The sequence below is a fragment of the Chenopodium album genome, chromosome 6 (assembly GCF_948465745.1).
Source record: "Chenopodium album chromosome 6, dcCheAlbu1.1, whole genome shotgun sequence".
NCBI lineage: Eukaryota > Viridiplantae > Streptophyta > Magnoliopsida > Caryophyllales > Amaranthaceae > Chenopodium > Chenopodium album.
In genome coordinates, this window is record NC_137839.1 from 29,102,868 (window position 1) to 29,174,956 (window position 72,089).

The following is a 72,089-nucleotide window of genomic DNA, read 5'->3' on the forward strand; positions in this document are numbered from 1 at the left end:
GCACTTCAAGAAGTCCATACTTTACTCGTGGTTCTATCCTTAAGCCAGGGCGTGAAAGGTAGAACTGTTTGAGGGTTTGGTCCAAATCAACTCTATTTAATTTAATTATTGTTTTATTATTATTTCCTTGAAGTTACTAACTCATTTATTATTTTATAGTTGCAAGCAAACAAAATCAAAGTAAGAATTATGTTACTTTTATTTCTATTATTTTTCTAACGATTTTATACTGCTGAAATTATTGTTAAATTGCTTCCAATATTAATGTTTATTATATTATTATTTATTGATCACCATATTGCATGTTTAAAGGGAATATGTAATTGAAAATCACGCCTAATAAGATAATTTGGACAACTGGCTTAGGTTCCTTTTTAATCTTGTTGTTAATTGAAGTGATCACGATATTTTAGAATTATATGTTGCATTAATATTCAACCAATTTAGCTTAATAATAGTTTGGAGCAAATTGAATCTTTGTTTGCATGCCTTTGAGATCGCAGGAATCACTTTTCATTATAAGAATCGAGTAGAGGCCAATACGGGCGAATGTGACTCCATGACTCACTTCGTACAATCATCCCCGATCCTCCTTTTGTGGTTCCGAACCATATGGAGTTAGTAATCTCTTGGATTATGAATGGGGTGTAACCTTCACGGGTCAATCGTTGTTGCCTTCGTTGTCCCTTTATCGTGGTTGCCTTTTATGATCCGTGAACGATTTACAAGTTCCTTAAAAACTTGTTGGCGGCTCCCTACTTTGCTTTGTCCTTAATCGTTGTCCCTAATCGTAATGTTAATTCCCACTTCCTATGAGTGACAAACATATTCACAACATGTTTTAACGTAGGCGCACTTCGAGTGACGCCTACAATTTAGCGACTCCACTGGGGAGGATTCTTGGTTAATTATCGATTTGAGTGATCGATATTTATTTAAGATGAGTGGATGAGACTTGAAAGATTCTTGAAAAATATTCTTGTGATTAATTTGGCATTTTTGCATAAGCATAGACGTTTTATAGTCACATTTAGGTCTGTCCCGTAAGAAAAATTGAATAACTTGATTGTGTACGAAGGAAAACAGGGCAACAATAAGATCTTCTGACTGTCGTGCCACGACAGAATTTGCCGTGTCACGGTGCAGTTCACCGTCTGACTTTGGGCTGCACCGTGGCACGGTGGTATCTGCCGTGTCACGGCAGTCCTAAAATCAGTCTGGTGGCTTGTTTTCCCTTCTCACAATCACTTCCTTCGATTTTTCTGAAAAAACGTGTGTGTTCTACGTGCGTCTTAGCCCCGGGGGATTTAAGCTCTATCAACCCAAAAACACTCATGGCAATAAGGGTTCATCCGAGTTATTTAATCCACCCAAACCATGGAGTCGAGTTTAATTTCATCACGAACTCGCGAAGCCGCCCGTTAGCATACACCCTAAAGGGAGGCTGCCTTGCTAACGCGTCCAAACTCTTAACCATGGTACCCTTTTGACACCCAAAGCTTGACCAATAGTTGAACATAGATCTTGACCTTAGGTTGCGAACTTTTTTACATCATCGTGACTAAATGCTACATGGTTTGTTTGGTGCTAACCTTCATGTGTTTGCTCTTCTTGTTTAACCCATGACGGTGGGTTTTTATTTCCACATAGTAATTAGTATGGACTAAAAATGATTAAAATCTGGAAAATAAGTAAATTTAGGCCTGGAATTGCGCACCGCGTCACGGCAGGTCTGCCGCGCCACGGTGTACAATGCCGTGGCACGGTACATTTCCCCGTCTGACGGTTCTTTGTACTGTGTCACGACAGTCAGCACCGTAACACGGTTCTTAGGAGGTTTGTCCAGTCAGCCTTTTTTTGGTCTTCGTGCATGGTTATGTGGTTTGTATGTCTGGTTTGGTGTCCCGTCTAGCTGTACGGTCACAACACATGTCCATAACCTTCACTTAATCACTCACATGTCGTGTTCACACACTTTTTCCGTTAGTCGTGCACCATTTCATGACCGTATTTTAGGGTAGTCTTGTGTCGTTTTTTTTTTTTGCGTTTCATTTTTTTTTCGGAGTAAGTCGGATGGTATCCTCCCATTTTTTAAAATAAAAAAAATAAAGAGAATTTCAAATTTCAAAATAAATAAAAAAATATTTCTGGATGGGTTAAGGTTAAGTTTGGTCATTAAAGGTGTGCTTGTTTTGGTGTCACATCACTTGGTCAAGAAGTTGGGGTAGATTGTTACGGTTAGAGTCAATACCTCAACAACCTCTTATACCAAAGAGGCGTACAAGGAAACCACCACAATCATCTCCACAAGACCCATCTCCAGTCCACTTTCAACCAACGGCTACTAAGGAAGATATCTAGAACATCAACAATACAATTGAGATGCTGTCTAACATGATGCAAACACTCACCACTAGAGTCAACACAGTAGAGCAAGACAATAAGAACAATGTCACTACCGCTGCAATGGACAAGATTAAGGAACAGATGAGTAAGATTTCTGAAGAATTCACTTATGTGGAGCAACCTGTCACCTCTTCGTCCATAAGGGACAAGCTTTCTGAGAAGTTTTCCACTGCTGACATTCCCAAGTTCAAGCCTATTGATAATTCTCTTTTCCATTTGAAGGCCTTTTCCGAGACCATGGCTCTTAAGGGAGTAGATGTGACACTCTTCCCTACTGTGTTCCCTCTTTCCTTAGAGCATGCCTATCAACAATGGTTCTACTCTCTTGAGTCCAAACATGTTGCGACCTGGGAGGATGTTGCTGAAAGCTTCATGAATCGTAACAAGTGTAACATCCAGGCCAAGGCTTCTGAACGTGAACCCTCCATTCTCAAACAGAAAGAGAATGAAGGCTTCATCACTTACTTAAGCAGGTGGAGGGAGACAGCTGCGCTCTTGGTGGATCCCCCCAAGGAAAAAGAGATGGTTCGCTTGTTTATTGCCAATTTGACTCATAAGTACAAGCAACACTTGAATTTTCTACCTTTGAGTACCTTTGAAGCTGTATACGATATTGGAATCAATATCGAAGATGAACTGATGAAGACTGCTAGTAGCAACAATATTAACAACAGCACTTGGAAAAACAAGAAAAACGACACTCCTTCTTCTTTGTCTTCCAAGCCCAATAATGCTACCAATAATATCAATATCAATGATGTGCTGGCCCTAAATGCTCCTCCTCAAAGATTCCAAAGACAAAGAAGGGTTTACACGCCTTTAGGAATGACTTATGATGCCGCTTTTGATAACTTACATAGTTAAGGATTGATTATGCCAATTGGACCGTTTCCGGAGCCTCGACCAGAGAATAGAACCTCTAGCTATGACCCCAATGCTCATTGCAAGTTTCATCAAGGCAAGGGTCATAATACTGAGAAGTGTTGGAGGTTAAAGGATGCGATCCGAGACCTTATTGATTCTAATCAACTTCTTGTCCCTCTAGGGGGCAAGAAGGCTAAAACAGGTCCTCTTCTTATGCTTTTGCTATCATGGGAGACGAAGTCTCCTTTGATCCGTCAATACTCATTCAACCTGTGAATGAACCTTTGCCGGAAGTTGTATTTGTTTCGAGCTATGAAGAAGTGAATAAAATTTGGGATAGTGACGATGAAGACATCTATCTCAAGGATATAGCCTGTTCGTCTCTTAGCACAAGTGAAGATATTTTGGGAGACCTTGAGGTCAAGGTTCTCACCATAAGTGGACGGTTGCAACAGCGTAGTCCACCTCCACCGCAATCACAACCAATAGTTGATCCCATCGATCCTGTGAAAAACGATGTGGTCAAACAATTACAAAAGACCAAGGTGAAAATGAATGTATGGAAGCTTTTGGCCACCTCTCATGAGCATCAAAAGGCTGTGATGAATGCTCTGGTGAAAATAGGAGTTGACGATGATATGACTTCTCAAGGACTGGTCAAGTTTCTCACTACTGAATTGCCAAGCACTACTAATTTGATTTCCTTTTCTGACAAGGATTTACCCCCGGAAGGGGACCAACATAACAAGGCCTTACACCTCACTATGGTGTGTAGGCAGATGAATGTTCCTATGAGCCTGGTTGATAATGGCTCTGCAATCAATGTATGCCCACTCCGCACTACAAAGAAGTTAGGCATAAAAAATGAAGAATTGACTCCCTCTAATCAAGTGATTCGCGCTTATGATAATACTCGCCGTCAAGCCGTGGGTACTATCATGCTAAACATAACTACTGGAGCCATTGAACGTCACACCATGTTTCAGGTGGTGGACATTAAGGCTTCTTTCAATCTGTTGTAAGGACGTCATTGGCTTCATGAGCTAAAGGCGATCCCATCGTCGTTGCACCAGAAAGTGAAAGCCATAGTCGGAGGGGTTCCAATTACCATTGATGCCTCCCCCATGCGCATTCAAGTTATCGATACTCCCATCGTCCATGTTGAAGATGACGAAGAAGATGAAGATCTCTAGGGTTTTTCGCTCGATGATGTTCTCATGATCGAAGAAGAGGAGAAGTGTCATCTCGACTTCGATCCTTATTCAAATACCAATGTTAATGCCATTATGAAGAAGCAAGGGCATTTCCCTGGAATGACCCCCGGACTCAAAAAGAAAATGGCTGAACTTTGGCGTCGTCCTGGTGCACTCAAGAAAGATACCTTTGGCTTGGGATTCAAGCCAACAAAAGAGATATGAAACAAGCCCTCCTTAAAATGAAGGCTCGTAATAATTCTCGAATCATGAAGACGGAAATGGCCATGGATCCATATCCATTCACCCTCAATGGCCAATATATTAAAGAAAGGGGAAACTTCCTATGTTATAAATTCCCAAGACTTTCGTCCACGATGGGAAGCGCGATCCGGGGTTCGAGATGTTCCTTGATTGTGACTTCATCGATGAAAGCGAAGAACTCCTCACAATTGAAAAACCAGCAAGTCCAAGCTCTGACGACCTGAGCATTAACCTTCTTTTTGGACTAGAGAAGAATGAATTCAAGCCTGTCTGCAATGATGATTCCGAGCTCATTCAGGCTGTTATATAAAGCAAGGATTTTGACCCCTTCGAGTTAATCGTCCAGGATGATAATATTTCAAAGGGATGGCACAAGACAGTGAAGATGACTACGCCAAGTAGAGAGAAGTTGGAAATAACCGCTGGCAAAGGTCCATTGATGAGCCTAAGTCGTCTGGGTCCGAGTCCGATTCTGAGTCTAAGTCTGTAGACAGATCCTTAGGGTCTGAAGCCGACCCTCTTTCTGCTATAGAACCCAATCTTGAGTCTCTCATCGAGCCTTCTCATTCTGGCCCAAATAATTTCGGCGAGGTCGCAGCTAACCTTGCCCCCCTTGATGTAATAACCAATGAATTCAATCAAATGAATACCTTTACTTACGATGCGTGTCATTCCCCTAACCCTGATCAATATTGCTTTTCTAATGATAAAAATGACAAAGAAATAATAAAAGCAATGGAAGAACAGTACACAAAAATAAAACAACAATTATTGAAGATACAGAAACAGTTAATATTTCCAATGATACGACTATCAAAGAAGTAAAAATTGGATTAACACTAAGTCAAGATGAACCCAAAGAACTAATTAACTTGCTTAGTGAATTTGTGAATGTATTTGCTTGGTCATTTCAAGATATGCCAGGAATTGACAGGGATATAGCTCAGCATACGATACCACTTATTCAAGGTATGAAGCCTGCCAAACAAAAGCTGCATCGTATGAAACCGGACGTGGCTCTCAAAATCAAAGAAGAAATCCGAAAGCGATTGGCTGCAGGTTTCATCAAAGAATCCAAGTATCCAGAATGGATAGCAAATGTGGTTCCAGTTCCAAAGAAGGATGGAAGGGTTAGTATATGTGTTGATTACAGGGACCTCAATAAGGCAAGCCCGAATGATGGGTTCCCTCTACCTCACATTGACATTCTGGTCGATAACACAACAAACCATGCACTCCTATCGTTCATGGACGGCTACGACGGATATAATCAAGTATTAATGGCTGAAGAAGAATGGAGAAAACCACATTCATCACACAATGGGGTACATATTGCTCTAAGGTAATGCTATTCGGGTTGAAAAACGCGGGTGCCACCTACCAAAGAGCAGCCACAGCGTTGTTACATGATATGATGTTGTAGACACCCAAATGTGTCTCCCCAAAACCAAACCCAGTGATGAATTACTTTCATTTCTTTTGATTATCAAACAAAGCAAAAGTGTGAAAAGTCTAGAAATGAGGATGTTTTTATTAAAATATCTCTTCTTTTGGTTTTTGAAAATATTTCTTTTCTTACCTTATTTATGGAAAACGTGCATTCCATTTTAGTTTGGTCCATTATAAGGGTCCAATAATGGTGTAGTTGGATGGGGCTTGAAATATCCTTTCCAACGAAATATTATAAGCCCAATTCTGATGAATAATGAGGAAGTTATGGCCAAAATACTAAACTGGGCCCGGTTTGGTTTTTACCTATGGCCCAATGATCTAGAGGAGGGCCTATTATTGATTATCATTTCTAAAGCTATTAGGATTGATTATAGTCTTCTAGAATATTCTATAAAGTTCTTTTAAATCCTAATGGAGTTAGGATTGATAATTATGTTTCAAAGAGTTTGAAATTGAATAAAACTACTCATTTTTAGAATCCTTGTTTTCTACAGTGTGGAATATATTCATATTTTATTTTTGTGCCTTATAATCTTTATCCAAATTTTATTTGGTTGGATAGATATTGAAATAATCTTTCCAATGATATATTATAATATTAAATTCAAGCTATAACGAAAAAGATATGAATGAGATACAAAACTCTATCCAAAACTAACACCCTTCCACTATTTCGGCCATAATTTTTTATCTACAGATTATTTTAATCTGATTATTATAGGGTTAGAAAGTAGACTTCAAGAGCTTTCCAACGACATATTAAATGCCTTATTTGGACTTCCAGATCAAAAGACATGATAAAAACAAAAACACGTGAAACTGATTATTAGCGCCTGGCGCTAAGGCTTGGCACCTGGCACTAACCTTCCGCGTCTGGCGCTAGTGTCTGGCGTTTGGCGCCACGCGCGTGTTTGACTTTGCAATCGTTTTTTATTCTTTTCAAAACTCTGATTTGTTTTTTAATCCATCCGACTGATTTTCTCTATATATAGCCTCTTAAAATTCTGTTTTCAATCATCAAAAATCATCAATTTCTATCAATTCTTCTCATCAACACTCATCAATAATTTCTTGATTCTCTCTCCCTCTTTGTAACCAAAACTTTTACAAACACAATTTCTCATACATTAGCACTAGGCACACCTAGCATAGTTCGAAGTTCACTTCGCTCTAGACGTGAAAGGTTTTAATTTCTGAGGGTTTGGTCCCAATTCATTATTTCCATTATTTAATTTAATTTTTGTTTATTATTTTTCTTGAAGTTACTAACGCGTGTATTTTGTTATTAGAAAGAGATACGAGGCATCCAAGTAAGTTCTTTAATTGGTATTTTGATATAGAAATCATGTTTAGGTTGTTATTATGATTCCTAGTATCATGTTTAGGGAAAATGTTATAATATCAAATATGCTTATTATGATTCCTGCGATGCTTTCTATTTTCTTTCCTAATATTCATGTTAGTGTCATGTTAGGGCTAGATATTTGATTTTTATTGTTTAGTGACATGCTAGGGTTTGTTATTAATCTTGTTAGTATCATGCCTAGGATCTTGCTATTATTATTATGCTTTAACATGATTATGATATTTGTGATTGTTATTATTATGATTTTGATTATTATTATTATTATTATTATTATTATTATTATTATTATTATTATTATTATTATTATTATTATTATTATTATTATTATTATTATTATTATTATTATTATTATTATTATTATTATTATTATTATTATTATTATTATTATTATTATTATGTTGTTTGATATATATTTATTGTTATTGCTTGATCACACCTTTTATGCATGTTTAAAGGGAATTGTACTTGTAATCACACTTAATAAGATAATTAATAATCTTGTTTAGGGTTAATATGATTATAATTCAAGTGATCGCCAATAATAGTTTTGTTTGTGCATTAATATTCAACCAACATAGATAAACAGGTTTAGGGTAAACCTAATTATTGTATGTTAGTCAAAAAGCGCACATGAGTACGATCAAAATAAAGTAGAGACTTATTATTAGGGCAGGTTCAATCTGTTTTAGGTTTGATTTGTACATTCATCCCCAAACTACCAGTCATGGTTCCAGACCTATTGGAGTTAACGATCTCTTGGATCGTTAAGGGGTGTAACCCTCACCTCGTGAACGGTTTACAAGTTCGTAAAACTTGTTGGCGACTCTTTTGCTCTATCTTCTTTCCCTTTGGACGCCACCGTACTTTAGTGTATGATCACAGTGGGGTTCAAATTAGGGTTAATGCTTGAAATATTCCCTACAATTTTTTGGCGACTCCGCTGGGAAGGATTTTTATTTTAATTCCTGAAATTTATTTTGGCAATGATTTAGAATGAGTGGATGAGACTCGAAAAGTTCTAAGTATTTCATGTGTGTTTGATTAACATTATTGTCTTATGCATAAAAAAGATCTCATTGGAAAGACCATCCGTAATGAGTTAAAATATAGGATTTTTACACGTAGAAAATTTGAGGATTATCTTTCACAACTAGGACCGAAATAATGCTGCGCAAAACTGGAAAATTTTATCGGGCACAGAAAGCTGCTGAGGCATGTAGGAACTAGCGTCAGGAAACAAAGTCTAGCGCCACTTATTTGACTTTAGCGCCAGGCGACAGCTTCTGCCAAATTTTGGCGCCGGCCTCTGTTTGCTGGCGCCAAGTTCTTCCAATACTGAGCCAGAAATATGCGTTCTAATTTTGACCAATTTTTAGCACTGTTTGCTCGATCCTACTTCCTGATTGAGTTTTTCTCACTTTTCTGAAACCCTTATGTGTTCTACATATGGACATAACCCTCTGGGAATTCATGATCCATCTACCTGATTGAACGCTCTGTGCAACAAACGGTACATCCGAGAATGTTGAAGTCACCAAACCATGGAAGCGAGTTTTTAACTCGCGGCATCCCATCCACTCGCGCAAACCCTTCACGGTTAGGCTTCCACGCGGTGCATCCGGACAATTAACCATGGACCCTTTTTGACTAACCCATATCTTGAACTTTAGAGAACTAGAGCCATGGTTAGGTTGCAAACTCATTGCATCATGTTGTAACCACTTGACTACTTGTGCATCTCTTACTTGTGCATACTCTTTATGTGACTAAACTACCGTTTGGTTTGACTTGTGTTTGTAAATAAGCATAAATAAACTAATTAATGACTAAAGGACTTTGTTTAATTAATTAATTAATTAATTTGAGCCAAAATATACCTAAAATCGAGTCATAGTTCCTTTATGTCAACCTGGATTTTTATTCTCGTATACTGCACAAACGTCAACTTGTTTTAGTCATAGCCGGAGTTCTAAGAAGAACTACAAGTCGTACAACATATGGATCTGTAGCCCCGAGTTTTATCTTTAATTTGGCTTTAGTTTCATCCCAATCAGAGTCACAGAGAAAAAGTAATGACTAAAATACCACAGCCTTTTCAGTTTAATGCATATACGTGAGGTCTTAACTTAGTCTTTGTTCGAGTCTAGTCACATAGTCTAGCCACATGGTCATGACACGAGTCTTAACATATCACTTGCACTCACAATAAAGCACCCACTAATATGTGTATACACCATGGCCATGTCTTAGGTTCATGCATGAGCCGGTTTTTTCTGTCATTTGAGTTGGGGGTACATTCTATTCCTAATTTTTTTTATCTCTCCATCTACATCATCTTTCCATTCTGTACATGCTTTCTCCATATCACAACCTTCATTCTTCCTACCTTAGCTTCTTCCATCCATGCATGTTGTATTGAGTTTGAGTCATTTGATTGACCAAAAAAAAAAATGAGGGTAATGATGAGACAAATGCACAAGGCAAGCTTCTCACCGAGATTTTATGCTTTTTTCTTTTTTTTTTTTTCAAACCCTTTCCCCAATAAGTCTAGCATAGTCACCCTTCATCCTCCTTGAATTTATTTCTAAGAGTTTGAATTTTACCCTTCACTTTTTTAATAAAATGAGCATTTATATCCTTACATATGATCATTGCATTGGAAAAAAAAAATCCATTTCGAACTAAGCACAAGGTATACTAATGATTTGTGGCACCCCTTGTAGCCACATCATATCACCTTTCACCCTTCAAATATGCAATCCTTTTTCATAAACCACTTTGAGCCTCGTCTAACGATAGACCTTTCATTTTTTAACCTATATCTACCTAACCTAGGGATGGGATGGTGTGCAACTTATGCAATTTTCAATTTCATAAAAAGCATGAGTGACTTCAAAAGATTAAAATAGCACAAGGTAAAAAATAATAAAAATAAATAAAGTATACAAAAGGTCAAGTGTTCCAATGTCTTTGACATGAACATGTCTTTGATATGTACACGTCTCATATTGCGTTTCTTATCGAGTGCTCGGTACCGTGCCTGAGAAACATGAATGCCAAGTGAGTGATAGACCGCATGATCGGGATTTCCCACACTTATAAAAATAAAAAAATACAAAAGCAAAAAAAAAAAAAAAAGAAGAGAGCAAAAATAAATAAAGCAAAAAAAAGAGTAAGAAGCCTCAAGCATAAAAATACAAATATTCCAAAAACAAAGTTGCACACCTTGGGGGCTTATCTAGGGTCTTGAGCCTTTTATCCCTTTCTTCTTCAACCTTTAGCCAAACCACTTTACAACCCTTAAAAGGACCTTTTTGAGGTATACACACACTTGTGCGATGTTCGGCTAGAGGTACGTTCGGCCTAATTCCAAACGAATAAGTAGGCAACCTCAGATCAAGGCGCGATGATGAGTGTCATTTATGGCACTCATAGGGTAGTCTTTTAGGGTTATTTCTTTCCCTTTTTCATGCTTTCTTCTCTTACTTTTGGTCCTTTTTCCTTAGGTTTCTCTTTCTCCTCTTTTCTTTATGGTTCTCGTGTTTTCCTCGTGTTTTCCTTTTATTTGGCTCTTTTTCCTTTTATTTCCTTTCTTTGTTTGCTTGTGTAGGTATTTGGAGAATCACCTTTGCAAAGGAATCGAGTTGGGGCCTTAATGATCAAAGTAAGGAAGAAGCATTTGGCTAGAGAGGGCTTAGAGAGGCCTTGGAGAGGCCTCGGAGAGGTCTCCAAGGTATTTCCATCAGGCCGCAGGCGTGGGTCAGTGGAGCCGCGGGCGAGGGCTTAAGAAGAGCAAATTGCAAGATTTTGGAAGGAGCTTCCCGCGGTTGCCCCGCGGGCTCTCCGCGGGCGCGGGAAATCTGGAGAGGGCGCTCCTTCTCAAAGAGACCGCGACCCCCCTGATTGAGTTTTGGGAGCAGGGGATTGGCCGTGGGCGCGGCATCTTTGGCCGCGGGCGCGGGTCCATCTTGCCGCGGGCGCGGGTGCTGCCCAAAAAGCCCGCGGAGGGTTCCGTACCCATTTCTCTGCGGCCGCGGATTCATCGAGAGAGACCGCGGGATTTGCTGGTTTCTTCTTTACCTATAAATAGATTTGTAATTCCTTTTAAAAGCGAGGACTTTTGATAATTTTCATTAGCTTAGTTTTAGAGAGAGAATTTAGAGAGAGGTTAGAGAGAAGTTCTTGGTTTTGGATTTGTAACTCAACATTTGATCAATCAAGTTTGGATTTCTTCATTTTCAATCATCAATATTAGTGAGAATCTCTTCCTTCTTTCATTCCTTACTTACTTGCCATTTGATTTATGCTTGTTGCTTGTTTTTCTTTGGATTTGAATTTGATATTGTTGAATATTTTGATTTCTCTTAGATTTTGATATAGAATGAAGACTAATGCAATTTCTAGTTATTTGTTCTTGAATTTCACCATGATTAGTGAGTAGATTAGTTGCTAGGGAAAGGGGGAAGCATGTTTGATTAATGAAATTGCTAGTTGATGCTCTTTGATTGATTGATTTGTTGCAATTAAATTGGTTGACACAGTTTTGCATGTGATTGATTAGACTAGGAGTGATCAACCTATAAGATTAATCTAGATTGCATTGCAACTCTTAATGACATGAACAATTGAATTGAAAGTTGCTCTAATTGATTGGGTTTGCTTGTGATTCTCCTTGATTTGCCTTTCATAGTGACACCTAGATTGGCCTATAGGAGATAGCATTTGAACTCTCTTGATTTCTACTATTGTTTGTCCATTGCAATACTTGAATTAATTGATTGAGCTCTAAACTAGCATTATCATTGAACTTGCATGTGGAACCCATATCCCTAGTGTCTAGACCTTTGTTTTACTTGATTAGACTTGTTTTAGTTTACCATAGTTCCAACCATAATCTCAACTCCATCTTCGAGGTAGCTTGACTTAGACTCTAGTTTTCATCATTGCATTCCCTAGGGATCGACCCTTAACTTGCCCTATATTCATATAAGGTTGGTTAGGTGTTTCGAATTTTGTTTGGCTTGGGGGAAGGGTAGATAACGACATACATTTTCCTCATGTCAAAATGGCGCCGTTGCCGGGGAATGCTATTGGTGCTTAGCTTTTGTTGTTGAGTCTACTTCATTTTAATTGAAAAAAAAAATAATAATACAAAAAGATTTTGTTTTTTTTTAGGCTACACTTGTAGCCGTGCTACTAATATTTTCTTTGAAGTTTTGCATGCATAGAGCTCGTGATCGATCAATTGTGCCTTTTGACCCGGAAATTGAAAGGACTCTCTCAAAGAGAAGAATAGCTAATCGATTCTCCTTGGGGTATAGTTCTTCAAGTGAAGAAGAGATTGAAGAAGAGCAAGGCATGGGAGAAAATCCGAGAGTGGCCTTGAAGGAGCTAGAAATACCCGGTGCTTATAGGTTTGAGAGCGGCATAGCTCCGCCTACAACACCGGCAAATGATTTCGAGATTCGGCCGGCCATGATCACCTTAATTGAGAGGAGGCAATATAGTGGGGCTAAGAATGAGATCCCGTTGAACCATCTTAAAGAATTTGAAAAATATTGCAACACCATCAAAGTCAACGGAGTTTCTCAAGAGTTCATACGCCTCAAGTTGTTCCCCTTCTCTCTCATAGGAAGATCCTTAGAGTTGCTAGATAAAGAAGTGAAGCCCAACTCCTTGAGAACATGGGATGATGTTACAAAGGCCTTCTTGTCCCGTTTCTATCCCCAAAAGAAGACGGCAGAGGCAAGAGCCTTGATTCAAGGGTTCAAGCAAAGGCCAAATGAAAGCCTTTACGAAGCATGGGAGAGATACAAAGAGTATCAAAGGGAGTGCCCTCACCACGGAATCCCAACATACCAAGTGGTCCAAATCTTCTATGGCGGTTTAAGTCCCCAAGGCAAGTCATGCCTTGATGAGGGGGCCGGGGGTCCTATCATGAACAAGACCGAAGAAGAAGTGGTGGACATCATTGAGGACGTGGTGACGTACTATAGAGATTGGCAAGATAGGGAGAGAGACTCTTCAAGCAAGCAATCTTCATTGTACTCGGTAGACCATCTAAATGCGATTAACAACCTTTCCTCCCAAATGACAAACTTAGGAAAGGAGATGACCGCAATCAAAGCCAAGTTGGAGAGCACTTCTACTTCATCCCAAGCTTCGAATTTTCCCTCCCAATTTAAGGGGAGAGGTACTCCTTCTAACTCTCAACCCCCTCCCTCTTCACATAATATGCCTATGGGTTGTTTGTTTTGTGATGCATGTGGATCGTATGATCATGACTCTAGTAATTGTCCTAATGAATGTGTTGATGAGTTTGATAACAATGAGAGTGAGCATGTGAATTATGTGTCAAAAAATAATGCTCAAAGGTTTGATAATCAAAGAGGTCAATGGAATAGGAATTACCAAAATGAAGGCAATTTTGACAACTATAATCAAGGTGGTGGTTATAGAAACCAAGGGAACCAAGGTTCTCGTGGTAGCTATAATAACCAAGGTTATAGTAGCCAAAATCAAAGCCAAAATTATGGTAATCAAAACCAAGGTTATGGAAATCACAACCAAGGTAGTGGTAACCATAATCAAGGTGGTGGTAACCATAATCAAGGTTATGGAAAAAATCAAAATAGGGGTACTTGGAACAACCAAGGGAAGGGCAATTTTCAAAATAATGCTCAAAGAGGTCCCCCACCCGGATTTGTTCCAAGGACTCAAGGAGAAAATTCCTATTCACAACCTTCTTCACCTAGGACCGATTTGGAAGAAATAATTGAGAATCAAACCAAGTTGTTGAACACATACATGGCCGTTAGTGATAAGAAGTTCAATGAAATGATGACCCACAATAAAATGCTTGAAAATCAAATTTCTCAACCTGCTAATGCTTTGAAAGATCATGCAAGCCCTTCTTCTTTACCTTCCCAAGGTCTTGATCCCAAGAAACACGTGAATGCTATTGTTACTAGGAGTGGTAAGGTTCTTGAGGAGAGATTGCCTAGGAAGGGTGAGGATAAGGAGATTCCTAAGAAAGCCTTGGTTGAGAATGAGGGGGATAAGGCATCATTGGATGAGGTTGTGGTTGAGACACCAAGAGAGGTGAGAGTAGAGAAAGAAATTGTGAAACCCAAGCTCCCTTACCCACAAAAATTCATGAGACACCAATTGGATGAACAATTTGGGAGATTCATTGATATGCTAAAACAACTTCATCTTTCTCTACCTTTTACCGATGTGATCAACCAAATGCCAAATTCCTCAAGGACATTTTGAGTGGGAAAAGGACTTGTGAGGTTGTGGAAACTATCAATTTGACCGAAAATTGTAGTGCTATCATCATGAACAAAATTCCACCCAAATTGAAAGACCCCGAAAACTTCTCCATCCCTTGTGCCATTAACAAGATGCAAATTGATAATGCCTTATGTGACTTGGGAGCTAGTGTTAGCATAATGCCATATTCGGTTTATCAAAGGCTTGAACTAGGGGAACTCTTACCTTCTAACATTACCTTGCAATTAGCCGATAGGTCAATCAAGTTTCCAAAAGGTAAGGTAGAAGATGTTCCATTGAGGGTTGCGAAGTTTGTGTTCCCGGTGGATTTTATTGTGCTCGAAATGGATGAAGATGCTACCATTCCAATCATTTTAGGTAGACCCTTTCTTGCTACCTCGGGTGCTATGATTGATGTGAGGAGTGCAAAGATTTCCCTTAAGGTAGGAGATGAGGTCATTGAATTTGATTTGAATGAAAGCATGAAATATCCATCTTCTTCTCTAGAAAATTGCATGATGATTGATTCACTTGACCATGTTGTCTCTTCTATGCATGAGCACTTGCTCACCTCTAACGATGCTCTTGAGAATGTTTTCTTGAACAAGGACAAAGTAGGTACACCATGCAAGGAAGTGACATTCTATGAATAATTGCTTAATGGAAGCATGGAGGAAGTGGATGAGCAAATGTTCTTGAAAATCTCAAGCCAAGAAGCTTTGCAAGCGGCCACATCAAAGGAAGGTAATGGTGTGCCTATGGTAGAGCTCAAACCTCTACCATCACACCTTAGGTATGAGTTCTTGGGCCCTCATTCCACTTACCCCGTGATAGTTAGTGCATCCTTGAGCGTGAGCCAAGCTCAAGCGTTATGTGGTGTTTTGAGAAAGCACCAAGGTGCTTTGGGGTACACAATTGATGATCTTAAAGTTATAAGCCCCGCCTTGTGCCAACTCCACATAACACTTGAGGAAGACACCCTTCCTTCTATCGAACGACAAAGGAAACTACATCCCTAAATGGGAGAGGTAGTTAAGAAGGAGATCACCAGGCTATTAGATGCGGGAATCATATTCCCCATCTCTAGCTCAAGGTGGGTCTCCCCCGTGCATGTCGTTCCAAAGAAGGGGGGCATGACCGTGGTTGAGAATGAGAAGGGTGAGCTCATTCCAACTAGGACGGTCACGGGTTGGCGGATGTGTATAGACTATAGACGTCTAAACACATCCACCAAGAAGGATCACTTCCCTCTTCCATTTATTGATCAGATTCTTGAAAGACTAACAAGGCACAAGTTCTATTGTTTCCTCGATAGATATTCGGGATTCTTCCAAATCCCCATTCACCCCAATGATCAAGAGAAAACTACCTTCACATGTCCTTATGGGACCTTTGCCTATCGAAGAATGCCCTTTGGGTTATGCAATGCACCCGCTACATTCCAAAGGTGCATGATGAGTATTTTTGGGGATATGTTGGAGGAGGAAATGGAGGTCTTCATGGATGACTTTTCTGTGGGGGGTGTCTCATTTGAGGAGTGCCTTGTGAACCTTAAGAAGTGTTTGGGAAGATGTGTTAAGGTCAATCTTGTTTTGAATTGGGAGAAATGCCACTTCATGGTGGAGGAAGGTATAGTGCTTGGGCACAAGATTTCAAATAGAGGCATTGAGGTGGATAAGGCAAAAATAGAAGTGATTGAGAAACTTCCACCTCCGGTGAATGTCAAGGGTGTGAGATCGTTCCTTGGTCATGCGGGTTTCTATAGAAGATTCATCAAGGATTTTTCACTTATTGCTAAGCCCCTAAATGACCTTCTTCAAAAGGATGTTGAGTTCATTTTTGATGACAAATGCTTGAAGGCATTTGATAGATTGAAGAAGGCCCTTATCTCCACTCCTATTGTTCAAGCCCCACGGTGGGATCTTCCTTTTGAATTGATGTGTGATGCAAGCGATTGGGCTATTGGAGGTGTTTTGGGACAACGAGTAGACAAGAAGCTTCATGTGATTTACTATATGTCCAAGACACTCAATGGGGCTCAAAAGAACTACACAACAACGGAAAAGGAATTTTTAGCAATTGTGCACTCTTTTGAGAAATTCCGTTGTTACTTATTGGGTTCCAAGACCATAATCTTCATGGATCACGCGGCCCTCAAGTACCTCTTTGCCAAGAAAGAGTCCAAGCCTAGGTTGATTCGATGGGTGCTTGAATTGCAAACTTTTGAGATTGAGATTAGGGACAAGAAGGGTGCGGAGAATGTTGTGGCGGACCATCTTTCTCTCCTTGAGGGTAATCACATTCATGATGATGGTTCACCAATTAAGGATAGAATGATTGATGACTTCTTATATGCCATAGAGGTGAAGGAACTCCCATGGTATGCCGACTTGGTGAATTTTCTAGCATGTGGGGAGTTTTCACCCTCTTTCTCAAAGAACCAAAGGAAGAAAATAAAAAGGGAGGCAAGACATTACTTGTGGGATGATCCCATCCTATACAAACGAGGGGTTGATGGCTTACTTAGGCGGTGTGTTCCGAATGAAGAGGTGCCTAGTGTTTTAAGGATGTGCCACTCGGACCCTAGTGGTGGGCATATGGGTGTTTCCAAGACCGCTACCAAGGTTCTTCAATGTGGTTTGTGGTGGCCGCGTCTCTTCAAGGACTCATGGGGCTTTGTGAAGTCATGTGACCGATGTCAAAGGGTTGGGAATATCTCCAAGAGGAATGAGATGCCTCAACAGCCCATTCTTGAGTTAGAGGTGTTCGATGTTTGGGGGATTGACTTCATGGGACCATTCCCATCTTCATATGGTAATCAATTCATACTTGTGGCTGTGGACTATGTTTCTAAATGGGTTGAGGCCATTGCCTCCCCTACTAATGACCACAAAGTAGTGTTGAAGTTGTTCAACAAAATCATCTTCCCAAGGTTTGGCGTGCCTAAGGCTGTGATAAGTGATAACGGATCTCATTTTGTTCACAACGCTTTCGAAAAGATGTTGAGGAAACATGGAGTGCATCAACGGTTCGGCCTTCCATATAATCCTCAATCGAGTGGCCAAGTCGAGGTCTACAATCGTCAAATAAAGCTCATTCTTGAGAAGACGGTTGCAAGGAATAGAAAGGATTGGTCGAACAAGTTAGATGATGCTCTTTGGGCTTATAGGACGGCTTTTAAGACGCCTATTGGTACCACTCCATATCGCCTTGTCTATGGAAAATTGTGCCATCTCCCGGTAGAGCTTGAACATCGTGCCTTATGGGCCATCAAGAAGATAAATTTTGACTTAGCTACTGCGGGGGAGAAGAGGTGGTTGGATCTTCATGAGCTAGAGGAACTTCGACTTGATGCTTACGATTGTGCTAGCACCTACAAGGCTCGCTCCAAAGAGGTTCATGACAAATTGATTGAGAAAAAGGAGTTTTGTGTAGGTGACAAAGTCCTCCTCTACAATTCAAGGATGAAGTTGTTTCCCGGAAAGCTCATGTCAAGATGGAGTGGACCATTCTTGGTGAAAGATGTTTTTGATAATGGTGTCGTGGAGATTCCTCCTTTGAACTCCTCATCTTCATTCAAAGTTAATGGTCATCGGCTCAAGAAGTACTATGATGGAGTGTTTGTTGGACTTTTTCACAAAATAATTCTTTTTAGGCCACCATGAGATGGTGGTGCACGTCGAGATAACGACGTTAACCAAAAGCGCTTACGGGAGGCAACCCGGATTCTCATCTCATTTCTCTTTCCTTTCTTTTCTTTTATTTTTCCTTGATTGGTTATTGATTTTATTTTTGAGTTGGTTTTATGTTTGTCTTGTAGGTCGCCCATACTCATCACTTGTTGGGAAAAAAGGGGTTTGAAGAAAAGTTTAGAGTGCAGGGGAGAGTGCTCCCCGAGGTCAAGGAGAGACCTCGGGGGCAATTTCACCTCTATAGGCAAAAATTGAAATGTCATTTCCAGGGACTTCACGCGGTTGCCCCGCGGTCTCTCCGCGGGCGCGGGAGGTTCTGGAGAGGGCGCCTCATGTTTGGAGAGGGCGCGGGCCTCAATTCGACCAAATTTGGAACCCCATTCCAGGAAGTCCCCGCGGTAGCCCCGCGGTCTCTCCGCGGGCGCGGGAAATTTGCCGCGATCGCGGCATTTTCGGTAGAGGGCGCGGCCTAAATTCAAACAAATTTGGAACCCCATTCCAGGGACTTCCCGCGGTTGCCCCGCAATCTCTCCGCGGGCACGGGAGGTTTTGGAGAGGGCGCGGCAAATCAGGAGAGGGCGCGGCCCCCATCAGGTATTAAAATTCTATAAATTCCAGGAAGTCCCCGCGGTTGCCCCACGGCCTCTCCACGGGCGCGGCATTTTCGGGAGAGGGCGCGGCGATCTGGGTTTTTACCCGGGGCACGCCCCTCTTCTCTCTCTCTCCTCTCTTATTTCCTCCTCTTCTCCTTATTTTTCCCCTTTCTCTCTCTACCTCCTCTCCAACCTTAACCCCAAAACATCAATTTCTCACAAATTTCTTCACCTTTTGCCCAAATTTTTCACAATTTCTTCCATATTCCTCCATTTTCAACACTCCTCCTCTTCTTTCTCGTGCTTCTTTGGGAAAATTCGAGTCTTTGAAGTGCTTTGAGTTTAATTTGAGTCTCCAATCTTGGTATACTTCTAACCTTTGTAATATTTTTGTCAATTTCAATTCATTTCTTTACATTGGTTCGTTTACCTTGAATTTGAGCATGATTTTTGTGTTTTATGGTTGATTTATGAGAAAATTGGTATATTTGGGTGATTGTTACTTTTTCTTGTTGATTCATGATTATATTGTTGAATGATTGTTGATATTGTTGTTTGTTGTTGGATTTTGGTTGTTGTGTTGATTGGAACAGGTACCTTGTAGTTTGTGGTGGTTTGGTTGGATTTGTAAGGAGGTTTGTGGGTAATTTTTGGTGGAAGTTGTTTTGTTTGAGGGAGTTTGTTGTGTTCTTGTGAATTGTGTGAATTTTGTTAAAATGGATTTGATAAGAAGAGTCAAAAGTAGCAAGAAGCGCTCAAACCAATCCCCCGGCCAATCTTCTCAAGGCCAATCCTCAAACCCTCAACCCCAACCGCATTCCACAACTCAAGATGATGCTCCTCCTCCTCCTTTACCCCCTCTCAAATTTTGCAACCGGTATAAACAAACCCCCATCTATAACAAAATGAAAGACCGGAAGTTTAGACCCTCCCGGCATTACTTTCGTGAGGATATGGCCAAGTTAGGAATTGAAAATGACCTTGACATCCTTCTAGATAACCTAAGCTTGGGTGAGTTTCTAAAATCGGCCCCTAGAACCTATTTGGAGCCTTCCATTGAATTTTTCTCCACATTTGAGTTCAATAAGGTGGGGGAAACCGATTTTATTATTTCCTTCCAACTATTCAATGTCAAACACACCATGAACCTAGCCGAGTTCAATGTAGCCCTTGGTTTATACCCCAATGGTGATATCTTCGAGCCCCTTATCTCCCTAGTCCAATCTGAGTATAATGAGGTTTCTTGGTGGAGAACCATAGCCAACAAGAGGGAGTTTGATTCGAAAAAGTCTCTTGCTAGTGAGATTATCCATCCGGCCCTTAGGATCCTTCATAGAATTCTTGGGTATTCAGTTTTTAATAAGCAAGATTTGGGGAAGTTGTCTCGAGAGGAGATTATGGTGTTATGGATGGCTACCAAGCCGGAGTTAGGGTCAAGGATTAATTTTGGCTATATCTTCATGAATTGTTGTAAGGATATAATGCACGGGGTCAAAACGGGGGAAATTCATTGTGGGGGCATGGTGACACGTCTTGTGTCGTATTTTAAGCAAGAGGGGTTCTTGAAGTCTTGCACTCCGGTTGGAAGGAGTGAAGACGTGTGGATTAGTTTGAAGCAAGTTAACACTTTACGTTTCATAACTAGCACTAGGAGAACCGGCACCTACTCTTGGCTAGTGAGAAATACCCACCATTGCCTTCTCCCTAACCCGGCCACCACCTCCATCCTTCGTGAGGCTAGGAACATTTGGATGGTCCCTAGGGACAATGGGAGGATTGAAGATGAGATGGAGGAGGATGATGAGATTGATGGGGGTGATGAGAATGATGAGGAAGAGGAGGAAGGAGGAGGAGAAGAATATGATGAAGAGCAACAACAACCGCCACCACAACAACAACATGAGCATTTTCATGATGATGCTCAAAGAAGAAGAAGAGAAAGAAGACAACAACGACAACAACAACAACAAGGTTTCCAAGGAGATGCTTATCTCCGAGAAATGGAGGCCATGAGAGACCACATGGAGCACATGCAATTGAGCATGCAAGGTATGTACTCGGACCACCAAACTTTGTCTTATCAAACTAGCGCATTATATGACGCTAGTGTGCGTAGGGGGGAGGTCACACCTCCGGTCAACTACCCTTATGTGCCGCCCCAACAAGGGCCGGTACCTTCATGGGGTGGTGACAACCTCCCTACGTACCCATATTGGCCCGGGGTGGAGGACCCCGATGTGCCAAGGCGCGATTTCCCACCTTATGATTATAGGGTCTCGGGGGGGAGTGATTATCGGGGTGATCCCGCATATTACTATGTTCACCCCCATCACCCCGAGCCCCTTGTTTAGCCTGAGCCCTATGACCAATTAACCCGATCCCAACTTGACCTATTCCAGGGTCACTATGGTTTTCCTCCCGGTTACACCGGCGGTTGGGACACGGGTGATGATGGTGCTGGCCCTAGTGGCCAATAGTCCCCTTATACATGTTTGTTTCCCTTTTTGTTATCCCCTTTCCCTATTTTGCATGTTTATAGGCATCGCGGTCGATGCCTTCATTTTGTGAGGGGGGAGGGTCAAAAAGGATGTTTTATGTTGGTTTGGGGAGGCACCTGGGGCTCGGTGGGAAGTCTTTGATAAGGCTTTTGGTGGATTTTTGCTAATGGTCTCGTTGGTCTGTGCTTGTTGTTGTTTTATTTCATTTCTTGATGTTTTGGGAGTGTCTTGAGAAAAAAAAAAAAAAAAAAGAAAAAACAAAACATAAATAAAATTTTTTGATGATGATGGTTTCTCTAGGTTTTTGTATATAATTTGTATCTAAGTGTTTTATTGTTTGCTTTTGTTTGGAAGTTACTAACAATTTCATTTTGTATATATATAGCCTTTTTCTTTAACTCACCTTGCTCGTAGCCTATGCTTTGGATTGCGGAACCTTTTGGAGAAGCACGTTCCTACTCCTTGGGTACTTTAATTTAGCACGGATGCTTGGTGAGGCCTTTCTTATTTTACCTCTTCATTTTCTTGGTTGCTTAGATTAAGATTAGATTTAGGAGAAGTTGAACGGTTCGAGGATGTATGATTTTAACACCTAGTGTGTTTGGGGTCTTTGGCGATGTGGCCATTAGACCGCTTGTATGTCGACTGGGATAAACGTGTTATGATTGCATCTTTGCCCTTTTCCTCTTTCCCTTTCTTGTCCTTGTCTAAGTTTTCCATCTTCTTCTTTTCTTTTCTTCCCTTTTCTTTTAATCTTGTTTGTGTGCATAACTTTTTGAGGCTTTATTTCTTTCTTTTTTTTGAAAATTGGACTTGTATGCAATGGACTTTTGCTTTTGAATAATAGTCTTCTTAGGTAATAATGGTATGCACGGTTTGAGATTACGTTTGGTTGATTCTAGGATAAAGCATGCTAAGATAGTTGTCTAGAACTAGAGGGATCATGAAACCGGATTCTACTCGTTTGTGGCATGTTGGTAGTTGCTCCCTATCTTTGATTTGACACCCTTAGTGAGTCTTTGCTACAACCATGTGAGATTTATATTTGTTCAAGCTTTCATCATACTCTTGCATGAGCGGCATGGATCCTTGATTTTCGCAAACCTAATCTAGAATCTTAGCGTATGATTCCTACGACCGTGACCGAACTACCTAGGGAGGACAAAGGCAATTTTTCGGGGAGGTATTTTTCTCTTTCTAGGATAGTCCCTTTTTGATTTGGGATACATTTGACTACTTGTTACCCCTTTAAACCCTTTTCCCTCTTTTCAAGCCGCATAATTAGATATCTTGAGCCTTTTGTTTCGTTCTCCTTCTTTTTTTTTTTTTTTTTTTTTTTTTTTGGTTTTTGTGAAGCAAAGGTCAATGTTTGGTGATTGTGGTCTATGAAGTTGGGGTTTGGTTCGAATTGGTACACATAATTGAGTTGTTTATATTTGGTAAATAATGGCAAATGCTTATGTAAAAGTCGTCCTTAGTAAAAAAGGCAAGGACTAATGCTTTTAAGGAGTTCAAGGAAATTCAAACAAATTTATTAATGAGAAAATGCAAAAAAATAAAAATAAAAATAAAATAAAAATAAATAAATAAATAAATAAATAATTTCAAGTGTCTTTCTCCTCTCTATGCATTGAGGACAATGTTTCTTTTAGCTTGGGGGGAAAGCGCTTGCGCTTTTTGTTCTAATGTTTGTAGATTGTTGCTTTGAATAAGCTTGGGGGTGTTAATACGTTTTTGTTTGGTGATTACTTAAGTTTGGTGTTGAGATTTGGCCGGTCTTTGCTTCACAATTTAGGATAACCACCAAATTTTAAATTTTAGCCTACCTTAACCCTTCTTGCCTTGCGTTACAACCTTGGGGAAGACCTTTGGACCTAGGAGTTGAGTCTTTCATCGGTGGAGGGAATCATAGGTTGTAGACTAAGGAAAGGGGATGCGAAATCAAGATGTCGAGCAGCCCAAAAAATTTGATCTTTTTCCGGTTCCTTCGCGGAATCTATGAGATGCTCACTAAGGGGAGACATGAGATTAGTAGGGGGAACGCGGTAAGACCGTTTGGGATGAAAGTGGAATGTTATAACTAGTTCCTATGCTTAGCATGTTTATGTTTCAATCAACCTTAGGTATCTTATAACGTGCATACCATAATTCTCTTTAGAAAGGTTGTTATTCATTTGAATTATAGTCTCTTTGTAAAGTCCATTTCGTAAAGATTTTGTTTCCTTTTTCCTCTTTCTTTTCCTTCTCTGGTTTGCCTCTTGGGGGTTTGGTGGAGAGTTATGGGTAAACTCTTAGGATACCCTTACGAGAGCATCACTCGTCCTCTAGAGCGATCTAGGGGTTTAAATGGCTTGTTGTAGCTAAAAACAACCGTGATTCCTACGACAGTGAGTCTTAGTGTAAATTCTCGCCCCTCTTTTTCTTTTTGCTTCGAATAAGCCCTTCTTATTCCTTTTTAGCCTTTGTTTTGCTCGGGACGAGCAAAAGTCTAGCTTGGGGGAATTTGATGAGTGTCATTTATGGCACTCATAGGGTAGTCTTTTAGGGTTATTTCTTTCCCTTTTTCATGCTTTCTTCTCTTATTTTTGGTCCTTTTTCCTTAGGTTTCTCTTTCTCCTCTTTTCTTTATGGTTCTCGTGTTCTCCTCGTGTTTTCCTTTTATTTGGCTCTTTTTCCTTTTATTTCCTTTCTTTGTTTGCTTGTGTAGGTATTTGGAGAATCACCTTTGCAAAGGAATCGAGTTGGGGCCTTAATGATCAAAGTAAGGAAGAAGCATTTGGCTAGAGAGGGCTTAGAGAGGCCTTGGAGAGGTCTCCAAGGTATTTCCATCAGGCCGCGGGCGCAGGTCAGTGGAGCCGCGGGCGCGGGCTTAAGAAGAGCAAATTGCAAGATTTTGGCAGGAGCTTCCCGCGGTTGCCCCGCGGGCTCTCCGCGGGCGCGGGAAATCTGGAGAGGGCGCTCCTTCTCAGAGAGACCGCGGCCCCCCTGATTGAATTTTGGGAGCAGGGGATTGGCCACGGGTGCGGCATCTTTGGCCGCGGGCGCGGGTCCATCTTGCCGCGGGCGCGGGTCCATCTTGCCGCGGGCGCGGGTCCATCTTGCCGCGGGCGCGGGTGCTGCCCAGAAAGCCCGCGGAGGGTTCCGTACCCATTTCTCCGCGGCCGCGGATTCATCGAGAGAGACCGCGGGATTTGCCGGTTTCTTCTTTACCTATAAATAGATTTGTAATTCCTTTTAAAAGCGGGGACTTTTGATAATTTTCATTAGCTTAGTTTTAGAGAGAGAATTTAGAGAGAGGTTAGAGAGAAGTTCTTGGTTTTGGATTTGTAACTCAACATTTGATCAATCAAGTTTGGATTTCTTCATTTTCAATCATCAATATTAGTGAGAATCTCTTCCTTCTTTCATTCCTTACTTACTTGCCATTTGATTTATGCTTGTTGCTTGTTTTTCTTTGGATTTGAATTTGATATTGTTGAATATTTTGATTTCTCTTAGATTTTGATATAGAATGAAGACTAATGCAATTTCTAGTTATTTGTTCTTGAATTTCACCATGATTAGTGAGTAGATTAGTTGCTAGGGAAAGGGGGAAGCATGTTTGATTAATGAAATTGCTAGTTGATGCTCTTTGATTGATTGATTTGTTGCAATTAAATTGGTTGACACAGTTTTGCATGTGATTGATTAGACTAGGAGTGATCAACCTATAAAATTAATCTAGATTGCATTGCAACTCTTAATGACATGAACAATTGAATTGAAAGTTGCTCTAATTGATTGGGTTTGCTTGTGATTCTCCTTGATTTGCCTTTCATAGTGACACCTAGATTGGCCTATAGGAGATAGCATTTGAACTCTCTTGATTGCTACTATTGTTTGTCCATTGCAATACTTGAATTAATTGATTGAGCTCTAAACTAGCATTATCATTGAACTTGCATGTGGAACCCATATCCCTAGTGTCTAGACCTTTGTTTTACTTGATTACACTTGTTTTATTTTACCGTAGTGCCAATCATAATCTCAACTCCATCTTCGAGGTAGCTTGACTTAGACTCTAGTTTTCATCATTGCATTCCCTAGGGATCGACCCTTAACTTGCCCTATATTCATATAAGGTTGGTTAGGTGTTTACAAATTTTGTTTGGCTTGGGGGAAGGGTAGATAACGACATACATTTTCCTCATGTCACGCGACCGTAAAAAAAAAAAACATGCATTCATATTTACATTCATAGTTAATCATATCAAGGGATCTCCAATACTCATCCCTTTTCACTTAGAGCTAGACTTGGGGGCTTGATCCATACATCATTAGCTTACTTAGCCTAAGAGTCACCATCATTTGACTCTTCTTGAAATAATCTTTTTCCACATACTTAGCCCTTGCGGCCTAACTTTAGTATCATTTCACACACCGCACAGATACATGACCAAATATACTTCCCTTAGGAACCCTTTGTCATGAAATCTTAACACAACGCTAAAGCATGCTTCGTCATATCAAGATCAATCATCATTGCATCATAAAGTATGAAGTACTTAGCCTCCGCGCCTAAGTTACCTAAATACTTTCATTATCCATTCAACTAGGATAGTCTTAGATGTTACAATCCTTGTGCTGTGAGAGACAACATTTGATTAAGCTCATTCAACATGCACCTCCAAAACTTCGTTTCTTTCTTTTTTTCGCGTCTTTCTTTTTCGGTAGAAAGTCGGTACCCTCCACAAAAATAACGGAAATTTTTTGCTTTTTTGCATTTTCGAGTTGCATGATCACAATACAATGCACACATGGGTCATGAGTCACACGTGTCATTTCCCTTCGAGTCGAGTCAACCTTGAGTCAATCACAGCGAGTCAAGTTCATACCTTGAGTTGTGTCAAGTCAATGAGTCAAGCAACCTTAAACCTTAGGTCAACCCTAACATAATTAAAGAAATTAGCAAAGTCCTATAGTCAAGGATAAATAGTTTAAGATGTTACAATCCTTATACTGTAAGAGACAACGTTAACGGATTAAGCTCATTCAACATGCACCTTCAAAAACTTTGATTCTTTTTCGCGTCTTTCTTTTTCGTGAGAAAATCGGTACCCTCCACAAAAATGACGGAAAATTTTTGCTTTTTTTGCATTTTTTGCTTCACACGATCACCATACAATGCACACACGGGTCATGAGTCACACGTGTCGATTCACCTCGAGTCAGTCAATCATAAAGAGTCAAGTTTATACCTTGAGTCATGTCAAGTCAATGAGTCAAGCAACACTAAGTCTTAGGTCAACCCTAAAGAAAGAAAAGCAAAGTCCTATAGTCAAAGATATAAATGTAGGTGCATCCCAGCAAGCAAGGACATTCCCGGATCTTTTTTTCAAAAAAACCGCGAATATGACATAGGAGATTCCTCTAAGATAAGAGGAGTTACATGGGTTAGTAAATTAGAGATGAAGAGCTTTAATTTATAAAAGATAAGAGCAGATTTGGTTGAAAGGAAACGACCAAGCTCAAAGTTCGGAGCAAAACCAAGCAAGAGCAGAGTAGGGAAGACCCGACTCCAGCACCAGACGACAAGGCTGTCATCTGGCAACAACATCTGGCGTCTGGCAACAGAGTTCAGCGCCTGGCGCTAGATCCCAGCGTCTGGCGACAGAGCCAATTCTTGGTGCCAGCAATATTTCAGCTGCGACAGAGCTCGAAGCCTCTCAGAACGGTTATTTCGATCTCATACATCAATTTTGGGTTCCTTGGTACGCCGGTTAGCCCTTATAAGCAAATTGACATGATTAGTAGTCGGCACGATTACAATCGTAGTAAGTGATTGACCTGACAAAAAATCGTCTCACTTAGCTTAAGCGCCTAAAACACTGGCTCATTACAAGCGCCAACGTATCGGTTTAAAAGCAAGAACTGATATGACGATAATTCCAAATACGAATTGTCGCGCATTCTTCTTAAACGACAATTTTTCCGAAAATTAGATTGTCATCCCCAACTGACAATATTTCCAAAAATGGATTGTCGTGCATCTTCTTCCACGACAATTTTTCCAAGATTAGATTGTTATCTCTGGCAAAGTTTCCAAGCGTGGATTGCCGTGCTCCTTCTCTGTTTGACAATTTTTTCCAAGTTCGGATTGTCATACATTCATGGATCTTTGGCAAGTTTTCCGAGATTGGATTGTCATACACCCAGTTCCCTATGGCAAAATTTCCCAAAGAATTGTCGTAGGTCTCTACTCATCATAAATTTCGGCAAAAAGTTCCTCAACGTGGATTGTCATTCATTTCAGCAAGTGGCAAATTTTCCTGAATTGGATTGTCGATCGACTCTTTTTTGGCAAATGTTCTAAGACACGGATTGTCAATTGTTGCAATATTTTCCTAAAAGGATTGTCGCATAGCATTGGCAAATTTCCAAGGTGGATTGCTTTCAGGAGTTATATTCCAAGATGTGGATTGTCGATCGTAGAAAAAATCTTATGACAGATTGTTACGAATCATTGGCAACATTTCCCAAAGATTGGATTTTAGCAAATTTTCCGAGATACGGATTGTCGCTTCATCGTGGCAACATTTCCAAGGATGGATCGTTACGTGTCTTTGACAACTTTCCCTAAATCGGATTGTCATACATCATACAAGAGTTGTGTTGGAAACTATTCCCGAAGAAAAGAGGATTGTCATAACAGCAAAAGCACCGACATACTGGTTCACAAGTAGCAAAGCGCCGACGTACTGGCATAGCAGCATTAAGGATCAACAAGCAGTGATCTTTTCGAAAACAATCACAACGGGTATTGGAGGCAGTTTCAAGCGTAGCAGTCTTCAGGGGGCATTCTCTAGCATGTAGAAGATCGTCAAAACAAACAGAAGGATGGCATTCCCTAGCTTGTGGAAGGTTATCACAACAACAACAATGCAGCAACAAATCGGTTACCTTCAGAGACGTGTGCTCGACGGTGCAAGATACACGTTTCTTAACTCTTTTATCTGTTTAACTAACGCTAGTTTTGCAGGTATTGGCGTTACAAGAATGATTTAGGATTGCAGAACGTTCTGAATTATTCTTCGTCCCTATCGCTACTTTGACTTTTGTTTTCGAAACTTGCGAATCTCCAAACTCAGTCAAAGTGGGGGCTTCTGTAGACACCCAAATGTGTCTCCCCAAAACCAAACCCGGTGATGAATACCTTTCATGTCATTTGATTATCGAACAAAGAAAAAGTGTGAAAAGTCTATTGATGAGAATGTTTTTATTAAAATATCCCTTCTTTCTGTTTTTGAAAATATTTCTTTTCTTACCTTATTTATTAAAACATTCCAGTTTAGCTTGGTCCATGATAAGTGTCCAATTATGGTGTAGTTTGATGGGGCTTGAAAATACCTTTCCAACGATATATTATAAGCCCAATTCCGATGAATAATGAGGAAGTTATGGCCAAAATACTAAACTAAGCCCGGTTTAGTTTTTACCTACGGCCCAATGATCTAGAGGAGGGCCTATTATTAATTATCATTCATAAAGCTATTAGGATTGATTATAGTCTTCTAGAATATTCTAGAAGGTTCTTTTAAATCCTAATGGAGTTAGGATTGATAATTATGTTTCAAAGAGTTTGAAATTGAATAAAACTACTCATTTTTAGAATCCTTGTTTTCTACAGTGTGGAATATATTCATATTTTATTTTTGTGCCTTATAATCTTTATCCAAATTTTATTTAGTTGGATAGATATTGAAATAATATTTCCAATGATATATTATAATATTAAATTCAAGCTATAACGAAAAAGATATGAATGAGATACAAAACTCTATCCAAAACTGACACCCTTCCACTATTTCGGCCATAATTTTTTATCTACAGATTATTTTAATATAATTATTATAGGGTTAGAAAGTAGACTTCAAGATCTTTCCAACGACATATTAAATGCCTTATTTGGACTTCCAGATCAAAAGATATGATAAAAACAAAAACGCGTGAAACTGATTATTAGCGCCTGGCGCTAAGGCTTGGAACCTGGCACTAACCTTCTGCGTCTGGCGCTAGTGTCTGGCGTTTGGCGCCACGCGTGTGTTTGACGCTGCGATTATGTTTTATTCTTTTCAAAACTCTGATTCGTTTTTTTATCCATCCGACTGATTTTCTCTATAAATAGCCTCTTAAAATTCTGTTTTCAATCATCAAAAATCATCAATTTCTATCAATTCTTCTCATCAACTCTCATCAAGAATTTCTTGATTCTCTATCCCTCTTTCCAACCAAACTTTTTACAAACACAATTTCTCATACATTAGCACTAGACACACCTAGCGTATTTCGAAGTTGCCTTCGCCCTAGACGTGAAAGGTTTAAATTTCTGAGGGTTTGGTCCCAAATCATTGTTTCAATTATTTAATTTAATTGTTGTTTATTATTTTTCTTGAAATTACTAACGCGTGTATTTTGTTATTAGAAAGAGATACGAGGCATCCAAGTAAGTGCTTTAAGTGATATTTTGATATAGAAATCATGTTTAGGTAGTTATTATGATTCCTAGTATCATGTTTAGGGAAAAGGTTATAATGTCAAATATGCTTATTATGATTCCTACGATGCTTCCTATTTTCTTTCCTAATATTCATGTTAGTGTCATGTTAGGGAAATATATATTTGATTTTTATTGTTTAGTGACATGCTAGGGGTTGTTATTAATCTTGTTAGTATCATGCTAGGATCTTGCGATTATTATTATGCTTTAACATGATTATGATAATTGTGATTGTTGTTGTTATTATTATTATTATTATTATTATTATTATTATTATTATTATTATTATTATTATTATTATTATTATTATTATTATTATTATTATGTTGCTTGATATATATTTATTGTTCACTACTACAAAAATAGACTACGAGACCCGTTAAAACATGCCTTAGAGACCCGTTTATAGCGGGTCTCTATCTCAGGGGTCTCTTTGGTAAAGAGACCCCCTCATTATGGGGGTCTGTTTTTAAAAACAAATAGACCCGTTAATAGAGATAAGGGGTCTGTTTGGTGTGGTGTATAATTGATGCACTTTAAAGGGAAGGGACCCGTTATTTGCAATTGGGGGTCTCTTTAAGGGGTGTCAAATAAACCACATACATTAAATAACGGGTCTGTTTGATCCCTTTTTTAAAAAAAAAAATACTAATTTTCATATTTATTAAAATTTATATTTTTTACGCTAAAATAATAAATAGCTGATTTTTTTTTTCAAATTATGAAATTACAATTTAACATCATTGGTATTTCTTTTAAATAACAACAATAGTATTATACAACATTTACAAAGCTACAAATCCAAATTTACAAGTATATAATTACTAAACAAAAAATTGCATATCTTTAGTTCAACAAGTTATACAAACACTCTGTCAAAAAAAAAATTTATACAAACACAATTCCTAAACATACAACATATAGTATATAAGTTCTAACTAAATTCAATTGACAATAATCTTTCAACCCCACGCACCAAAGTTTTGTTGTCAACAAATTTGCAAATTGTGATTCTTTGGTTACAAAATACTCAAGAAGAACACGCATAATTATGTCTTCCTTCCCATAGTTTAAAATTTTCGTCCACTATCTCCATCTATTTCATATACTGCAATAATCAAGAACAACCCAAACTAATAATCAAAATACCAGCCATAAGAAGAAATTGGACATAAAAATTGAGAATAAACTAAAATAGAAATTAATCATTAATTAAAGAGAATTCAAATAGTCCAAGTTTATGAATATGAAATCCCCAAAATCAAGATCAAGAAAACTCAAATCCAAACCCAAACTGATAGATCTAAAAAAAACATAAAGAGTTATCCACCCCAATTACCAAAATACCTTCATTTTTTTGTACAAATCACAAAAACAAAAAAACCCAGAAACCTCCATCCTAACTGACATCAAGGCCAATTAAAAACGGCAAACAAGCTGACCACGCACGATTTCAGGTTTGAATTCTGCAATTTTTCAAACAAAAAAGAAGAACATAGACATCATTGTTGAATCCCAACATACGATCTAAGAGACGGAGTAAAAATCACAAATGAGACAGAAAAATATATACCTTAGAGCATGATTTTCTTATGGAGATGGTAGGAGTCGCTTCAACAATGAGTGGAAATTTTTATAGCTTGAATAGAGAAAGTAAATGGAAGATGGCGGATTCGGATGAGAGAGAAGATGAGGATTTTAATTTGGGGGTTGAGGTTAGGGTTTTGAGGAGAGAGAATGCCAAAATATATAGATGAGGAACATGTGAGTTTAGATGAGAACATAAAATGAATAAATAAAACAATAAGAGTAATAAGAACACCCGTTGGGGTTTTTTCAAAAAAAAAATAACAGTAATAAGAAATGGAAAATAAGAGCAGAGAATGTGTTAAAGGCCGAAGGAAGAGACCCGTGAAAAAAATTTGATAACGGGTTTCATATCCTTACATCTTTTGTTCTTCAATCAAGTGTGTGGGCCCTAGTACACCTAAGAGACCCATTGAGTGCATAATTAGGTCTTTTATATCTCATATATTCTTAAGTGGTGGGCCCTAGGATATATAAGAGATCTGTTATATTAAATATTGGATCTCTTACATCAAACAGACCCGTTCGTTAAATAACGGGTATTTAATAAGCTGTATGTTTTCCAAATTTTGTAGTAGTGGTTATTGCTTGATGACACCTTTTATGCATATTTAAAGGGAATTTGTACTAGCAATCACGCTTAATAAGATAATTAATAATCTTGTTTAGGGTTAATATGATTATAATTCAATTGATCGCCAATAATAGTTTAGTTTGTGCATTAATATTCAACCAACATAGATAAACAGGTTTAGAGTAAACCTAATGATTGTATGTTATTCAGAAAGCGCACATGAGTACGATCTGAATAAAGTAGAGGCCTATTATTAGAGCAGGTTCAATCTCTGTTAGGTTGGATTTGTACCTTCATCCCCGAACTACCAGTCATGGTTCCAGACCTATTGGAGTTGGCGATCTCTTGGATCGTTAAGGGGTGTAACCCTCACCTCGTGAACAGTTTAGAAGTTCCTAAAACTTGTTGGCGACTCTTTTGCTCTATCTTCTTTCCCTTTGGACGCCACCTTACTTTAGTGTATGATCACAGTGGGGTTCAAACTAGGGGTAATGCTTGAAATGTTCCCTACAGATGCACAAAGAAGTGGAGGTCTATGTCTATGATAAGATCGTTAAGTCAAAAGATCGCCCAGGCCACATCATTGCACTTCTCAAGTTCTTTGAAAGACTCTGCAAGTACAACATGAGATTAAATCTAGCAAAGTGTGCATTTGGGGTCACATCAGGCAAACTACTTGTATATGTGATCAGTTCTCGAAGGATCGAAATTGATCCCACAAAAGTCAATGCGATCATGGCCATGCCACCGCCCAATAATGAGAAAGAAATTCGAGTCTTCATTGGAAGGCTGTAATATATAAGTAGGTTCATATCAAAACTCACGGCGATATATGAACCTATATTCAAGAAGTTAAGAAAAATGTCCTAGTCACATGGGATGATGATTGCCAAAAAGCTTTCGACAAAATCAAACAGTACCTGGCAAACCCACCCGTGCTAGCGCCAGCAATACCTGACTTTCCTCTTCGACTCTACCTTACGGTCACAAGAGAAACGATGGGGGCAATTCTAGCAAAAGAGATCGAAAGCAAGGAGAATGCAATTTACTATTTGAGCAAGAAGCTTCAAGGATATGAGATACGATACACACCACTTGAAAAGTTGTGTCTCGCACTTGTGTGGGCCGCACAGAAACTAAGACATTACATGCTCACTCATACAGTGCATGTCGTGTCCAAGATGGATCCTCTCAAGTACTTGTTCGAAAAAGCAACACTCAATGGCAGATTATCAAGGTGGATAGTCAACCTTGCTCAATTTGACTTGAAATTTGTACCACAAAAAGCCATCAAAGGTTCTGCGGTTTCTTACTTCTTAGTAGATTTTCCACTAGAAGAAGTTGAGAAAGAAAAAGATGAGTACGATTTCCCTGACGAAGATTTACTCATGAACGAAGATGATAGCTGGATGCTCTATTTTGACAAAGCTTCAAACCAAAAATGTTGTGGTGTAGGAGTCTTGCTCGTATCACCCAAGGAAGAGCATATCCCAATTTCCATGAAGCTCGACTTTGATGTCACCAACAATGCCGCAGAGTACAAGGCATGCATTTTGGGATTAGAAACAGTTGTGGCCTTGGGAATTAAGAGGCTTAAAATCTATGGTGATTCATCACTAATCATTAACCAGATCTCCAAGAGATGGAAGGTGAGAAGTGAAAGCCTCGCTAAGTATCAAGCTCATCTGGAAACTCTCACGGACTAACTAGATGAAGTGGAATATATGTACTTGCCTAGAGAAGAAAACCAGTTTGCCGACGCATTGGCTAAATTAGCATCAATGGTGCGAATACCAAAAATACAATCAGAATGCCTTTGACCATAGAAAGAAGATATGAGCCAGCTTATGTTCACGCACTTGATGATGAACAAGAATCACAAGAAGAATATGAAGAGCCATGGTATATAGATATCCTTAACTACGTGACAAAAGGAGAATACCCTCCTAATACTGATAAAAGGGCATGTCGTGCTTTGAGGCTCCTGGCCTCATAGTATGTGCTTATCAGGGGAGAACTTTATAAAAGAACTGCACTAGGGAGAAATCTCTTATGCATAGCCAAGAAAGAAGCACACAAAACCATGGAAAATCTTCATGCCGGTATATGTGGAACGTATATGAATGCTAAGATGTTAGTCCAGAAGATTCAACGACAAGGTTATTATTTGTAATACCCCGTATTTTTATACGTATTTTATATGGGTATTTAAATAATTTTAATATTTTAATTATGGTGTTTTAATTATTTATTCTATGTAAGTTTGGAAATATTTTTACTAAAGGAAAGTTCGTTTAATTATTTATTTTATAAAAGTTGGGGTTCTATTTTAGGAAATTATGATTTTAACAAGTTTTAGTAGGGAAGGGATTAGAAAAAACTAAAGGAGGAAAGTTTAGGGTAAAAGGGTGATAGAGAAGGGGTATAAATATCCCTCTTATGAGGCAATTCAACTTTTCCCAGAGTGGAGAAAACCCAAGGTAAACTTCTCTCCCTTTTCTCCTTATTTTTCTTCTTTCTTTTTCTTTTTCTTTCTCCTTCCCCTTCCCCTTTTGTTTTCGCACCACCACCACCTGCAACCACCACCATCGGTGGGCCGCCGACCACCAGCCACCCAGCCGACAGCAGCAGCGACCACCAGTGCTGGCAGCAGCCGGCAGTGGCGCCGGCCTACTATCGGTAGTCCTGGGTTTCGAAAAAAAAAATTTTAAAAATCAAATCTTTCTTGCTCAAATTTAATCTATGCTTTAATCTAATTGTAAATTATGAGTTTTGGGATTTAATTTTGATGTTTGATTATTGTAATTATGTTAATTAATTTTCAGATTTGGTTTTTAATTAAAAAACCCCAATTTTTGAAACCCTAGGTTCTTGATTTATAAGTTATTGAAGGATTATGATGTATATTGGGGTAGACCTTTGTTTTAAGTGTTTTAAGGCTTAATTACAGCAAGTTTTAATTAAAATAAAGTGCTGGAATTTTATGTCGAACACTTAATATTATGTTTCTTGAAGAAATTTTAATTACCCATTAATTGGGACTTAATTATGATGTTTTAAATATAATTTCAGCTTACTTTAATTAAATTATGAGGGGTTTTAAAATAGTATATATTTCTGGAAATTTGTTTAGAGTGGATTTTAATACTCTATTATGATTTTAATGTGTAGGAGACTTTGAAGTAAGCAATTTCTACTAGTCGTGGCAATTTTAAAATCGTACTCAAGGTACGTTCGCGTACTTAGCATATTTTTGGTGATGTAGTATCATGCTAGGCTTGATTTAATTTATCCTAAATAGTATCATGCTAAGATATATGATTGGAAATTGTGGATTATTGATATTGGTGATTAAATTAGAAAGCATGATTTATTTGAGATGGATTAATAGTTGGAAAATTAATGTTTGGCATGTTGTGTTTGAACCACACTTTTATTTATGGCATGTTAGAATGGATGATTAATTAAATTACATGCTTAGTTATGTTTGGAGTATTGAAAAAGAATTTTATTATGGTTCAAATAATTTTATAAATGCTTTAAGCATGAGGAAGAAGCTATATAAGTGTCTATGTACACAAGGAATAAATTGTATGTTGGTGCCTTTGTGCACTTAAGGTGTTTTTAACACTGAAGGATAGGATTTTTGGCGCTTTATGCGTTTAAGGTGTCTTTGACACTGAGGTAGAATTAAAAAGGGTTCAACATTAAATAATATGTGGTCAATAATTATTCAAGAATTAAATTGGTATGTTTGGTAGATTGAATAAATATTGTTGATTGATTTAGTATGCTTTGAGAGTCATCATTAAGTCCAATAACATGTAAATAACGTAAAGTGAAATAGATTACGCACCAAAACTCTTGGAACGTATATACCTTGAGTATGAACAATGGGGGGAGTTATGGGTTTTATATTTAACCATAACTTCTAATGGAGTACAGGACACTGTACATTCCTTTTTATTTATTATTATGCGCAGGAATTCTGCCACCTTTGAGTGGTTTTGTCATTGGCACGGTTAGCTCCCGTGTCAGTTAAACTCAATTTATTTGGGGGAGGTATAGTTGGAAACCCGTTCAATGCGTATTCAATGCTAAATGAATTATTTAGTGTCTAGTTAAAGTGTCTTGTTGATTGTTGTGTGTGCTTGTAAAAAGGTGCATTGAGGTAAGTGTGTGTTGATAGGTAAAAACATGTTTGTGTGTTTAATTACGCTTACGTACTCAACTTTGCTGATTGTGTATGTTTGTGTGTTTGGCCATGTCTTTATCTTGGCCCTATGAGGACCCATTTTTAATGGATAGTAGTGGGGACAAGTAGAGATAAACTGTTCAGTTATTGAAGCATATTCATGACGGGGCATGAGTGAAGATTGAATCATGCTAGTTTCCAATAGTTTACAATGTGTTTTATGCTTTGTTTATTTATGATACTTTTCATGTGGACTAACGCGAAGGCTTGGTTTTGGAACTGTTTTGAATAAGGGACTTTAATGGTTCCAAGTTGTAGTTTGATTTTATTTGACTTTGTTTGTTTGGTTTTAAACTTTACTTTCGTTTGGTTGAATTTTGAGTTGACTTGTTTAAACGCTTTTTAATTTAAAGTCTTCCGTTGTGTATCTTTGATAGTTGGCTTAGCCGTTTTCACGGTGGCGGTAATGTCTTAGATATTCCTAAATCGTATTTTAAAAAGTAAAGTGGGTATTTAAAAGAAAGGAATTTCTAGGGTGTTACAAAGTGGTATCAAAGCTTTGGTTGAGATTTTAAATTACGACTAACCCGAAAACGTTTATCTTACTATGATTTAAACTTGGCCAAGTGTTAATTTAATTATGCAATGGTATTTGTTTCGTTTTTATTTCTTTTATTTTTTTTTAAGGGCCGAATTTTTTTTTTTTAATTTTGGTCCGATTATTTTTAAGGGGGACACTCGAATTTTTTTTTAGAGTGTCGGAACTTTTTTTTAGTAGGGCCGAAAATTTTGGCCCTCATCCCATTGATTTCGAAATTTTTTTTAGCAGGGTAAATTTTTTTTTTTTTTTGTTTAGTTTTGCAGGGAGTAAGGATTGAGGGTGTGTGCTTATGCAAAATGGGAAGGTGATTGCATATGCATCGTGGCAGTTAAAGACCCACGAAGTAAACTATCCAACCCATGACTTGGAATTAGCTGCAATCATTTTTGCACTAAAAATTTGGCGCCATTATTTGTATGGAGTGAAATGTAGAATTTACATAGACCATAAAAGCTTAAAGCACATTTTCACCCAAAAGGAGTTGAACTCTCGTCAAAGGAGATGGTAAGAGTATACGACAGATTATGATTTAGACATACAATACCACGAAGGGAAAGCGAATGTGGTTGCAGATGCTCTAAGTCGTAAAACTAGTCATGGAATAAACTCGTTAGTAGTAGCTAATGAGTTATGTAGGGAAATGATGAAATTAAATCTAGAGGTTGTACAATGGGGAGTACCAGCGGGTATTCTTGCGAGTCTAAGCATCCAACCAACAATATTCGACGAGATTCGAGCCAACCAAGAGGGAGATGTAACGTTGGATAGGATTCGCTAGAAAATTAAGCAGGGAAAAACTACAGACTTCAAGATTCATGAAGATGGGTGTTTGAGGTACAAAGATCGATGGTGCGTACCACAGAAATGTGAGGAAGTGAAGAGAAAGTTGATGGAATAACGCCACAATACACCTTACTCAGTACACTCGGGAGGAGACAAGCTATATAAGGATTTGAAGAAGATGTTTTGGTAGCCTAGAATGAAAAATGAGGTTGCTGAGTTTGTGGCAAAGTGTTTAACATGTCAAAAGGTGAAGATAGAGCACAATAGGCCTCAAGGGACGGTGCAGCCATTAGAAATTCCAGGATGGAAGTGGGATTGCATTTCAATGGATTTTGTGACTTGCCTTCCTAAGTCAAAGAGTGGAAATGATACCATTTAGGTAGTGGTTGATAGACTTACAAAATCAACAGTGTTTATACCAATGAAAGAAACTTGGAAGATGGAGCAACTTGCGAAAGCTTACATCAAACATGTTGTAAGGTTAAATGGGGTTCCAAAGGATATTATATCTGACAGAGATTCCAGGTTTCTCTCAAAATTCTGGAAAAGTGTACATGAAAATTTTGGTACAACACTTAAGATGAGTACGACATTTCACCCTGCCACAGATGGGCAAACTGAGAGAACCATTCAAACCTTGGAGGACATGTTGAGAGCTTGTGTAATAGACTTCCAGGGAGGATGGGAAGATAGCTTGGATTTAATTGAATTTTCCTACAATTATAGTTACCATGCGAGCATAGGAATGGCACCATTTGAGGCTTTGTATGGGAGGAAATTTCGTAGTCCAATTGGTTGGAACGACATTAGTGAAACCATGATCCTAGGGCCTCAAATGATTGAAGATAAAGTTAAGCAGGTAAGGGAAATTCAAGCTAAAATTCAAGCAGCTCAAGATCGCCAAAAGAGATATGCAGACTTAAAGCGAAGGGAAGAAGAGTTCGAAATTGGTGATAAAGTGTTGTTAAAGGTGTCACCAATGAAAGGAGTGATGAGATTTGGAAAGAAAGGAAAGCTCATTCCAAAATACATTGGTCTATATGAAATACTACAAAGAATAGGCAAAGTAGCTTATAGGTTAGCCTTACCTATGGAGCTTAGTAAAGTACATGATGTATTTCATGTGTCCCAATTGAGAAGGTACATTCCTGATAAATCCCATGTGCTACAACCCGACACCATTGAGTTAGATCAAAGCTTAACTTATGAGGAGAGACCTGTCAAGATTCTTGACAGTAAAGTGCGTAGTACACGCAATAAGAACGTTAACATTGTGAAAGTACTTTGGTCTAACCAAGAATATGAGGAAGCCACTTGGGAGGTAGAAGATGAAATGAAAAAGAAATACCCGGAGCTGTTTCAGGTATGTTGAGTTACGGGGGCGTAACTCGTTTTCTTTAAGGGGGGTAGAATGCGATAGAATTTCGCGCTTTTTCCCTATATTTTACATATTTTTGGTGCTTTTTGCACAAATTCTATTAAGTATTTTGAGTATTAGTGCTCTCAAAGAGACACAAAAGATTAAAGGAATGACAAAAGGTACAGGAATACTATACATAAAAAGGAAAAGTTTTGAATTTTGTTTCCCAAGTTTCGGGATGAAACTTTTTTTAAGGGGGGTAGACTGTAATACCCCGTATTTTCAAACGTATTTTATTTAAAATATGTATTTTATAAGGGTATTTGAATAATTTTAATATTTTAATTATGGTGTTTTAATTATTTATCCTATGTAAGTTTGGAAATATTTTTACTAAAGGAAAGTTTGTTTAATTATTTATTATATAAAAGTTGGAGTTTTATTTCAGGAAATTATGATTTTAACAAGTTTTAGTAGGGAAGGGATTAGGAAAAACTAAAGGAGGAAAGTTTAGGGTAAAAGGGTGATAGAGAAGGGGTATAAATATCCCTCTTATGAGGCAATTCAACTTTGTCCAGAGTGGAGAAAACCCAAGGCAAACTTCTCTCCCTTTTCTCCTTATTTTTCTTCTTTCTTTTTCTTTTTCTTTCTCCTTCCCCTTCCCCTTTTGTTTTCGCACCACCACCACCTGAAACCACCACCGGTGGGCCGCCGACCACCAGCCACCCAGCCGGCAGCAGCGGCGACCACCCGTGCTGGCAGCAGCCGGCAATGGCGCCGGCCTGCTGTCGGTAGTCGTGGGTTTCGAAAAAAAAATTTAAAAATCAAATCTTTCTTTCTCAAATTTAATCTATGCTTTAATCTAATTGTAAATTATGAGTTTTGGGATTTAATTTTGATGTTTGATTATTATAATTATGTTAATTAATTTTCAGATTTGGTTTTTAATTAAAAAGCCCCAATTTTTGAAACCCTAGGTTCTTGATTTATGAGTTATTGAAGGATTATGATGTATATTGGGGTAGACCTTTGTTTTAAGTGTTTTAAGGCTTAATTACAGCAAGTTTTAATTAAAATAAAGTGCTGGAATTTTAAGTAGAACACTTAATATTATGTTTCTTGAAGAAATTTTAATTACCCATTAATTGGGACTTAATTATGGTGTTTTAAATATAATTTCAGCTTACTTTAATTAAATTATGAGGGGTTTTAAAATAGTATATATTTCTGGAAATTTGTTAATAGTGGATTTTAATACTCTATTATGATTTTAATGTGTAGGAGACTTCGAAGTAAGCAATTTCTACTAGTCGTGGCAATTTTAAAATCGTACTCAAGGTACGTTCGTTTACTTAGCATATTTTTGGTGATGTAGTATCATGCTAGGCTTGATTTAATTTATCCTAAATAGTATCATGTTAAGATTTATGATTGGAAATTATGGATTATTGATATTGGTGATTAAATTAGAAAGCATGATTTATTTGAGATGGATTAATAGTTGGAAAATTAATGTTTGGCATGTTGTGTTTGAACCACACTTTTATTTATGGCATGTTAGAATGCATGATTAATTAAATTACATGCTTAATTATGTTTGGAGTATTGAAAAGAAATTTTATTATGGTTCAAATATTTTTTATTAATGTTGTAAGCATGAGGAAGAAGCTATATAAGTGTCTATGTACACAAGGAATAAATTGTATGTTGGTGCCTTTGTGCACTTAAGGTGTTTTTAACACTGAAGGATAGGATTTTTGGCGCTTTATGCGTTTAAGGTGTCTTTGACACTGAGGTAGAATTAAAAAGGGTTCAACATTAAATAATATGTGGTCAATAATTATTCAAGAATTAAATTGGTATGTTTGGTAGATTGAATAAATATTGTTGATTGATTTAGTATGCTTTGAGAGTCATCATTAAGTCCAATAACATGTAAATAACGTAAAGTGAAATAGATTACGCACCAAAACTCTTGGAACGTATATACCTTGAGTATGAACAATGGGGGGAGTTATGGGGTTTTATATTTAACCATAACTTCTAATGGAGTACAGGACGCTGTACATTTCTTTTTATTTATTCTTATGCGCAGGAATTCCGCCACCTTTGAGTGGTTTTGTCGTTGGCACGGTTAGCTCCCGTGTCAGTTAAACTCAATTTATTTGGGGGAGGTATAGTTGGAAACTTGTTCAATGCGTAATTAACGCTAAATGAATTATTTAGTGTTTAGTTAAAGTGTCTTGTTGATTGTTGTGTGTGCTTGTAAACAGGTGCATTGAGGTAAGTGTGTGTTGATAGGTTAAAGCATGTTAGTGTGTTTAATTACGCTTACGTACTCAGCTTTGCTGATTGTGTGTGTTTGTGTGTTTGGCCATGTCTTTATCTAGGCCCTATGATGACCCATTTTTAATGGAGAGTAGTGGGGACAAGTAGAGATAAACTTTTCAGGTATTGAAGCATATTCATGACGGGGCATGAGTGAAGAGTGAATTATGCTAGTTTCCAATAGTTTACGATGTATTTTATGCTTTGTTTATTTATGATACTTTTCATGTGGACTAACGCGAAGGCTTGGTTTTGGAACGGTATTGAATAAGGGCCTTTAATGGTTCCAAGTTGTAGTTTGATTTTATTTGACTTTGTTTGTTTGTTTTTATACTTTACTTTCGTTTGGTTGAGTTTTGAGTTGACTTGTTTAAACGATTTTTAATTTAAGGTCTTCCGCTGTGTATCTTTGATAGTTGCCTTAGCCGTTTTCACGGTGGCGGTAATGTCTAAGATATTCCTAAATCGTATTTTAAAGAGTAAAGTGGGTATTTAAAAGAAAGGAATTTCTAGGGTGTTACATTATTGGACTACCATGGAGAGAGATTGTCACGAATACGCCAAGAAATGTATGAAATGTCAGGTCTATGCAAATTACAGCATGTTCCACCTTCGCTTCTCTACACATATACCTCTCCATGTCCTTTCTCTACTTGGGGTATCGACATTATTGGAAAGATAACGCCACCAGGACAAGTGGGGTATGAATTCATCCTTGTAGCAATCGACTATTTCACTAAATGGGTCGAAGCTGCCTCATATGCTAAGTTAACGGCAAAACACGTAGCTCAATTCATTGAGAAAAATATCATATGCCGCTATGGGGTACCTCATGAGATGATCAATGATAATGGAACTTTTTTCCAAGCCGAATGCGCGGAATTATTACAGAAATATCATATCAAGCATCACAGATCATCACCCTACAGGCCACAAACAAATGTTGCGGTCGAATCGGCCAACAAAAATGTAAAAACTTTAATCGAAAAGATGACGGAAAAATACAAAGATTGGCCAAGTAAGCTACATTTCGCCCTTTGGGATTATCGAACCTCTGTTCGTACATCAACGGGGGCTACCCCTTTCTCTTTGGTCTATGGAGTTGAAGATGTACAACCAATAGAGCTTGAAATCCCTTCTCTCCGAATTGCGTTGGAAAGCCAACTAGATGAATTCGACTGGATTAGAGCAAGATACGATGAATTAGTCTTACTTGACGAAAAACGCTTGGCAGCTTTGCATCATGTCCAAACCTACCAACAGCGTATGACGCGACATTTCAATAAAAAAAGTCGAGACTAGGATGTAATCCCCTGTATTTTTTAAATATTTTATAAATGAAAATTTATTTTATTTATAATATTTATTTGTTATTTTCATAATTTAATTTCAAAAGTTTCAAATTATTAATGTGGGTCGAAATTTATTTGAACAAATTATTTTATGCACCTTTATTCTACAATTTATGTCCAATCACACAAGCCTAACCCATTTGTTTACTTAATCGACCCATTATTTTTATGAGGCCCAATCTTCTTATTTACCCTACAATTCTCTCCTATAAATACCCCATGAATCCCCAAAAAAATTTCCCACACAAAAAGGTTAGTCTTATTTTCTTTCTCCTTAGTTTTATTAATTTGTGTAATTATAATTATTGATTATGGGTTTTGATTTTATTGTTTGAAATTAATTTAATTAGTATCAAATTGTATTTTGATGATTAAAATTTATAATTTCAGATTTTATAAGTGTCATAATTTTCAGATTTTGTAAATTTTATGACCTAGGGTTTTTAATTATTGAAAATCATGATTTTAGGGTTTTTATGAACAATTGATTTAGGGCTTTTATAGTAATGATGTTTTGAAATTTTGGTGATTATAAGTACTAATTAGTTTAACTTAATTCCAGATCGTTTTGAACACTTAAATTCGTGTTTTAATTTTAAGATTTCCGTTCATTATTATTAATCCCGTTTTAATCCCGATCAGGTTCTGAACTCATCCGATTTTGACAAAAAAGTAAGGTTTTCCATGTGGAAACAACGTTTTAAGAAAGTCTCACTACCTTTGGTAGTGAGCACGACCCTCTAGTGGCCAAATTCAGCCTCTAAATATGATTTTCGAACAGTTTTTTATTTTAACAAAGTTTTTTTTATACTTAAAATATTATCCTTGAGTTTGATTAATAAAATTAATTATGTTTAAAGTTAATTAAGCATAAATATATTTTTTTTTATTGAAGTTTTAAGTGCTGGAAATAGTTCCTAAGTACTACTTTTGATGTTTTATAAAGAGGGTTTAATCACCCATTAAAAAGGGAGATTATTAGAGGTTTTTAAATAATTTTAAGATTTTTATTAAACTTTAAACTTGTTGTAATTTCATGTATAAGAGTGTATTTTAAGGTTTTTATGAAGAAAATTTAAAGAACTATATATAAGCCTCTAATTTTAACTAAAGGGAGGGTTTTAAAGTGTTGTTTGATTTGGATTTTGAAGGTTTTAAAGTAAGTTAGTGTTACTGTAAATTTGATTGATTGGGTATTGATTGAGATGCTATTGTTTGGTTTAGGAGAGGAGTTTATTGAAGGTGATTTCTAGTTTTTAAGTGGCCAACCGAATTGTTTACACGAGGTACGTACATGTCTACTTCGTTGTAAGTAGTATCATGTTTAGGTACCAAAGAAAAGAACTTAGTTTCATGATTAGAGAACACTTGGATGAAAATTGTTTGGTTATACATTTAATTAATTCATGTGCTTATGTTTATGAGACATGTTTTGGTGAATTGATTATGTTTGTATGGAATTATGGATGCAAACATGTTGAATTATATTGGATTAATTGTTTGTATGGAATGTTGATACGAGCATAATTTTATTGGATTGGTTTGTTAACCACATTTGGATTATTAAAGGATTGGAATTGAATGGTTTAATTGGAATGAATTTATTAATTATTCCACAAGGTTATTATTATTTTATTTATAAATCAAGCATGGCTTGTAAGTATGTTGAGTAAAAGTGGATTAAGCCGAAATGGCTAGGTGGGTTGACTATGTTCAACAATTTGGATAATCTGGAAGTTTAATGAAATTAAAGGTCAATTTGTGATGTGATCACCATTGTCCTAAATAAGATTAAAAGTAAATTGATGTATGATTTTTTTATGTATGGTCTATTTGATTGAGTCGGCTATTAATTAAAATTGTAATCACGTAAAGTGAAACATGGATGAGCAATAAAACTCTAGAAAGCGTGCACTTCTAGAGTATTGACAATTATGGGTTGGGGTAAACGGTGGTAGCCCGTGGCTTTCCGAGGCTTGTTTGATCAACATGTCCTCTTCTCTTTTGGTATTTACATTTTTATTTTATAATGAAAGTTAGATGGGATCCTAGACTAACTTTGTGAGAATGGAGTCGCGCCCATTCTTGCATCGCGCTAAACTTTTATTTTAAATGGTCATTTGGGACCAAAATGATTTGGTGGATTAGACAACCTCGTCTATTGCTTACTCCAAATTAAATTAATTAAATTAAATATAAAGAGTCAAGTGTTTGGAATTGATTAGCAAGTATGTTGAGTCGATTGAATTGTTTAAGTGTGGAGTCTTGATTAATGAATTCGTGTTGTATGTTTATTTACTTTAATAAGTTGAGCATGCTAGGTTTGGTACGATGTAGCTTGTATGTACTCAGCTTTGCTGATTGCGTGCTTTTGTGTGTTTCTTTTGGTCATGTCCTTCGCCTTTCAATGACCCTGTGATGATCCAATTATTACACTTGTATTATTGGGGAGCAGTATTGCACAGGTTAGCTTGATGATGTGAAGTTCGGGGATTTGACATACGCATTGTCAAGGGATTGGTGTGATTGAGAGTATTCGTTCTTTGTGTTGAACTTATTTATGTTTTACTACTTTAATTATGTTTTGGGATTTTGATTATTGGTTTTTAAATAAGGGTCTTTATGGTTCCAATTTGTAAGCTTTGACTTATTGGTTTTCTAAATTATATTATTTTAAGATTTAAGTTGGATTTCCGCTGCAATACTTTGATAAAGCCTTAACGTTTTAACACGTGGCGGTAACATGCCAATGGTTCTCCTCTATTTTTATTTAAAGTAAGTGGTTTTAAAAGGGAGAATTATTGGGGTGTTACATAGGAACATAAAAAAAGGTGACCTGGTGCTTAAGGCACTTCGCAAAAATGTGTTGGATCCAAGAGGAAAATTCAGACCAAATTGGTCAGGCCCATACATTGTTAAATCCATCTTGTCTGGCGGAGCGGCACAATTGGTAGACATGGACGATAAATGTTACCACAATTTAACCAACTTGGATCAACTCAAAAAATTCTATGCATGAGTTCATGACCCAAGAGAGCTACGTTTGGCCTGATTCCTTTTTAAGGATACGTAGGCAACCCCTCAAGGGGGCCTGGCCACTTTTAAAAAATAAAATCCTTCCTCCGTCGATCAAGTATACGCGCCAGTTCAGCATTGCGTCACGACAAATGGAGCTAAAATAAAAAAAAAAATTGCTCGTTCAACATCCAGAGTCCACCGTGGCAGGGGAATTTCCACCATGTCACGACAGCTACCACCGTGGCACGGTGGAACAGCAGGAAAAAAAAACTTTGCCGCGACACAGGAATCTCCACCGTGTCACGGCAGTTTTCACCATGGCACGGTAAAACTGTAGCAAAAAAAAATGATTGTCGCGCCACGGGAATTACCACCGTGGCACGGTGGAATCTCAGACTTCCGATTTTTTTTAGTGACGCAGACTTTGCGAATTCTGTTATTTGTTCTACGTTTTTTTTATTCCTCCATTGTGTCCGACTTCTTGACTCGGATATATATATATAATAAAAAAAAAGTCATTGTAATTTTTATTTAAGGCGAAAATAAATATGCTATTATTATTGAAATAAATGTGACTACAATTATTGGCATGAAGCGCCTTATTTTAAAAATTATAAGTCATATAAGCAAAGCAATACTGATCTAATCCTTCTTCACTTTAGGAACCTCCTTCTCTTTTTCAACTAGGTCGGCCTTCACCATTAATGTGTCTTTTGTAGCCCGAACCGTCACAATCCTAGTGGAACTTTCGCCCCTTTCACCTTTCTTAGAATTCTTTGGTTGCTTCTCTCTATAAACTATCTTCTCCTTACCCTTCCCTTTCACATAATTCTTCATTTTAGGCATTATAGGAGTCTTAAACTAAATCCCTTGTGTTCTCGGACCTAGACGATCTTTAGGAGGCGCTTTCTTACTTCCAAGACGGCCCTTCACATCAAAGTTGCGTGATTCGACTCGATCTCTTCTACTTTTAGGATTCAACCATGCCTTGTATGCACTAGATAAGGGAGGAGGAGCTTGGTTACTTGCAGAAACGGTCCACAAAGGTCTTCCAATTCAATAAGCCTCGTACTTGTGAACGTTACTTTCACGCAATGATACTTCACGATGACTATCGTTATAGCGTGGAACTACTTGTTCAAGTCCGTGCTGTCGCATCAATCGAGAAGGACAATAAAAAGTCAGCCTTGACATCTAGGAACACGACATTACGGAGTATCATTTGTACCAACCATCCTAGTAAGCCTCCACCAAGGCACCACCCAACTAATGTAAAATTCTCTCTTTGCAAAGAAATTCTTCCAATCTTCATACGACATGTTCACAGAGTAAATCTTCTTCCTGCGGACTAGATCATTGGGACCATATTTTTCAATATCGTCGGGGGCTTCAAAAAGTTATAAACGCTCCATCAACAAAATCTGCAAAACAAAAAAAAACAAATCAGTCGAAAAAAAAAATTGCAGATTCCACCGCGACACGGCAGAATGCACCGTGTCACACCAGAAGTACACCGTGACACGGTGCCTGTTTTGTGTCACGGGGGCTACTCAGAGCGCGTTTTTACCTGCAGCAGTACTAGAGAGCCCTTCCTGACGGCTTTCCGGTCAGCTTTTGCTTCGTCAAGGCCGCGCAAAGTTTCTCCAAGGCACGTAGGCATAGGAGATCTCCCAGATTCAACATGTTCAAGCACAGATGCTAGACAAGCATGTCCTACCCTATCGTTTGCAAATAAAAGCTTGCTAAACATGCAAAAACCATAAGCCCTTCTACGGTATACATGATAAGACTCAGAGACAGAGCGATTGAAATATAAATTTGTAAGTTTTTCTAAGTCTACCTCATTACCACACACAATTCTATTTAAATCTGTATCTGTTAGATTCAGATGGCGTTCAAAGTCTTGGTAATAATACTCACATAGGGTAGGCATGGCAATAAGATTTCTGGCAGGAAATCCAAAGATGGCACCGAATTCTTCCAGCAGGGGACAAATTTCATCGTAATCAAATTTAAAACAATGTGTTTCTGGACTCCAATAGTCTAATGTTGCCATAAGAAAATCATGTTCAATCGCTACATGTCTCAGAGCTAATAAACCCCTGACATGAAAAAATTCGAACTCTCTTTTGTCAGCATTGGTCAAAGAATAAGACCAGTCGCGCAATGTATTATCAAAATTTTGAGACATTATTATTGAAATATGAAATTCTAATTATTTTATGTTTCGTAATTACGCGTATCACGAATATACTAGTCCTATTTTATAACAAAAACGCTCGGAATTACTCAGAATCTATCTTTCTATACGCGTAAACCACACCGTTGCAGAATACGCGCACCGTGACACGGGATTTACCACCGTGTTACGGGAATTTTTGCCGCGACACGGCAGCTTTTGTCGTGACACGGTGAGTAGTGCCGTGTCGCGGTGCCCACGCGTTTTCTGTTTTTTATCCTTTTCCTATTTTTATCCGGATTTTTATTGTTTTATCTTCACCGTTTATCTTTTAATTCTGTTTTTCGAGAGTTTCATTCCTAATAAAATTCTCAATTTTTTTTATTATCATGAATATTTTTATTTTTATCTTTATTATTTTATTTTATTATTTTTTATTACTTTATTCTTATTTCTATTTATCTTTATTATTTATTATTTTATTTTATTATTTACTCTTATTTCTATTATTATTATTATTTTATTTTTTTTCTTTCTTTGGGGAAGTTGTAAATCTTGTCCCATTTCCATACTTATTTATTTTGGAGGAGTTGTAAAACTTATCCCTTTTTTCTTTTCTTTTTATCTCTTTTTTCTTTTGGGGAGGGTCGGTACCCTCCACTTACGTTTTTTTCGCGTCATTAATAAATACACAATCACACACAATGAGTCTCAAGCACACACTAACACACACTAATACAAAAAATGTGAATAATGTACAAAATGAGTCATGATGCATAAGCAATGTCAAGTGTCACCAACTAAAGTACAAATAAAGACCCTCGGTCAAAAATCTGTAGAAGTAGAAGAGTGAGGATTAGTGTCATCTCCAGCCTGTGAATACGTAAGCGGTGAGCCAAAGAGTCCCGCCATCATCCGGGTACGAGGAGTAGTATCCCTACTAATCCCTGTAACTCCAGTAGCAGTCAAACTCTAAGCAGGACCCGTCCAACTGGCAAACGGTGTAGACTGACTCCAAGAGGTAGGAAGCGTCGGTGGAGTCATCGTCCCATACACTGGAACTGAAAACAAGCCTGGCATCTGTGGAGGAAGCGCCCAGAAGATGGAGCTGAGTATAAGCCATGATCCACAGGACTGATAACTGGCCTGAACTCAGGCTGTGAAGACTGTGAAAACGACTGTCGCTGCCACTGACCCTGACCTTGAAAGTGCTGGAACGGCTAGAAAGACTGAGGCTGCTTCCACTGATCCTCCTTAAACGGCTGAGAAAGCTGAGGCTCCCGCTGAGACTGAGAATGCCGATGAACCTCAAGAGATTGTCTTCCACGACTAGGCTCTCCCTCGTCCGAGCCTCTATGCCTCGAGCGCGAGCGGGACCTCCGTCGCTTCTGAAGGACACAAAATCAAAAGATGTCAACATTGCAAATAGAACAAATGGTAAAAATGAGAAAAAGTGAACATACCTCAAGAACATCGCTAGAACCGCCCCAACAACTCGCACCACGCCGAAGCTTGATGATGTAGTACTTTAAAGCGTCAACCAACTTCATGAATCCCTTCTCTCCGGGCGGGTAGGCTGAGAACAAAGCAAAGAAAAAATCAGTAACAAGTGGTATTAAAAGGGATGAATAATGTATTAAAAACATCAGGCAAAGACTCCTGCGCCTGTCTGAAACCCTCTGGCGTGTCAGCAATATGGTCCTCAGTAATACCGATCGGCCCGGGGTAGCGGACGGATTGAGGCGGGATCTCAATCCTCCCAACACGGCGAATAATCGTTTGAAAATATGATCGAATAATCAAGTTATTTGACGGTTTAAACAGCGACTAGAAACAAACTTCTCAAAAGAAATCATACCTCAGGAAGACGGGGTGGAGGAGCCAAGGAGGGAAGCAAGTCCTGCGCATAATCGCCTCCATACGCACAAGCTCCTTCCAAGGGAAAGTGTAGCGCTCTCCCCTGTTTATCAACTCCCTAAGCAAGCGTGAGTCCAGCATCAACTCCGGTGGAGACAAGGGCACCACAAAGCGATCACTACTGTGCTGACGAACATACGTCACGCTCCCCCAGATACCAAACAAATCGTCCAGTACCAACAAAAACAGTGCGGTGCGCCGAAAGCTGCCAGGCCTCGGGAAGATTAGTCATCCCAGCCCAAGGCCGATACTGGATATCAATAGCAACCTGAAAATCACAAAAAGATGCAATGAAACGCTGAAAATAACGTCTGGGTAGAAAATAACGGGCTACAAAAGTAATTCTTACACCAACATAAGAGGTGCCTCGGCGTAGCAGCCCGAGTAGCGCGGGGACGGACTCAACTCGTGACTCACCTAGGTCACGCCAGCTGGATCCGACAGGAAATTCATAGACAGCTCCACGACGCCGTCGAGGGGCCAATCCCGGAAAGTACTTATAGAACCATAGCTACAATGAAAAGTAATCTTTGAGCTCATGAGTCAAACAAATTAAAACTAAACAAGAAAAGGAAAATCGTCACCTTTACGACTCTCCATAAACCGTAGACAACGACAGGGGCGTGGTCGTTCAGCTGCCTATAGTCATGACATAACGACAAGAGAAGATCGACATATCCAAGGCTGTCCCAGCTAAAGGATCCTATCTCATTGATCCTGAGCAAAGAAGGAAGGTAGCAAACGAGCTCACACGAACTCCTTTGAGGAGAAAGAGTCATGGAAATGAGAATTAAAATGAAGATCCGCACTCGCTGCTCAGGTGATGTCTCATCCATGTCAAAACCACGGGCCAGAACAGAAGCCAACTCTGATCGCCCATTCCTAGGACCACCTCGAGACACCGGCTGAGTCCTGATGTGCTGAACGACCGGACCTAACAAATCGGCTACCTCGGCCGCCCCTTAAGAAAGATCAGACATCTGATGTACGACTCGGTCAGTGAAGCGTAGACCACTGATCATGCTAAAATCCAGAGGGGTCACTGTCATCTCCCCCCAAGCAAAGTGAAAAGTGTTGGAAGTATCCAAAAAATACTCTGACAACACGCGAATGACTGTCGCACCGCAACCCCGGGGGCTGCGAAACCCTACGATCGCCGAATAAAAATCTACTAAACCAGCAGATTCCCACAAGGCGTTCAAAACAGGATCCCTCGTGATAATCCCATGAAGTCGAGGAATCAAATCTCAAGCTCTAGAACTGTGATGGCGAAGCGTGCCATCGACTATGCCGGCAAGTGGACGGTGAGAAACATGGTTCTCACGGCAGAAAACCAACTCATCCGACGACCACGAAGGTGGAACCCACCTGCCCCTACTCGAAGAAAGACGAGTCTCCGTCTCTAGGGCATCGTCGTCCATGCCCTCAGGAACTGTGGGAGTGTCCTCCCGAAAAGCCTAACGCCGGCCACGAGTGGAAAGATCGCGATCCCGTTGTCTAGGCATGCTATTATAAAAATAAAAATCTTAATGCTTAGCATCATTTTCTAAGTTATTTAGTTATTTATTCCAAACAGATTAACGGTTATTTAAAGTTGAATTTTCTATTATACGCTAAATTTTTACCTCAAGGCTAAAAATTATCAAAATAATGGAATTATTTCTAGTATTTAGTTTCTCCATGACGAACTAATACTATGTTCTCCTAATTGCATGATACTATGTTCTCCCTGACAATGTAGTACATACACAAAATAAATCATGTTTCAAAATTGCACAAAAACAATAGATCAACACATCATGCCATATTTTACAAGATCTACAACCTATATATCATCATTTCAAGTGCAAATGAACAACATGAACAACAAGAACACCATTTCAAACAAGTAGTACAAAAAATGGTGATTTGTTCAATTCTTCACCAAATCACGCAATTTTTGTCTCAAATCGCTCACAAACACATAAACATACATACACAAGGTAATTCATAGCAAAAATTTCAACATAAAACCTCAAAATCAAAAATCCCCAAATTGATTTTTCAAGGGTTTTTACATGAAATTACTCACTTGAAGCAAAATTCGAAACAAAAATCAAAACTTACATGGATCCTTGTGGAGAATCAAAAATGAAGAAAATAGCAAAAAATTAGAGCAAAATTGATGAGGATTTGAGCTCCAAAGCTCGATAGACCGTGAAGACAGTAGTAACAGCCGCCGCGACACGGTTAGCCAATGCCGTGACACAGTGTTCAAGGCCCGTGTCACGGTGAATATGGGAAGCGACGGAGCTCCGGCCAGCAGCGATGAGCACCAGGACAGCAGCAGCGGCGGAGAAAAATAAAAAAAGGGACACAGCAGCAGAACCGCCGTGTAACGGTGACTGAAAATGTGACACGGTGAAGTCGGCCCTGCGCCGGTTCCTAGCTGACGTGGCACGGTAGATCTTGAGATTAAAAATAAAAAATTTAAGGAAAAAGGAAGAACATGGAGATGAAAATGGTGAAAGTGTAGCATGAAATGGCAAAGGGAAGTTCGAATTTAAAGAAAAGAGCATCTTGTTATACTCCCCGTTTTTCGTGCCACGGTGACCGTTATTGTGTAACGTCACAAAACTGGAGTACCTGCCATGTCGCGAGAGCTGTTCTTCGTGACACGGTGGTCTCGCGCGTGACCTGCATGCTCCTTGAAGCTGTTAGCGAATATTCCTAGCATTTGACCAAAATTGCACGATTTTCCGCACAAATTGGACAGTTAGTTTTTCAGTAAAATTACGCGGAAAATTCTAACTGACATTTAAAATGAATCAAAATAACTATTTTACCCCTGGCTAGCGTCAAAGTCAATTTGTCGACATTTTAAACACCTAATATGGTCGCATAGTCGACTTGAAGGTGTGAATCATCTGCGGCCCACGTTCTGGGATAATCGAACCATCATACAAATTTCAGCGATTACATCAGTTGTCGGTTTTCCTTAAGCATGGAAAACGTTATCGGTGGATTTTTCTTCAAGTATAGAAAACCGCAAAGTCGGCTTTCCTCAAGCATGGAAAGCGTTATCGGTAGATTTTTTTTCAAGTATAGAAAACCGCCAAGTCGGCTTTCCTCAAGCATGGAAAGCGTTATCGGTGGATTTTTCTTCAAGTATAGAAAACCGCCAAGTCGGCTTTCCTTAAGCATGGAAGACATTATCGGTGGAATTCTTCAAGCATAGAATGACACCAAATTCATAGGTCGACTTTCCTCGGGCATGAAAAGTATCATCCGGTAGGTTTCTTCAGGCTTAGAAAGCTACCAAATTCCTCATTCGGCTTTCCTTAGGCATGGAAAGCGTTTCAACGAACGTCATCAGGTGGATTCCTTCAAGCATAGGAAGCTGCCAAACTCATTTGTCACCGATACACTAGTGTCAGATACGTATTCTATCCTTTTACTCTTTTATCTGTTGAATTAACATTTTTTTGCAGGCATCGGCGTATACAAAGTGATTTAGGATCACAGAACATCTTAAATCATTCTCCGTCCCTATCGGCTACTTTGACTATCGTTTTCGAAATTGACGTTTCTACAAACTCAGTCAAAGTGGGAGCATCTGTAGACATCTAAACTTGTCTCCCCAAAACCAAACCCGATGATGAATAACCTTTCACTGTCACTATTGGTCGGGTTCAGTATTTAATCTCGAGAGTGCTTAAAAAATTGTATTTAATTAAATTTAATTTTTAATAGTCCATGGATCAGTCTTGATGTTTAGTCAAAGCATAGTTTTTTATTTCAGCCCAAACCCTTTCACGTGACACGGGGCACCTGCAGTGGCATAGGGGTTTCCGTGTCCTTTCCGCGTAAACCCTTAACGTGTTTTCTCCCCCGTTCACTAAATATTTCCCGCGTCACACAGCTGTACACCGTGTCACGGGAATGTTTCCCATCTGACGGTGGGATTTCCCATGTCACAGTACACATTGCTGTGTCGTGGTATACTTTTTTAGGCTTTTATCTTTTTAGGGTTCCGTGTGTTCCCTCAGCACATTTTTTCTATAAATACCCCCTCATTTATGATGTATGGGGCATCAATTAATTCTCTATTTTTCTCTCTTCTATGCTCTAGCCTAAACACTAGCATACCCTTCTTATTTCAAAATTCCTTCTTCAAGCACTTCAAGGAGTCCATACTTTACTCGTGGTTCTGTCTTTAAGCCTAGGCGTGAAAGGTAGAACTGTTTGAGGGTTTGGCCCCAAATCAACTCTATTTAATTTAATTTAATTTAATTATTGTTTTATTATTATTTCCTTGAAGTTACTAACTCGTTTATTATTTTATAGTTGCAAGCAAACAGAATCAGAGTAAGAATTATGTTCCTTTTATTTCTATTATTTTTCTAACGATTTTATATTGTTGGAATTATTGTTAAATTGCTTCCAATATTAATGTTTATTCTATTATTATTTATTAATCACCATATTGCATGTTTAAAGGGAATATGTAATTGAAAATCACGCCTAATAAGATAATTTGGATAACCGGCTTAGGTTGCTTTTTAATCTTGTTGTTAATTGAAGTGACCACGATATTTTAGAATTATATGTTGCATTAATATTCAACCAATTTAGCTTAATAATAGTTTGGAGCAAATTGAATCTTTGTCTGCATGCCTTTGAGATCGCAAGAATCACTTTTCACTATAAGAATCGAGTAGACGCTAATACGAGCGAATGTGACTCCATGACTCACTTCGTACCATCATCCCCGATCCTCCTTTCGTGGTTCCGAACCATATGGAGTTATTAATCTCATGGATTATGAATGGGGTGTAACCTTCACGGGTCAATCGTTGTTGCCTATTGTTGTCCCTTATCGTGGTTGCCTTTTTATGATTCGTGCACGCTTTACAAGATCCTTAAAAACTTGTTGGCGGCTCCCTACTTTGCTTTGTCCCTAATCGTAATGTCAATTCCCACTTCCTATGAGTGCCCAGCATATTCACAACATGCTTTAACGTAGGCACACTTTGAGCGACGCTTATAGGTACCTTGTGCCTTTCTCCGTTCGTCCCAATGGGAGGCGAACGCTTGTCTTTACTTATTAAAGTATATATTATTCTGCAGACTTTGTGACCGTTTAGATTTAATAAATTGTGTTGCTATGTTGCAAGCAGCATTGTTATGGCCTTTACCCGACCTTTGATTCATTTGACAAAGACGTACGCCACGCAAAAATAAATAACCCAATAAGATAACAATGCCTCACTTTTCATTAACTCTGTCAAGATTACATTGTAGGGCCGTACGACTTTAATTACAAGGCTCGGTCATCAAGACCTAGCTGTATATACAGCTTTTTGCCTAAGTACAAAAACTTCTAAACATGATTTTTTTGAGATTGTCCATATTCCATGTACGCGGAATTGGACGGCCGTTCAAGGCTTCGAGACGGTAAGTACCATCTCGGACTTCTTTGCTGATTTGATACGACCCTTCCCAATTTGTGGTCAGCTTTCCATCTTCATTTGCCTGGCCTACAGCCTCCATTATCCTTAGTACCAGATCTCCCATTTTTAGCGGACGCTTTGACACTCTGCGATTATATGCCCTTGTCATCCTTAAGCGATAAATTTCATCCCTAAGCGCCGCATTGCCTCTAGCCTCTGGAAGGAAGTCTAGGGTGGTCTTCATGGCCTCCCAATTGGCCGTTTCATCGTATAACATCACCCTAAGAGTAGGCTCGTACATCTCAATTGGGAGAACAGCCGCAGTGCCATAGACCAAAAAGAATGGGGTTTCTCCTGTGGAGCTCTTTGCTTTTGTTCGTATGGACCACAATACATTGACCAGCTCATCAGCCCATAGGTCGCATGCTTTTTCAAGCTTACGCTTGATACTATTGGAGATCATCTTGTTGTATGCTTCTACCTAGCCGTTGGCTTGCGGTCGGCTGACCGAGGCAAAGCAATGAGCTATGCCCTGATCTACTAACCATTCCTTGAGTTGAGGTGTTTCGAACTGGGGTCCATTGTCGAACACCATTGAGTGGGGTACGCCAAATCGAGTGATTAGGCTCTTCCATGTGAAAGCTGAAACATCCGTCCACTTTATGCCCCGGACGGCCTCGGCCTCTACCCATTTTGTGAAGTAGTCTACTGCTACAAACACATATCGCCTTTGGCCAGATGCTGGCTTGTAGGGACCTAAGATGTCTATCCCCCATTTATTAAAGGGGCGCGGACTAGTGATGGCCGACAAACTGTTGGCTGGGCGATGAATCAAGGTTGAAAATCTTTTGCACTTGTCAAATTTTTTCACCATTTTCATAGTGTCCGAGTTTAAGCTCGGCCAGTAGTACCCTTGATGGGTAACCTTTTCAGCTAGGGCTCGTCCTCCAATGTTGGAGCCGCACTACCCCTGGTGAAGGTCGTCAAGCACATCATGCCCCTTTTCAAGGGTAATATACTTCAGGTACGGCTTTACAAATGCTTTCTTAAACAACTCCCCCTACTTCATTTTAAACCGGGCCGCTCTCTTCTTTATCAGCCAGCTCTCTTTAGGATCGGCCGGGAGTAATCCATCCCTCAGGTCGGAAATTATTTCGTCCATCCAACTAGAGCTTCTATCAATGATTTGTACTGGCTTGGCATCAATACTCCTCCTTTCTTTCACTTCCCAAAACACTGATCTAGGAGTATCACATGATGCCGAGGATGCTAATATAGAGAGGGTGTCTGCCCGATGATTAGACGAATGAGGAACTTGTTGCAGAGTAAAATGCTCTAAGCCCTTGGCCTCCTCTTTGACAATCTTCAAGTATTTCATCATGGCTGGCTCCCTTGCCTCAAAATCACCGTTCACATGGCCGACTACTAGGGCATGGAGAGGGCGCTCTACATTTGCCAATTGCCGCGGGCGCGGATAAGGTGCAGCAAATTGATGATTTTTGGCAGCAACCTAGCCGCGGTCTAGCCGCGGGCGCGGAGATTTTAGAGACCGCGGCCCCTTGTTTACACTTAGGAATAGGGCATCTGCCGCGCCCTTAGCCGGGGGCGCGGGTGTCTTCGCCGCGGGCGCGGGCTACAGTACCCGCGGGCGCGGGTCTTGCCCAGATTGCCCGCGGAGTTAGTTATGGGTTCCATACCCATTTCTCCGCACCCGCGGGGTGTTTTTGGAGATGGCGCAGCCGATTAATTTTTCTTCTTTGTCTATAAATACTCTTGTAATTCCTTTTGAAGGCTAACTTTTACATAATCTTTCATTTGCTTAGTTTTTAGAGAGAGAAACTAGAGAGAAGTTAGAGAGAAAGTAGATATTGGAATTCTTGGATTTGATTTGTATTACAACATTTCTTCAATCAAGTTTGGATTTCTTCTTCATATCAATGAAAGTTTGTGAGATTTCTTTCTTTGAATTTACTTCTATTGCAATTTTCTTTAATGTTTGAATGTTTGATTTGGATTTTGATTTAGGTTTGAGAATTTGTTGATTGCTTGATTTTCCTTTAGATTTAGCTTGAAATGAATATGTATGTGATTGAATTTGTTTTGTCTTTCAGTTTCACCATGATTAGTGAGTAGATTAGTTGCTAGGGAGAAGGGGAAGCATGCTTGATTGATGATTTTTTCTAGTTAATGATCATTGATTGATTGAATAGTTGCAATTAAATTGATTGACATAGTCGTGCATGTGATTAATTAGACTAGAAGTGATCAACCTATAAGATTAATCTAGATTGCATTGCAAATTTCAATGACATGAACCCTTGATTTGAGAATTGCTTTACTTAAATGAATTTGATTGTGATTCTCCTTGTTAGCCACTAATAGTGAACCCTAGCATGGCTTATAGGAGATAGCCTTTGGATTCCTTTGATTGGAACTATTGTTTGTCCCTTGTAATGTTTGAATCAATTGAGTGATCTATCAATTAGCATAATCGTTGAGCTTGTAAGTGGAACCTATATCCCTAGCTGTAGGGAATAGATTTCAAGCTTTAATCCCACTATCTTGAACCCCACTGTGATTATACACTAAAGTACGGTGGCGTCCAAAAGGGAAGAAGATAGAGCAAAAGAGTCGCCAACAAGTTTTTTAGGAACTTGTAAACCGTTCATAGGATGAAGGTTACACCCCTTAACAATCCAAGAGATCGTCAACTCCATAAGGTCTTGAACCAAATACGGGTTCGGGGATGAAGGTACAAATCCAACCTAAAAGAGATTGAACCTGCCCTAATAATAGGCCTCTACTTTATTCTGATCGTATTCATGTGCGCTTTCTAATTAACATGCAATCAATAGGATTAACCCTAAACCTGTTTAATCTATGTTGGTTGAATATTAATGCACAAATAAAATATTATTGGTGATCACTTGAAATTATAATCACAATTAACCCTAACAAGATTATTAAATATTTTATTAAGCGTGATTACAAATACCAATTCCCTTTAAACATGCGATAAAAGTGATCAAGCAATAACGATATAAAATATATAATATATATCAAGCAACAATAATAAATAATCAATCATTGGAATGAACATGAATAATAATAATCATAATCAAAATAATAATAATAATAATAATAATAATAATAATAATAATAATAATAATAATAATAATAATAATAATCATAACAATTATAACCATAATCATGTTCATGCTAATATTAAAGCGTAATAAAAATAGCAAGATCCTAGGCATGATACTAACAAGATTAATAACAAACCCTAGCATGTCACTAAGCAATAAAAATCAAATCTTTAGCCCTAACATGATACTAACAATCATAAATATTAGGAAGAACATAGGAAGCATCGCAACAACAATCATATTTAATATTAAAAATACCCTAGACATGATACTAGGAATATCATAACAACAATGTAAACATGATTTCTAAATCATAACATCAATTAATCAATTAAAGTACTTACTTTGATGCTTCGTACCTCTTTCTAATAACAAAATACACACGTTAGTAACTTCAAGGAAAATAATAAACAAAAATTAAATTAAATAATTGAAAGAGAGATTTGGGACCAAACCCTCAGAAATTAAACCTTTCACGTCTAGGGCGAAGGCAACTTCGAATATGGCTAGGTGTTTCTAGATCTTACAAATGCGGAATTTTGTATGAGAAAACAAGGTTTAGAGAAGAGACGAATGATTTGAAAGATTAAAGAATGCTAATAATTGTAGATGAGAACTTGTGAATGAGGAGAATTGGTGAAAATTGGTGAATGATTAAGAGAGAATTAGAGAATTAATGATTGCGAATGAAAACTGATTGTAGGTGAGAATTGATGAATGAAAACGGAGTTTTTAATACGATATTTATAGAGAAAATCTGCCAAAAACATAAAATAAACAAAACAGAGTCTGACGAACAAAAAACAGAGTTGGCTCCAACCCTGGCTAACTGGCGCCAGGCACCAACACTAGCGCCAGGCGCCAATGACTAGCGCCTGGCGCCAGGCCTGGTTCCAGGCGCCAAAGCCTGGGGTCAGGCGCCAAGCTTACTTTCAACGCGTTTTCGAGAATCAGATAAGTTTGCCGTATTCGAGGATAAAATCATATAATTCCCTCAAAAATGCTATTTGATTATAATTAAAACTCTGAAAAGTCAAAAGTCAATTTATCAATGCTAATTGAATTAGGAATGAAAAGAACCTTCTAGAAGAATCTAGAAGACTAAAACCATTCCTAATTGCATTAGGAATGATAAATCATATTAGGCCCTCCCCTAGATCATTGGGCCGCATATAAGGCTCAAAACGGGCCCAGTTTAGTAATTTGGCCATAACTTCCTCAATATTCATCGGAATTGGGCTTATAATCTATCGTTGGAAAGCTCTTGTCAAGCCCCATCCAACTACACTATTATTGGACCCATATCATGGACCAACCAAACTGGATTGGCTATTTTCTTAAAATAAGTTTTCAAAAACAGAGAGAAGAGAAAAGAAAAGTTTCCGCAACACTAGACTTTCCACACTTTCGCTTCTTTCGATTATGATTCGACTTGAAAGGTACTCATCACTGGGTTTGGTTTTGGGGAGACACAAATGGGTGTCTACTGAAGCCCCCACTTTGACTGAGTTTGGAGAAACGCAAGTTTCAAAAACAAAAGTCAAAGTATCGATAGGGACGGAGAATGATTCAGAACGTTCTGCGATCCTAAATCATTCTTGTAACGCCGATACCTGCAAACTAGTTAGTTAAACAGATAAAAGAGTTAAGAAACGCGTATCTTGCACCGTCGAGCACACGTCTCTGAAAGTAACCGATTGTTGTTGTATCCTTGTTGTTTTGATGACCTCCTGCAAGCTAGAGAATGCCATCCCGCTTGAAAACCGCTACGCCCGTAACTGCTTCCAAATTAGAAGATTGCTTCGCCTGAAACGATCCTCCTCTGCCATGATAATATTCACGTCCAAGGGAATACCATCGAAAATTATTTCTCTTGAAACAATCTCCATCCGCATTGATAATATTCCACGTCCAAGGGAATACCATCGAAGATTATTTCTCTTGAAACAATCTCCATCCGCATTGATAATATTCCACGTCCAAGGGAATACTATCGAAGATTATTTCTCTTGAAACAATCTCCATCCGCATTATGACCATCTTCCATGCCTAAGGGAATATGATCGAAGACAACTTCGCCCGAAATTACCTCCAGTTGTTTGTGACAACTCTCCGCAAGCTAGGGAATGTCGTCGAAGATATCCTCACTTGAAGTCATCCTCATTTGATGCGATAATTTTCCAAAGGAAATTACCGAAGATCCACGCCTGTCGATCTTTAAAAGTTCGCCTGAACTTTGCTTTTGCTATGCCTGTACATCGGTGCTTCTGTTGCTTTGAACTTGTATGTCGGTGCTTTTTTGCTTTTGAACCTATATGTCGGTGCTTTTTGTTAATGAGCCAATGCTTAGGCGCTTTAAGCTAAGTGAGACGATCTCTTATCAGGTCGATCACTTTACGTAATCAAGCCGATTACTAAATCATGTCAAATTGCTTAGAGGGGCTAACTGGCGTACCAAGGAACCCAAAAATATGTTGCAGAAAGCTTTGCACAACCTCAACAGGTGGCTGGGTGCTCTGGCGCCACTGAAAAACCATCAGCGCCACCTTATTAGCATTAGCGCCAGGCGCTGATATTGGCGCCAGGCGCCAAGCCTAATTTGTGACGCCAATGCATAGGGCTTGGCGCCAGCACGGGGATTTCTTGAAATACCCCTTTCCTCTTCATTTTTCTGCTGCTCGTCGCGATTTTGCTCGAAAAAAGTCCGAAAACTTCAATTGCTCGGTTCTTGCTCGTTTCTCAACCGAATTCGCTCAAAACTTCAATTGCTCCGCAGCCTCAGCCTCAGGTTGATCCTGGCTGGAGTGGTCCTACATTGAGTCTTCCTCCCCCTACGGAGACTGGAGCTGGAGCTGGAGCTGGTGGAGAGGTGACTCCTCGTACGGCGCATTTTTATGATATGATGGACATACTTCCTCCGGCGCCGTAGTTTGTTCCTGTGTATATTTTATTTTAACTTTTCATAGAACTTTGCCTTAGACTCACTATTCTTAGACATATTTTGTATATTTATGCTATTATGAGTTTATTTGATTGTTATTATTATGTGTATGTTAGTGTGTGCAAGAAAAGTGTGACAAACAATTTTGCGCAAAAATTCCGTCATTTTTATTATTGATGGAGGGTATCCGACTCTCTCCCCCAAAAAAAAGAAAAATAAAAAAGGAAAAAGTCGAATAAAATGTCGGGTGTTTGGAATTTAAAATAAAGTCCAAAAAAAAAGAATAATAATAAAAATAATAGCTATTTTAATTAATTAAGAAAAAAAGATGTTTAGGAAAAATAAACAGAGCCATAAAGTCATTAGCCGATTCGAGTTTAATATTAAAAACGCAAGTTAAGCATGCGCGACTAATGTGACAACTTGGCGCCAGCTGGCGCGTGGCGCCAAGCGCTGGCGGCTGGCGCCAATTACGGGGTTTTGACGCCAATTGATGCTGATACCGTATTTCATTCTGATTAAAACGTCTCGCAATTTTTGTATAAATAGCCCCCTGCCCAGCCGATTCTTCTCGTAATTCCAGCGAATAAAATAATTCTCTGCTTTAGAAAAAATAATAATCATGTCTTTAGTCACCAAAACCTTCACCCAATACACTCATGAATGGTGTCGATCTCTTAATGCTAGAGACAGAAAAGAATTAGATTTATTTCACTTGGGGGGAATTTATGGCATCAAAGGGGTAGATCTTGACCTAGACTTCATACATACCGCTTTAGAATTTTGGAATGTTGATACTCATTGTTTCAGAATAGGGTATGATGAGATTAGCCCTTTGCCAGAGGAATTTCGTGCTATTTTAGGCTTCCCTGCAATAGACCTCGTAGTAATCCCTAGAGTAGATGCATACTATTATAAGGATTTTGAGCGCTTCTTTAATTTAAAGGAAAGGGATTTATCAAAAATAGTAGATGGCAACATAGTTAACTTGAAAGAATTCGCACGCCATTATTTTGATAAACCTCTTTGTGAATCTTTTCATATATATAGAAGAAGGGCGTTCTTATTTTGCATGCTTAACCAATTTTTTCTTAGTAGTGGTAAAAATAATGAAGGTCAATCAATTATAACCACTATACTAGAACAAATTGAATCAGGGAGAAATCCAATGCCATTAATAGTTGGAGAGACTATGATTAGTCTAGATGAATTGAAAAGGGACCCAAAAGCACCTTTTCGCGGCTCTCCAATTTTATTACAGGTAGAAAAATAATATTTTTAATTACAGAAATAAAAAAAAAATATTTTTGTATTGTAATAATAATTTATTTGCATTGCAATGTTTTACAGATGTGGCTAATGGAAAGGCTAGGATTAATTAGCCCTCCGGACGATATTGAGAAGTATACTTCCAATTGCTTCGTGAGGAGGAAGAAACGCTTCCCTAAGATTGGGCGCCAAGGATGGAGAAAAGTCTTCGAATCACGTGATTTTGCTATCAAGTGGGTCGTCCCATGGTGGAAAATAGAAAGGATGGTTGGTGTTAACAAGCAACCTTTCTGCCGCCTTCCAAGCTTGTCTCGTGTGACTTATTATTACCCCTGCAGGGTAAAAAGACAATACGGCTTGCTTCAGAATATTCCTTCCGGGGATCTTCGTCCTCCCTATGAGTACCCTGTATCTCAAAAAATAGACAGATTTGATGCTTACTGGGGTGCTAGACCTTTATGGGAAGTGATCACCCAAAAGGTTCCTCCTTCCTTACCCAATGATGTGAAGAAGTGGTTGCTGAAGAAACCTTCAAAGGATAGAGATCAGGGTAAAACTGATGTGAAGAGTCGTCTGGGTGACAGAGTGAATCCTGCCAAGGAACGTCTAGGTGCAAGAATTGAATTCAAAACACCTGCAATTCCTAGGAAGAAAAATTCTACCAAAGATAAAGGGAAAAGGAAAGCTAACACCATAGATAAAAAGGCTTGGGTGGAAAAGAAGCATGGAGTGTTAGCTGAAGGGGAGACTATCTACTCTAAAATTGAATGTAGGTCCTCTAAAGGGTGCCTACTAGCTAAGGTTATGGATGAGGAGGAGGAGGAAGCAGACAAAAATTGGAAAAGGGCTAGAAAGGAAAAGAAAGATTAAGAGCATTGCTTGTCTTTCAATTTATTAAACTTAGTTTATTATTTTTTTTATTTAAAGTTAATTTATTTCAGCTTTATTTAAATTCCATCAATAATGTAATTTTATTTTATTAATGAAATTTCAGCTTTTAATTAAATTATTTACTTTAAATTTATTTTATTAAAGCAATGAAAACAGAAAAAAATTAATTTTCCAGAAATTCTTCGAGTACGGAAGTCGAAAATTTTCCAAAAAACACCGGAATTCTCCCAGAGTTTATTTCCAAATTGGCGCCAGTTATTGGCATTTGGCGCCTGTCATTTAAGTCTGGCGCCAGGCGCCAATTTCATCGGTTGGCGCTGATGATTGCGTGCTGGCGCCAGGTTCTTTTCTGCGACGCCGATAATTCGCCGATCTTCTGTTGAATTTTTAATTAATTCTGGAACGCGGAGATGTCAAAAAATAAAGTGGCCGTACCCGTAAAGGGTTGCCTACGTATCCTTTCTTAAGGAATCAGGCCGAACGTAGCTCTCTTGAGTATCCTACTCAAGTACTTATGGGTAGTATTTCTTAAGTTGGTCAAGATTTGTCATGTTTGAGAATTCATTGCCATCCATATCAGTTAGTTTTGCTGCACCTCCTAACAGGATTGTTTTGACAATGTAGGGTCCAGACCAATTAGGTCTAAATTTACCCCTTGGGTCTAAAACATTTTTCCTTAGTGATTTTAACACCAAGTCTCCTATTTTGATATTTCTTGTCTTGACCTTCTTATTAAAATGCCTAGCCATACGAGTCTGGTAACACTGAGTGCGATGTAGAGCTTCTAGTCGTTTCTCGTCGAGTAGAATCAATTCTTCATATCTTGCCCTAGTTCATTCAACTTCATCGAGTTTACTCTCTAACGCAATGCGTAGAGATGGTATTTCTAGTTTGACAGGTTGTACGACATCCATTCCATATACCAAGGAAAATGGCGTATTTCCTGTTGATGTATGGATTGATGTGCGGTAACCCCACAATGCGAAGTGAAGTTTGTCAGGCCAATCCTTATAATTTTCCGTCATTTTCTCGATGATAGTCTTTAAATTTTTATTAGCTACCTCGACTTCTCCATTTTCTTGAGGTCTATAAGGGGAAGAATGATGATGTTGAATGCCGTATTTTTGTAGCAATTCTTCACATTCGGCTTGAAAGTGAGTTCTATTGTCACTTATCATTTCATGTGGGACTCCGTATCGACAAATAATATTTCTCTCGATAAAGAGTGTTACATGTTTTGCAGTGAGTTTAGCGTATGATTGCGCTTCGACCCACTTTGTGAAGTAATCAATTGCTACTAAAATAAATTCGTGGCCTCCTGTTCCTGGGGGAGTGATTTTGCCAATGATGTCAATTCCCCATGTAGAGAATGGTTATGGCGATGTGTAGGTATAGAGCAAAGATGGAGGGACATGTTGTAAATTGGCGTAAATTTGGCATTTAGGGCATCTTTTTACATATTGATGGCAATCCCTATTCATTGTAGTCCAATAATATCCTTCTCGCATTATTTTCTGGACTAACATTTTGCCATTTATATGAGTGCCACAGATTCCTTCGTGGACTATTCTCATTGCTCTTTGTGCATCCTTCTTTCCTACACATAAGAGAGCTCGACCTTTAGGTACCCTTTTATGGAGCTCGTTGTCTATGAGTACATATTGGGAAGCCAAAAGCCTTAATGCTCGTTTTGCTCTTTTGTCAGCATAAGGAGGGTATTCTCCGTTGATGACATAGTTGAGTATGTCTGTGTACCACGGTTCTTCTTCTTCTTCTTCTTCTTCTTCTTCTTCTTCTTCTTCTTCTTCTTCTTCTTCTTCTTCTTCTTCTTCTTCTTCTTCGCCTTGGACTAATTCGTCGTCTTCTATAACCTGGATGTATGCTGGTTTGTGCCTTTTTTCTATAGTTAGAGGCATTTGCTCGATTTCCGTGGGAATCCTAACCATTGAGGCTAATATTTCCAAGGCATTGGCAAATTGATTTTCCTCTCTAGGTAGATATGTATATTCTACCTTGTCTAATTGATCGGTAAGAGTTTTAAGATAGGTTTGATAAGGGGCTAGACTTTCGCTCCTTACCTTCCACCTTTTAGATATCTAATTGATGATCAAAGAAGAGTTTCCGAATATCCTTAACTTCTTTACTCCCAATGCCAAAGCTGTTTCATGGCCTACCACGCATGCTTCATATTCAGAAGCATTGTTGGTAACGTCGAAATCAAGCTTTATGGAGATTGGAACATGCTCTTCTTTAGGTGATACTCTTAATACTCCAACGCCACATCCCTTTTGGTTTGAGGCTCCGTCGAAGTACAAGGTCCAAGTATCATCTTCAGTAACCATTAGGTCTTCATCTGGAAATTCATTATCTTGCATTGGCGTCGAGTCTTCTATTGGAAAATCTGCTAGAAAGTCTGACACCACGGATCCTTTGATAGCTTTTTGTGGCATAAACCTTACATCAAACTAGGCTAGATTGACTATCCATCTTGATATGCGTCCATTGAGTGTAGATTTCTCGAATAGATACTTGAGTGGATCTAATCGGGAGACTACGAAAACGGTGTGCACCAACATGTAATGTCTTAACTTAGTTGTGGCCCACACCAAGGCGAGGCACAACTTCTCGAGCGGTGTATAGCGTGCTTCGTATTCGAGCTTCTTTTTGCTTAGGTAATAGATTGCGTTCTCTTTGCCTTCTAACTCTTGTGCTAGCATGGCTCCCATTGTCTCTTTGGTAACTGTCAAATATAACCTAAGAGGTATTCCGGAAAGTGCTGGTGCTAATACGGGAGGATTTGCGAGATAGGCTTTGATATTTTCAAAGGCTTTTTGACACTCGTCATCCCATATTACAGGTACATTCTTCTTGAGTTTTTTGAAGATTGGTTCACATATCGTCGTCGGTTTTGATATGAACCTACTTATGTATTGCAATCGGCCAATAAATCCTCGAATCTGTTTCTCGGTCTTGCGCGGCGGCATGGACATGATTGCTTTGATCTTGGTTGGGTCTACCTCTATTCCTCTAGAGCTTATGACGTAACCCAAGAGCTTGCCTGAGGTGACTCCAAAAGCATACTTTGATGGATTCAACCTCATATTATATTTTCTTAGCCTTTAGAAAAATTTCCTTAAGGCTACTTGATGGCCATGACGGTCTTTTGATTTTACAATCATGTCGTCGACATATACTTCGACTTCTTTATGCATCATGTCATGGAGTAAGGCAGTTGATGCACGTTGGTAAGTAGCACCCGCGTTTTTCAACCCGAATGGCATTACCGTGTAGCAGTAAGTGCCCCATGGCGTTATAAAGGTTGTTTTCTCCATGTCTTCTTCTGCCATGAGAATCTGGTTGTAACCTGCGTATCCATCCATGAACGAAAGAAGTGTGTGATTTGCCGTGTTATCTACCAGAATATCGATGTGTGGCAAAGGGAAGTCGTCCTTTGGACTTGCCTTATTTAGATCTCGATAGTCGACACACATCCTTACCCTTCCGTCCTTCTTCGGAACTGGGACGACGTTGGCGACCCATTCGGGGTATTTGGATACCTTGATGAAACCTGCAGTTATCTGTTTTTGAACTTCTTCTTTTATTTTAAGTGCTATGTCGAGTTTCATTCGACGTAACTTTTGTTTTACAGGTTTCATCCCTGGAATTAGTGGTATAGTGTGTTGAGCTATTTCTCTATTAATGCCTGGCATATCTTCATATGACCAAGCGAATACATCGATAAATTCTTTAAGTAAGTTAATTAAATCGGTTCTTTCTTGTTTATTCAATGTTAATCCGATTTTAACTTCTCTTTTATGAGTTGAATCATTCGAGATATCAACTGTTTCAATCTCTTCAATTACCGGCGTTTTCTTTTCGAGTGTTTCCATTGCTTTAATAATTTCCTTGTCTTTTTCATTGTTAGTTAAGCAATGCTCGTCATCTTGGGTTAGAGAAGAACATAAGAAGTAAGGAGAATGAGAAATATTATTATACTCTGAGATCATTACATCAAAAAGTGATATGTCCTCAGGGACTGGATCACTAACTATCTTAGGAGAGGAAATAGGAGGGGGAGGTGTTACTACTAAAGACTTAGAAGATTCTAGAGGGGAAGACTCTGACTCAGACTCTGATTCAGACGACTCTTCAAACATCGGTCCTTACCCTGTCGTAATGGATATCTTCCTTCCGCTTGGAGTAGTCACCTTGATAGTCTTGCGCCACCCTTGTAGTGATCCTTTAGCTGGAGTAATTAGCTTCGAGGGATCGAAGCTTTCGCTTTGTAGGAATGTTTGAATGAGAGAGGAGTTATCCTCTTTATAAGTTGGCTCATTCTTTTCTTGCCCAAACAGTAATCCTATGACGTTAAAGTCAAAGCATGGGGGTGCTTTCTCCTTGTGGACAGGAGTTGGGATTTCATCAGTGAAGTAGAAATCCAAGAAAATCTCGAATCCTGGTTGTCGTATGCCGTTTACAACAAATGGCTCGAGAAATTCATGGCATGGATAGTCCTCTCCTTCTTTTATAAACTAACCGTTAAGCGTAAGAGGGTATTGATCCATTGGGATTGCTTTCTTTTGAATCCGAGCATCCCTACGTGCTTTTGACTTTTCCTGGGCTTTCTTGAGATCTTTTCGAGTCGGTTCAAAACCAAGTCCGAAAGTGTCTAACTTAGGGAGGCCAGGCGACTCCAGCGGTTTTGCCATTCCTTTCTTCTTTCCTAAGGTCATCCCAGGAAAGTGTCCTTGTTTCTTCAGCATGGAATTGACAATCATGTTTGAATGGGGGTCATGGCAAAGAGGGGTCCTTTCATCCTCCTGGATTAAGGAGACTTCTTCGTTAAAGCCCCATAGGTCTTCATCATCCTCGTCGTGCTCCACATTAATAATTGGATTTTCTATAGATTTGATTCTCATAGGCGAAGCATCGATGGTGATTGGAATTCCTCCAACTATAGCCTTCACTTGTTTGTGGAGAGATGAAGGGACGGCCTTTAGATCATGAAGCCAAGGGCGTCCCAACAATAAGTTGAATGAAGCTTTGATGTCTACTACTTGGAAAGTAGTAGCATGTTCTATTGCTCCTGCCGTTACATTTAGGGTAATCTTACCAAGAGCTTGACGACGAGTGTTGTCGTAGGCCCTTATTCCTTGTGTAGACGGAGTTAAATCTTTGTCCCTTATGCCGAGCATCCTCGCAGTTCTAAGTGGACAGACATTGATAGCCGATCCATTGTCTACAAGAGTCATAGGAACATTCATCCTCTTGCAAACTACTGTGAGGTTTAATGCCTTGTAATGTTTGTCACCTTCTGGGGGTAAATCTTTGTCAGAAAAGGTGATCAAATTAATCGGACTAGGAAGGTCACTTGTGAGGAATTTGGCTAGTCCCTCAGGAGTGGTGTCACAGTCTATCCCAATTTTGTCCAAGGCATTCATTACAGCCAACCTATGTTCTCGAGATGTTGCCAGAAGTTTCCATACATTTATCTCAACCTTTGTCTTCTTAAACTGCTTAACAATATCATTGTCTTCAATGATAGGTATGGGAACTTGTTGTGTGGTTGGCATAGGTTGTGTTGAAACGGGAGGTTGCATTCTCCCAGATCTTGTGAGGACGTCTATCGATGAGTCTTCTTCACCCCAAACGTCATCTGTGGTATATGACACAGAAGGTGGAAGTCCTACTAGGTCCTTTAGATAGACATCTTCTTCATCACTGTCCCAAACTCCATTAATGGTTGCATCTTCTTCTTGCTGAACTTGGACTAGTTTCTTTTCATCAATCATTTTCTGTACCAAATCCTTGAATTTGAAACAGTTTTCTATAGTGTGACCCCCTGATTGATGATACTGACAGTAATATCTATCTGTCCTTTTTAATGATTCGAATGGTCTCGGTTCGAGAGGTTTGATCTCGCCACTCTCGGAGAGCATTTCGAACATTTGTGCATATGGGATCCCAATTGGAGTGTAGATTCTATTGCTCTTCTTGGGTTTTTCAGTGACTTGTAAGGGAAAATGCTTTGCCTCATAAGTCGTTCTCGCTGGTGTGAATTCTCTTTTAGGTTCATCTTTCGGAAGTGGAAGCTCATCATATTTCTTATGGAGTTCGTTCATAACTTTGAGAGCTTCACGTAGTAGTTGCGACACCTCCCTCATAGACAGTGTGAGCAATTGTATATCTTCTTTATTTGCTGGTTCTGGAAGGTTATCCTTGACATCGAAAAAGATCTCCTCTTCTTTTTCTATGGCGATGTTTTCTTTGACAGGTCTAATGAGAGATGAGGGGTCAACCTAGTTTTCCTCATCGGAGATAGCCAGGGTATGAGCTAGAGGTGCATTGTCAATTCTTGGCTTCTTACTGGCAGGGGGCAACGGCAGCTTGTTGTTGTCGATCAAGTCTTGGATAGCTTCCTTAAGCTTCCAACAGTTTTCAGAGAGATGGCCCCTACCTTGGTGATACTTGCAGTGTGCATTGGGGTTCTAATTGGCCGACCTCTTCTCAACTGGTGGGTCCCCAAATGGTCCAATAGGAGTGATAAGACCTTTTGCATTTAATCGATCAAATGCGGTGTCATAACTCATGCCAATAAGAGTGAAGTTCCTCCTAAATGGTTTCTTCTGTCCTTGATTATTCATAGCAAGGACTTCTCCTAAATTAAAGGTGCTAACATTGTTTGAGTGGGCGATTTTGGAAGAAGAAGGATTGTCGTTCTTCTTTCCTTTCCAGCCACTATTGGAGTTATTGCTGGCAGCTTTTAATTTAGCCAAGTCATCTTCAATATTGATCCCAATGTCATAAACGGCCTTGAAAGTATGGAGATTATTTTGATATTTGAGATGCTTGGAATATTTTTCTTGGAGATTTTTTATGAACAGCCTCACATATTCTTTTTCACTTGGCACCTCAATCATCTTAGCTGAGGTTTCTCTCCATTTGTTAAAGAAAGAGGTGAAGCCTTCATTCTCTTTCTTCTTGAGGATTTCAAGTTCCCTATGGTCAGTCTCGACTTGAATGTTGCACTTGTACCTATCAACGAAAGCGTTTACTATAGACTCCCAGGTAGAGGTATTTTCTTTCTCGAGAGAAAAGAACCATTGTTGGCAAACGGTCTCGAGAGATAGTGAGAACAGAGAGGGGAGGACTTTCTTATCGATACCCTTAATACTCATTATGGTTTCGAATGCTCTTAAATGAAAGTAAGGGTTGTCAGTTGCTCTGAATTTTGGGATGTCGTTGGCGTTGAACTTCTGCGGAAGAAGTTCTTTGTCCACTGAGACCCCTTGTGATGTAAGCTCTTGAAACTTGTAGTCGCTAGACAACTTGCTTAAACTCTCTTGCATGAGGTCCATTTGTTGTTGCTTCACGGGATCATTGATCTTGAGTGCGAGAAGCTTCAGTGTCTCAGTCACGGTAGCCAGTTGGTTCTTAAGATCATTGACTTCTTCTTGTGTTGCCATTATAACCTTAGCTTTCCTCTTACGAGCTATGGGTTTGTAGAAAAGTTGGACTTGTACGAAGAGGTTGTCTTTGATTAACCGTCCTTCCTTTCTTGACCACCAGCTGTAAATAAACCATTTTGCGTTTTAATTACTCGACTCGAATCAACTTGACTTTACGGTTTATTTTAAGGAAAAAAGAAAAGGGTGCATATTTTTTTTTTTTGCAAAAATAATGTACATATTTTTAGGGAACTAAGTATTATTATTTTTTATTGGAGGATTAATATCCGACTTACCCCCTTAAAAAAATGACGAAAAAACGCGCACACAAGACACTCTTAAACATGGTCAAAGTATGTGGATTGGTGTGTGCGTTGAGTGTAAGTGGTATGTTTGGACTCTTGTGTAAGACCATGGGACTTAGTGCCTAAACTCGATCATTGACTCAATTAAATACTATTGACAGCAAAATTAACCGAATTAAACAGAAGACTGATTAATTAGACTCTAAGTGATGACTCAACCAATAATCCAAACTGTCGGCCAAGCAACAGGACTAGCGTCTTACTGTGGAGCTTGGCGCCAGACGACAGAACTGTCGTCAGGCGCTACACTCCATAATGTGGCGCTACAGCTCAGACCTTGGCGCTAGTATCGAAGCTTTGGTCTGGGACTGTTTTCGGTGTTATTAGCCAATTGGGGCATGCTTAAAGTCGTACTAGGTCAATTCAGATTAAAATATTACACTTTATTGACTCAAATTAATTAATTAATTAATTAATTAATTAAATAGGCAAAGTTCTTTAAGTCATTAATTTTTTTAGTCTCAACACAAGTCAACAAACGGTTAAGAAAAACATAGAATATATATGCATAACAAATAATGCACAATTAATCAAGTAGGCACAATATGATGCAATGCGTTT

The 72,089-nt window shown here is 38.8% G+C and overlaps 1 long non-coding RNA gene and 1 pseudogene across 1 annotated transcript; both read right to left on the reverse strand.

Annotated features, from left to right (window-relative positions):
* Positions 1–13,295: 13,295 nt before the first annotated feature.
* Positions 13,296–13,394, reverse strand: LOC145637641 (small nucleolar RNA R71; annotated as a pseudogene).
* A 17,472-nt stretch (positions 13,395–30,866) lies between these two features.
* LOC145634787 (uncharacterized) lies at positions 30,867–32,180 on the reverse strand. The gene is made up of 2 exons (XR_014113560.1): positions 31,713–32,180; positions 30,867–31,605 (listed from the first exon to the last, which is right to left on the reverse strand). It is a non-coding gene; the product is annotated as an uncharacterized LOC145634787 (long non-coding RNA).
* Between the last annotated feature and the right edge of the window lie 39,909 nt (positions 32,181–72,089).